At 40.5% G+C, this 72089-nt stretch overlaps 2 protein-coding genes and 1 non-coding gene across 3 annotated transcripts; all 3 read left to right on the top strand.

Annotated features, from left to right (window-relative positions):
- The first annotated feature begins 23504 nt into the window (after positions 1 to 23504).
- LOC129520768 (U6 spliceosomal RNA) lies at positions 23505 to 23609 on the top strand. Its single transcript, XR_008666666.1, has one exon. It is a non-coding gene; the product is annotated as a U6 spliceosomal RNA (small nuclear RNA).
- Positions 23610 to 42103: 18494 nt separating this feature from the next.
- On the top strand, positions 42104 to 45652 carry LOC129519499 (C-X-C motif chemokine 6-like). The gene is made up of 4 exons (XM_055340052.1): positions 42104 to 42218; positions 42905 to 43037; positions 43164 to 43247; positions 45511 to 45652. Exons 1-4 carry the CDS (start codon positions 42104 to 42106, stop codon positions 45650 to 45652), a joined length of 474 nt encoding a protein of 157 aa, XP_055196027.1.
- Positions 45653 to 53961: 8309 nt separating this feature from the next.
- On the top strand, positions 53962 to 55862 carry LOC129520484 (platelet basic protein-like). Its single transcript, XM_055341487.1, has 3 exons — positions 53962 to 54147; positions 54483 to 54618; positions 54959 to 55862. The coding sequence occupies exons 1-3, from the start codon at positions 54027 to 54029 to the stop codon at positions 55050 to 55052; spliced, it is 351 nt and encodes a 116-aa protein (XP_055197462.1). The 5' UTR covers positions 53962 to 54026; the 3' UTR covers positions 55053 to 55862.
- Positions 55863 to 72089: the final 16227 nt, after the last annotated feature.

The raw sequence follows: 72089 nt of genomic DNA, 5'->3' as shown, positions 1-72089 counted from the left end.
CCTTCTAGGATTTCGACGGTTTCCTGTCTCACATTTAGGTCTTTCATCCATTTTGAATTTATTTTTGTGTATGGTGTAAGAAAATGGTCCAGTTTCATTCTTCTGTGTGTTGCTGTCCAGTTTTCGCAACACCATTTGTGGCAGACTATCCCCTTTCTTTTTTTTTTTTTAGTCTATCCCTTTTTAATGGTAACCATACTAACAAGTGTGAGGTGATATTTCATTATGGTTATGATTTGTTCTTCCTTGATAATTAATGATGTTAAATACTTTTTCACTTACTTTTTAGTCATTTGTATGTCTTTGCAAAAATGTCTATTCAAGTTGTTGGCCTACTTTAATCACATTATTTTTTTATTGAGTTAAATGAGTTTTTTTTATATATATATTAGACATTGACCCATTATCAGATACATGACTTGCAAATATTTTCTCCCATTCTGTAGGTCACCTATTCTGTTTCTTGATAATTTCCTTTGCTGTGCTGTTTATATTGATATAGTCCTACTTAACTGTCGCTTTTGTTGCTTTTGCTTTTGGTGTCATCTCCAAAATATCATGGCCAAGACAAATGTCAAGGAGCTTTTTTCTATTTTCTTCCAGAAGTTTTATGGTTTCAGCTCTTATGTTTAACTCTTTAATCCATTTTGAGTAAGTTTTTGTGAGCAGCATAAGATAGGGTCCAATTTCATCCTTTTGCCTGTTGTTTTCCAGTTTTCCTAACACCATTTATTGAAGAGACTACTTTTCCTCCGTAGAGTATTCTTGGCTCCCTTTTCAAATATTCAGTGACTGTATATCCAAGGGTTTATTTCTGGACTCTAGATTCTGAGAGGGCTCTCATTCCATTGGTCTGTTCTATTGGTCTATTTTATGCCACTATCATACTGTTCTTATAGTATAAAGCTATATTCTTATAGCTTTGTAGTATAGTTTGAAATCAGAAGGTGTGATGCCTCCAGTTTTATTTTTCTTTCTAGGATTGCTTTGACTATTTAAAGATCTTCGAGGCTCCATAAAAATTTTAAGATTTTTTTCTATTTCTACGAAAAGTGCCATTGGAATTTTGATAGGGATTGCACTGAATCTGTGGATGGCTTTGGATTGTATGGACATTTTAGCAATATTAATTCACCTAATCCATGAACACAAGATATCTTTCCATTTGTTTGTGTCTTCTCTAATCTCTTTCATTGAAGTCTCAGCATTTTCTATACAGATCTTTCACCTTCCTGATTAAGTTTATTCCCAAGTATTTTATTCTTTTTGATGCTAATAGAATAGGATTGTTTTCTTTCTTATTTAGATATTTCTTTATTAATGCATAAAAACACAACTGATTTCTGTGTGCTGACTTTGTATCCCATAACTTTACTGAATTTGCTTATTACTTCTAAGAGTTCTTTGGTGGTGTCTAGAATTTCCTATAGATAAGACCATAGCATCTACAAACAAAGAAAATTTTACTTCTTTTCTGATTGAATGTCTTTTATTTCTTTTTCTTATCTGACTTCTCTGTCTAGGACTTCAGTGAAATAGAAGAAATAGAACTGGTGAGAGTGGGCACCTTTGTCTTGTTCCTAATGTTGGGAAAATCGCTTTCAACCTTCCACCATTAGGTATGATGTTTGCTGAGTGCTTATCAAATACGGCCTTTATCATGTTAAGATATCTTCCTTCCACACTCAGTTTGTTTTATCTTTTTTTTTTTTATCATGAAAGATGTTATATTTTGTCCGTTGTGTTTTACCCATCTACTGGGATGATCATATGATTTTTGCCTCTCTTTCTATTAATATAGTATAGAGTCATTTGTTGACTTGAATATGGTGAACCATTCTTGCACTTCAGGGATAAATCCTGCTTGATCACTGTGTATGATCATATGCAACGATAGAAGATAGGGCTTGATCCAAGCTCAGAAACATCTAAAGGCCCTAGCCATTGGTGTGTTCTCCTCTGACAGCACAGTCTCTCCCTAGCTATGAACATGGCAGTGGAGTTTGATGACAGATGTCAAGCCAGCAGCACACAAGTAACACAGCTGATGAGTGGGTACATGGTGGAGTCAGTCAGAGGGATCTCATCTGGTATCTTGCACTCTACAACAGAAGAAACCTGTACTTACTGCCAGTGTGGTTCCTGGCTCTAGTGGGGCAGCTGGGGGGAAATCAGGGAGGAACTTATGTGATAGACGTTAGTGAATATGAACGCCTATGGGGTAAAAGCTAGTGAAATCTGCAGCAGGTAGTCTATGGCAGGAATGCTGGCCTTTGTTTTTTTTTTTTCAGTGGCAAAAGATGCTGGATTTGTCTGCTGAACAGGCCAATGTGAAGTGTGATTGCTGTCTCTGTGGCTACTGGTAGCCCCTGCTTTTCTTCCTTGTTCCTTGCCATCTCTACATGTCTCAATTTTGCTGGTCTGGGTTGGGTGAAAGTGAAATGAATCCTTTGTTACAATGCCCTTCAAGGCTAGAGAAGTTGTTCATCCACTGTGTTCTTACTTTCCTGGTAAGGCGAACTTTTCTAACTGAGAGTTCCCTGTTAGCACTGAGCAATGCTGGCTTGGGGGAGGTGGGATAGTGCAGGCAAAATGAAACTGTCTTCCTTCCTTTTTGGTGTGGTATTCTCAGATTTTTTGTTTTGCTGCAATTTCTTACGAGGACTAAGGAGCTCTCCCAGAGATGTTTGGTTTGTGACTATCTACCTAATTATTGGTCTTCGTGGGGAGACTGAAGCTGGGGTCTCCTAGGCCATTATTTTGCTAATGTCGCTTCTACATTGACTTTCTTAAAAAGCACGACTCTGAATTCTTTCCATAAGTTTGGGAAAATATTCACACTTTAATAAGTTGACTTTTCATATACTTACCTGTGAGAGAAAAGCAAGAAATCTACCAAGCCACTCACAGTTTTATGGGAATAAAATCTTACTCCATAATTCCTGTAAAATTCTTCCAACCAAAAAACTCATTAGAAGTCCCAAAATAGTATTCTTATAATTTAAATATTCACTTCAGGTATCTCTTCTGTTTGTCATATTTCCTTAATAGAGTAAGATAATCAGCTCAAAATAGCTTCAGAACAAATAGCTGAAATTAATTAATAATTGATGCAGAATAGGTATTATTTTAGAAGTAGATGGCTTTTCAAATCCTTTGAATAAGGCTAGTCCCTCTCTAACTCTGGGAGGAACTTCTAAATCAAAGCAGAGATATTGGAATAGCAAAAGTCATTCCAGAGAATTTCACCAAAAAAGGAAGAAACTGAGACTCTTTCCTATTTGAATTTATCTCTATCATTCTGGGATTTTCACTTGAATTTTACAAAGGATTTTATTCTATTAAATCAAAATGCCGAGTTTCCATATTCTCCTGATAATATGCTTCACAAACCTTGTAATATGAGTGTGTAGAGTGTGAAATGAAATTGTGCTACAAACAAACTTAGTTTGGCAAAATATTTAAGAGACCGCAGTATAAAACTTGTTTCATATAAAGTTTTAACTTTTCTTTCACATATATAATTCAAAAAATAATACATCAGGATAAAGTATTTTAAAAGCTTCCTTCTTTCAAAGATAAAGTATCAGAAAACTGCCTAACTTAACAAAAAAAGTTTTGTTCTGGTAGATAATAGCATATCTTTAAAAAATGCATTTGAATCAAGATTTTTAATTTATACTAAACTTTTTACTGGTATTTTGCTATAAGAGCTGATAATCTAGTCTCCTTAATTCTTTCTATCACATTTTGTTCTATGATCATAATTAAGCAATCTGGACTTGACTGTAAAATTTATAAACCATTTAACAATGTTTACCTATTCTATGAAAGTATTGTTTACAGGAAAAAAAAAAGTATATAATGATAGCATTACTTGCCATACAGATTTTGGATTATCTTGATATTCAATGCACTTTTCCTTTTCTATTCCTTACTAGTTCTTATCTTATCCTTTTTCCTCCCTCATTCAACTTTCCCTGTCTCAGGATCCTATCTTGATTATCACATTACATTTAGTTGTCAAGTTTTCTAGGACAACTCTTGGCTGTGACAATTTCTTCAGACTTCCCTTGTTTTTGATGACCTTGTAAGTTTTGAGAAGTGTTGGTCAGACATTTTGCAGAATGTCTCTCAAATAGAATTTGTCTGATATTGTCTCATGAAAATAGTGGAATTATTGGTTTGGGGGAGGAAGCCCACAAAAGTAATATTTCTCCTCACATTACAGCAAGTGTATCATGTCAACTTTATCATATCAACATGACATCGCTATTGATGTTAACCTTGGTCATCTGGCTGAAGTAGTCTGTTAGGCTTCTCTTCTGTAAAGATTTATTTTTGTCCTTTGTATTCTGTACACTCTAGAAAGAAGTCACTATATACAGCTCATGCTTATGCTGAACCTCCTTGAAGATAGAGTATCTACATAAATTATTTGGAATTCTTCTGCAGGGAAGATTTGTTTAGTCTCTCTCATTTATTTATTAATTAAATCATTTATTTATAGCAGTATGAACTCGTGAATATTTACTTTATACTTTGGTCTAAAATCTAACATTGCTTTATTTTTTTGCTCAAATTGTTCCAGCTTTGGCCATTGGGAATTCTTTCATAGCTTCCATGTCATTTTGTTATACCCCATCATCGTGTTTCCTTTTAAGACTTTCTTTAAAAAAAAAAAAAAATTACTTATTCATAAGAGACCCAGAGAGAGAGGCAGAGGGAGAAGCAGGCTCCATGCAAGGAGCCCGATATGAGACTCGATCCCCGAACCCCAGGATCACACCTTGAGCAGAAGGCAGATGCTCAACTGCTGAGCCACCCAACCATCTCCTTTTAAGACTTTCTTATTTTCTGGAACTACAAGATGCTCCAGGATGACATAATACATGTTGTGCTCCAACCTTAGAATCAACCATTTTCTCAAGGATTCTTGGTTCTTTTTTTTTTTTTTTTGGTGGGGGGGGGGAGACGGTATCAGAAACTAAGATTTGAACACTAGATAATCTGATAATCTCATTATTCTCGAGGCATTGTTGGTTATTGATCCATTCACCTGACAAAGTGAGAAAACATATTTGTGAATACTAACCAATGTAAATACACGAATCTATAAATAACTAAATAACTCTGTGTGTAACCATCTATATCTATATTAAGCTAAACATGAGTTCTCACTGATGTTTTTAATTCTACCATGTAGATCTGCAAGCCTTCTCCCCTTGCTTATCTCTAACTTCCCACCTAACAACTTACATATAGTTTTATTTTTTGTTTTTTTTACATATAGTTTTATAAAAGAATTGTCATTTCATTAATTTTACAATTAATTTGTTTTATAGATTGTAACTATATAAACAAGAAATACAGCATTTATCACATTTTCTGTATTGCCACACATTTCATTACCATGAAGTTCATTTACCATGAAGTTCTTAGGTGACGTAGGAAAGACATTAGGGTTCAAAGCTGATGGCCATATTGGTGGGCCAATGCTTGGGGAATGATCACCAACATGTATCTTGGGGGATTTAGAGATAAAGGAAATTTCTAAAGGAATTTTTATACTAGACTTACAGGGGTCAGTCTAAGATTGCCTTTTGCCCTTAGCAAAGTATTAAGATCAAGGCAGTTTAGTCCCTAGAGGAATTCCACTCTCTTGACTCAAGGACTTGTCAATGGGCTATATGTAGTAAGGAAATTTATCAATTTTTCTTCTGCCTTTGTTTCCCACATCAACAGGCATTACATTCATTTGATTTGGATAACTAATTCCTTTCCTAAATTTTCAGACCTCTTTGACAAATCTATGAGTAATTAACTTGTAATATCATCAGAAATTTCATGTGCTAAATGATCAGAAGGTTTTTTTCTGGCACCCAAATGACCTTTTGTTCACAGTATTTCCAAGTGGCCATTAGGCGGCCAATGTACACATTTTCTTTACATCTAGAGTGTTAAATTTCATACATTAGGGGCACCTGGGTGGCTCAGTGATTGAGCTTCTGCTTTCAGCTCAGGGCGTGATCCTGGATCTCCAGGGCTGAGTCCATGTGGGGTTCCCTGCAGGAAGCCTACTTCTCCCTCTGCCTATGTCTCTGCATCTTTCTCTGTGTCTCTCATGAATAAATACATAAAATCTTAAAAAAAAAAAAAGAGACAAATGTTAAGCAATAAACTTGTAGCACTGGGAAAATGATTTTTAAAAACCTAAAACACCAATTACTCCACTCTTACTGAGTAGCTACTGTGGGTTAACTGCACAATAGTGATGTAGTTTTGAAATGGAGGTGAAGTTTGGTGGGGTGAGGTCCAGAGCCAATGGCCAAGAAAGAATTCTTGAGACTCCTTTCATGCAAAATGGTGGTTTTATTAAAGCATGGGGACAGGACTCATGGACAGAAAGAGCTACACTGGTGTAGTGAGGAGCAATTGATTATACACTTGGAATTGGGGGAGGTAAGGAAAAAGGGAGGTTTTCAAAAAACTTTTATATACTAAAGAGGATATACAAGATATTGGAGGCCTTGCCATTGTCAAGTTGTTTTTCCCTCTAGTAAAGCATTAACATAAAGGCAGTTGGGAGCTTCCTAGAGGAACATTATACTCTGCCTGCCTCAAGTATTCGTCAATGGGCTGCAGGTTATAAGGACATTTAATTTTATCTACATTTCCTTCTGGAAGTTAAGTTATTGATAAGAATGCTTTTTTCTTGTAAATCACTAAGATATCTGTAAACTGAGGGAGACTCAGATCTTGCAGGACTGTAATTTGTTTTTCCTTCCCTTAGCTTTAGGGCAGCCAGGAGTGCCTGAGGTATGTCACACATAACTACTCAGGAGGTGGGGTGTTGTAGAGGGTCAGCTTACCTTTTGCTCCCTCATTAATAGGGTTTAATTCTTTACATACACCATCTTTTGTAATATTCATGATGTGATTTGTATGATTTCAAGATCATGTACCAGTCTGGAAAACTCCAGCACAAAGACAGTGCCCACTATCTTTTTACTTAATCTTGTGGTTTCAGAATTGTTAACCTGTAATGGTAACCAATTTTGTCACCTAGGATACAGTCTTTTTTTTTTTTTTTTTTTGGAAAGATTTTATTTATTTATTCATGAGAGACCCACAGAGAGAGAGGCAGAGACACAGGCAGAGGGAGAAGTAGGCTCCCTGGGATCCCAGGACCCTGGGGTCACGCCCTAAGTGAAGGCAGACACTCAACCACTGAGCCACCCAGGTGTCCCTAGAATACAGTTTTAAGTACTGTCCTTTTTGCCTTTAAAATTCCTAACAGAGGGACTCCTGGATGGCACAGGGGTTTAGTGTCTGCCTTTGGCTCGGGTGTGATCCCAGAGTTCCAGGATCGAGTCCCACATCGGGGTCCCTGCGAGAAGCCTGCTTCTCCCTCTGCCTGTGTCTCTGCCTCTCTCAGTGTGTCTCTGATGAATAAATAAATAAAATATTTTTAAAAAAATTTAACGAGAAATAAATAAAATAAAATAAATAAAATAAAATAAAAATAAAATTCCTAACAGAATCCACTTATTTCCAGAGGTACTTAGGTCAGCACCTTTCTTCCCCCTTAACTCTGCCAATGGGGTTGTTTGTCATAAGTCAGATTGTTTGTCATGTTCTGTATTCCATCTTGGGAATCTCTCAATTTTCTAATTTCTTTAATTATATATCTTAAGGTTGACTCTCTCTGCTATAAAATTCTGAGTTTTGAAAAATGAATAGCGTAATTTCTACACTATTACAATATCATGTAGAACAGCTTCACCACCCTACAGCATCCTCTGCATTTCATCTATTGATTTTACTTCCCCTCTTCCACCAAAAAGCCCCTGGCAACACTGATCTTTCTACTGTCTCCATGGTTTTTCCTACAATCCCAAACAAATAGAATACCACAGGATATAGTCTTTTCAGACAGGCTTCTTTCACTCAGCAAAAGACATGTAAAATTCTTTATCTATGTCTCTGTGTGGCTGGATAGTTCATTCCTTTTTTCACTGGTATTCCGTTGTGTGAAAACAATGGAAACCAATTTGTTTGTATATTTACATATAAAAGCCATCTTGGTTGCTTTTGGCAATTATAAATAAAGCTACTATAAACATTCTTGAAGGGGTGCCTGGGTGGTTCAGCGGTTGAGCATCTGCCTTTCGGCCCAAGGCATGATCCTGGGATTGAGTCCCACATCGGGCTCCCTGCGTGGGGCCTGCTTCTCCTTCTGCTTGTGTCTCTGTCTCTCTCTCTTTCTGTGTCTCTCATGAATAAATAAATAAAATCCTTAAAAAAAACAAACATTCTTGTACAAGTTTTTTGTACACATAAGTTTTCAAATCAGTTGGGTAAATACCTCCGGGCATGACTGCTGGATGATATATATGGTAAGATTATGTGCACTTCCGTAAGAAGCTAACAAACCATAACCCAAAGTACCTGTACCATTTTGCGTTACTCCCAGCACTGAATCAGAGTTCCTTTTGTTTCACATCAAACACTTGCCAAATTTTTGGTGTTGTCAGTGTTTTGGGTTTTAGTCATTCTGATAGGTTAATGGTGGCATCTCCTTGTTTCAGTTTGTGATTCCTTAATAACAAATTATATTGAACATCTTTTCATATGATTATATGCCATCTGTGTATCTTTTACAGTAGAATGTTTCTTCAGATTTTTTTGCCCATGTTTTTTTATTAGGCTGCTTGTTTTCTTATTGATAAGTTTTAAGAGTTCTTCATATATTTTGGATACAAGTCTTTTGTAAGACAGGCAGCCTCTCATTCCTCTTCAATTCAAATATGGCAGTAAGAAACTGGACAACTACAATTTAAAAATTCACCATGCAAATTACTTAGAATACAGAGAAGAATATTTTTTTTTCACAAGAAGCTTAAAGACATTAAAAGAATAAGAGATAAAATAAAAACAAGTCTCTAAGGGAGAATAAACAAGCACCACATTCATGATGTAGCCAACTAGTGATACTGGCACTCATGGGATAACAAAAGGGCTAAAGGAATTTGATAATGTAGCATCTTAGAAAGACAGAATTTCCCAGGCAGTAGAATAAAAAATAATTATTTTGAAGTGGCAGTGGTGGTAAAGAATAATGGTTAGGTGACCTACTTCAGAGCTGAGAAAGGAGAACAAAGAAGCCCACTTGTTGTAATCAAGAAAAATAAGGACTTACCACTTAAGAGGTTTTCTACTTTTCTCTGGAAATGGCAAATAAATGTGTCATTTGGAAGATAGAAACACAAATTAATCACAAAAATAATGATGCAATTAATTTAACTAAGTATAATGATACTGGTATATCTAAGAATGATACAGAGAAGTGATTAAGACAAGATCGTAGAAGTTTCAAAGGATCTAACTCAAAGTAAGCTGGGTTCTCTCAGAGCACAGGCACTGCTAATTTTCTATCGGCAGGATTGGTTCCAATTTCAGCTTCTGACTGGAAAGTACCTCTTTTCTCCCTCAAATTCCCCATCTATACTCTTATGCCTGAAATTCTTTTGTGGGGATAACTGACTTTTACTCTTCATTAGGCACTTGGATTGAAATGCCAAAAACAATGGCTTTATCTCTCAGCCACACAAAAAAAAATGTACAGCAAGATGTGCATAACTGAGATCAGATCTTTTATCTGAGAAAAAAAAATACCTTGATAACGAGGAAGTGCTAGAGAGAAAGGGAGAGATTTGGAAATGATTCTTAGGTAGAAGAAAAGTCCCCTCCCTCACAGCCTGATCATGAACCAGTCTTGCCTGTTAACTTCTGTGGTTACTTCTTTTGGTTTCACTGTGGTGGCCCCGTCCGTGTTTCAGTCCAGGGACATATGACCAAGTACCTCCCAACCTATCTAGTGTCAGAAGCAGCACAACAGCATTTCGAAAAGCAAACGTACTTCACCCAGTCATTGCCTGCCCTGGGTAGAACGAGAAGTTCGGCAGAGAGAACACACAGGTGTGGCTTTGCATTATATTTTGTACGCACTGAACTTACAGGAAAGAGGTAATTCTGAAGTGATGATTCCTTCCTTTAGGGTAATTCCCAGAATAGAGTTCTGGAAAATATTATTCTTAGAGAAGCCATGTCAAATCTATTATTCAATAGGGGCACACCGCTGATATTCTTAAAAGTTCTTTCCTGAAAAAAAAAAAAGTTCTTTCCTGGTGCTTTTGGCTATATCACCTTTTCCATATTCTATTACTATTAAGGTAGAAAATTTTGTTTCTATAGGAACATGGAAGAAAAGATCTTCTCTGGAAATACATACATATATATATATGGTCAAAACAGTTTTGTTGCATAATTAAGATGGAAAAAATAACTATGAAAAATTGAGGAAAACCATGAAGAGTGCACCAGACAGGAAGAAAAAGTCTTTGTTCCCCAGGGTGCCTGGCTTGCTATAGAAACTTTCACTTTTGTGTGTTCCTGTTTTCCGCTTTATAGCTTTCTGTTGTTTCAAAAAAAAAAAAATCACAGAATTATTTTTTAAAACAAAGTTAACAGAAATGTGTACTTTTTTACAATTTCAATTTTTTTGAAGAAATGTGTATTGTTTACGATTTCTGGGAATTTCTCTGGCAGGGACTATCAACTTGATGCATGTGTATTTTATCTTCAAAGAGGCAGTAAAGATCTTTATTTGCATTCCCAGCCTCAAATATATTTAATATGTAACCTTAGCTATGGCTTATAGCCCAAACACATCTTGTGAGTTTTTGAGAATGGAGATTGTGGAGGTGATTTTGGTAATTACAATATGGTGACGGCTGCCATAGTGACCAACAGTGACACAGAAGGTCACGTCTCTGCTATTCTTAAAAGTCCCTGAGGAAATTCCCAGCCTCACAACACAGTTGGGCAAGGCCTTAGTGAGAATGAAAGGGAAGAGTACCAAGAGAGTATACAGACCCTGGCCCAGATAGAATGAGGACAAGACTTGTTTTGCAGCTAGAAAGAAACAGGCTGCAAAGCTTCTAAACTAGAAAATCATGCCTAAAGAGCAGGTATTGATCTATAAATGCAAAGGTTATGCAATTTACAGATTACTGGGGCTTCCACCCCTCAGCCTGGCTATGAGTATTTATTTCCATTCACCTGTTATTGATGCATCTCCTCTTCATTTTGGAAGTTGCTGGAAAGGTTAGTGACAAATTCAGGGATGTACCTCATCAGCATAAATTGATTTGTGACGTAGCTGCTGCTCCTCACAGTGTGTGCTTATGGATTTAAGGCCTCTAGTGATCCCCCAGTAACAGATCCCGCAAGGGGCAAAGCACACATTTGTCAGCCTCCTCAAGGGCTCCGGTCCTCACCAGCTGGTCCACTGCTGAGCTGTGTGTTCAGTTTGGTTAGGCCAATACATAGAAACAGAACTGACTCTCTCTCTCTCTCTCTCCAATTTTTCCTGTCCTGTGACACCCAAATTCCTCTATTCCTAGGAGTTGAAAATAGCCCTTCTTTATATTCTCTACTGCAACTTAGGTGCTTAGATGTCTTTGTTAATTCATAGTGTTAAGAAAAAAATGTGAAATTTGGAGAGATCACGGTATGACTTTTTAGAGCCATTCTAGAATATTGTCTGACAAGCTCATGGAAGTTAAATCTCTCTCTCTACGTGATGTTGTTTATTGTTGTTATTGCTGTATTTTCTATTAAGATATAATTGACATAGAACATTATATTAGTTTCAGGTGTAAACATAATGATGGTGATTGCAAAGTATGTAACAGTGGATGTGATTTTGTTTGATTTTCTATTTACTATAATTGCGTCCACCCTCTACAAAGTTAGATGTTAAGATGTAGAAGATTGATAAATACAAATTGTTTTGGTCCATAAATACAAATTATTTTTGCCCAATAAAAAAATAACATCAAGTGCTACAATTTATTACCTTGTGGGATGCTAATCAGTTTTTTTTTTTTTATTGGAGTTCAATTTGCCAACATAGAGCATAACACCCAGGGCTCATCCCATCAAGTGCCCCTCTCATTGCCCATCACCCAGTCACCCCCTCCCCCTGCCACCTCCCTTTCCACCACCCCTTGTTCATTTCCCAGACTTAGGAGTCTCTCATGTTCTATCTCCCTCTCTGATAATTCCCACTCATGTTCTCTCCTTTCCCCTTTATTCCCTTTCACTATTTTTTTATATTCCCCAAATGAATGAGACCATATAATGCTTGTCCTTCTCTGATTGACTTATTTCACTCAGCATAATACCCTTCAGTTCCGTCCACAGCGAAGCAAATGGTGGGTATCTGTTGCTTCTAATGGCTGAGTAATATTCCATTGTATACATAGACCACATCTTCTTTATCCATTCATCTTTCGATGGACACCGAGACTCCTTCCACAGTTTGGCTATTGTGGACATTGCTGCTAGAAACATCGGGGTGCAGGTGTCCCGGCGTTTCACTGCATCTGTATCTTTGGGGTAAATCCCCAGCAGTGCAATTGCTGGGTCGTAGGGCAGGTCTATTTTTAACTCTTTGAGGAACCTCCACATAGTTTTCCAGAGTGGCTGCACCAGTTCACATTCCCACCAACAGTGCAAGAGGGTTCCCTTTTCTCTGCATCTTCTCCAACATTTGTTGTTTCCTGTCTTGTTCATTTTCCCATTCTCACCGGTGTGAGGTGGTATCTCATTGTGGTTTTGATTTGTACTTCCCTGATGGCCAGTGATGTGGAGCATTTTCTCATGTGCTTGATGGCCATGTCTGTGTCTTCCTCTGAGAGATTTCTCTTCATGTCTTTTGCCCATTTCATGATTGGATTGTTTGTTTCTTTGCTGTTGAGTTTAATAAGTTCTTTATAGATCTTGAAAACCAGCCCTTTATCTGATACGTCATTTGCAAATATCTTCTCCCATTCTGTAGGTTGTCTTTGAGTTTTGTTGACTGTTTATTTTGCTGTGCAGAAGTTTTTTATCTTGATAAAGTCCCAATAATTCATTTTTGCTTTGGTTCTTTTGCCTTCATGGATGTATCTTGCAAGAAGTTACTGTGACCGCGTTCAAAAAGGGTGTTGCCTGTGTTCTCCTCTAGGATTTTGATGGAATCTTGTCTCACATTTAGATCTTTCATCCATTTTGAGTTTATCTTTGTGTATGGTGCAAGAGAGTGGTCTAGTTTCATTCTTCTGCATGTGGATGTCCAATGTTCCCAGCACCATTTATTGAAGAGACTGTCTTTCTTCCAGTGGATCGTCTTTCCTCCTTTATCGAATATTAGTTGACCATAAAGTTCAGGGTCCACTTCTGGGTTCTCTATTCTGTTCCATTGATCTATGTGTCTGTTTTTGTGCCAGTACCACACTGTCCTGATGACCACAGCTTTGTAGTACAACCTGAAATCTGGCATTGTGATGCCCCCAGCTATGGTTTTCTTTTTTAATATTCCCCTGGCTATTCGGGGTTTTTTCTGATTCCACACAAATCTTAAGATGATTTGTTCCAACTCTCTGAAGAAAGTCCATGGTATTTTGATAGGGATTGCAGTAAACGTGTAAATTGCCCTGGGTTAACATTGACATTTTCACAATATTAATTCTGACAATCCATGAGCATGGAATATTTTTCCATCTCTTTGTGTCTGCCTCCATTTCTTTCAGAAGTGTTCTATAGTTTTTAGGGTATAGATCCTTTACCTCTTTGGTTAGGTTTATTCCTAGGTATCTTATGCTTTTGGGTGCAATTGTAAATGGGATTGACTCCTTAATTTTTCTTTTCTCAGTCTCATTGTTAGTGTATAGAAATGCCACTGACTTCTGAGCATTGATTCTGTATCCTGCCACACTGCCGAATTGCTGTATGGGTTCTAGCAATCTTGGGGTGGAGGCTTTTGGGTTTTCTACGTACAGTATCATGTCATCTGCAAAGAGGGAGAGTTTGACTTCTTCCTTGTCAATTCAAATGTCTTTTATTTCTTTTTGTTGTCTGATTGCTGAGGCTGGGACTTCTAGTACTATGTTGAATAGCAGTGGTGAGAGTGGACATCCTTGTCTTGTTCCTGATCTTAGGGGAAAGGCTCCCAGTGCTTACCCATTGAGAATGATATTTGCTGTGGGCTTTTCATAGATGGCTTTTAAGATGCTGAGGAATGTTCCCTCTATCCCTACACTCTGAAGAGTTTTGATCAGGAATGGATGCTGTATTTTGTCAAATGCTTTCTCTGCATCTATTGAGAGGATCATATGGTTTTGGTTTTTTCTCTTGCTGATATGATCAATCATGTTGATTGCTTTACGAGTGTTGAACCAGCCTTGCATTCCGGGGGTAAATCCCACTTGGTCATGGTGAATAATCTTCTTAATGTATTGTTGGATCCTATTGGCTAGTTTCTTGTTGAGAATTTTTGCATCCATGTTCATCAGGGATATTGGTCTATAATTCTCCTTTTTGGTGGGGACTTTGTCTGGTTTTGGAATATTTATGCCCTGAATGTGGGAGCTGCCAAGTATATCAATCAATTAATATCCAAAGTAAAGACATAATTAGATAATAATACACTTATACTTGGTGATTTGATTGTAGAGCTTTCTACAATCGACAGATCTTCTAAGCACAACATCTCCAAAGAAACAAGAGCTTTAAATGATACACTGGACCAAATGGATTTCACAGATATCTACAGAACTTTACATCCAAACTCAACTGAATACACATTCTTCTCAAGTGCAATTGGAACTTTCTCCAGAATAGACCACATACTGGGTCACAAATCAGGTCTTAACCGATACCAAAAGTTTGGGATCGTCCCCTGCATATTTTCAGAGCATAATGCTTTGAAATTGGAACTGAATCACAAGAAGAAGTTTGGAAGGATTTCAAACACGTGGAGGTTAAGGACCATCCTGCTAAAAGATGAAAGGGTCAACCAGGAAATTAGAGAAGAATTAAAAAGATTCATGGAAACTAATGAGAATGAAGATACAACCATTCAAAATCTTTGGGATGCAGCAGAAGCAGTCCTGAGGGGGAAATACATCGCAATACAAGCATCCACCCAAAAACTGGAAAGAACTCAAATACACAAGCTAACCTTGCACCTAAAGGAGCTGGAGGAAAAACAGCAAAGAGATCCTACCCCCAGCAGAAGAAGAGAATTAATAAAGATTTGAGCAGACTCAATATAATAGAGACCAGAACTACTGTGGAACAGATCAACAAAACCAGGAGTTGGTTCTTGGAAAGAATTAATAAGATAGATAAACCATTAGCCAGCCTTATTAAAAAGAAGAGAGAGAAGACTCAAATTAATAAAATCATGAATGAGAAAGAGAGATCACCACCAATACCAAGGAAATACAAATGATCTTAAAAACTTTTTATGAGCAGCCTTATGCCAATAAATTAGGCAATCTGGAAGAAATGGACGCATTTCTGGAAAACCACAAACTACCAAAACTGGAACAGGAAGAAATAGAAAACCTGAGCAGGCCAATTACCAGAGAGGAAATTGAAGAAGTCATCAAAAACCTCCCAAGACACAAAAGTCCAGGGCCAGATGGCTTCCCAGGGGAATTCTATCAAACGTTTAAAGAAGAAATCATACCTATTCTACTAAAGCTGTTTGGAAAGATAGAAAGAGATGGAGTACTTCCAAATTCGTTCTATGAGGCCTGCATCAGCTTAATTCCAAAACCTCAGTTTCCGTCCTTGCCATCAACTTGTCTTCTATGTCACTCACTAGTTCTTCTACCTCATTGACCCTCGTCATTAGGACCTCTAGTTTGGATTGCATCTCATTTAATTGATTTTTAATTTCTGCCTGATTATATCTAAATTCTGCAGTCATTAAGTCTCTTGAATCCTTTATGCTTTTTTCTAGAGCTTTATAATTGTGTTTCTGAATTGGCTTTCTGACAGTGAATAGTAATCCAAATTTTGTAACTCTGTGGGAGAGAGGACTGTTTCTGATTCTTTCTTTTGAGGTGAGTTTTTCCTTCTAGTCATTTTTGCTCAGTGCAGAGTGGCCAAAAACAAGTTGTACTGGAAATAGGAGAAAAAGAGAGAAGAGAAAAAAGAAAAAGAAAAAAAGGGGGAGAGCAAACGGAAAACAAAAAGCAAGCGAGGTATCCTCTGATTCTATATACTGTAAATCTCTGGACTTCCCCTGGAACTTTCCAGTGCTGTTTGGTCATAACTTGCTTTTCCCCTGTCCGTCTAGCTGATCTTCTGGGGGAGGGGCCTGCTGTGCTGATTCTCAGGAGTGAGCACCTCGGGGAGCTACTCAGCCCCCTGCCTGGTGCATGGGTCAGTGGGGGCTGCTTATCCTGTTTACCCTGTGAGGCCACTGTGAGGCTCAGTGGGGGCTGTTCACCCTGTGAGGCCCCAGGAGGAACAACAACAGTGGCGGCGGCAGCTCTGCAGCCCTGGAGTCAGCTCCCGCAGTAACTACCACAGCTCCAAGTCTGCAGGGGCCTGGATGCTCCGGGGGCAGGGGGCACCCATCTGCTCGGCCGCCTAGCAGCAGGAGCGTCCTCTCTGTTGGGCCCTCCCGGCCTCTGCCTGTCCCAGGGGGAGCCCCGGATCCTGGGCTGTGTCCCAGCGCCCTGGGCTCCGGGGCCTGCACCGCTGGAATCGTGGTCCCGGCTGCACAGCCCCCTCCGTGGGAGCCTCTACCCGAGCCCCTCCGAGCTGCTCCGGTCCCCCCGTGGGCGCTGCAGCCCTTAGGGAGCCCGGCGCACTCTCCTGCACGCAGGTGTCTGTTACTGTCCCCGGGAGCCCGAGGGCATCCCCGCCCTCCTGGGTCCTGCTCCAACCCCCTGCGAGCCCCTTTCCGCCGGGGAAGGTTGGTGCAGCTCCTGCTTCTCCGGGTCGGGGCTCTCCTGTCCTGGGAACACTCCCCCGGCCTCAGCCCGGCTCCTCGCGGGGCCCCTCCCTCTTGGATCATTTTTCTTAATTTTTTTCCATCTTCCTTCCTTGATAGAAGTGCGAACTCTTCTCACTGTAGCATTCCAGCTGGTCTCTCTGTAAATCTCAGGCCGAATTTGTAGATTTTCAGGATGACTTGAAGGTTATCTAGGTAATTTGGTGGGGACAGGTGACTTGTGACAGGTGACAGGTGACTACTCCTCCGCCATCTTGCCCCTCCCCCACTAATCAGTTTTTATCTAGTTTTGCAATTTAGTCCCAACATTCTCTTTCCTACTGGTTACACATCTCTCTCCTCTTTTTCTTTGAACCAGTGTTTATCATCCCTTTAGTTTTCTCAATAATGAGTAAAACAACTAATTTGGCACTTTCTCACTGTATGTGAGAAACACATATGGTGTCTGTCATAACACAAACAGAATGGCTTATAATACTGATTCTCTTTCCTCTTACTACTTTTTAGGACTTTGTCTTTACTTTCTCCTCTCTGAAGCTAAATACTCTTCCTCTTCCCAGAAATCTTTTGATCCAGAGTTTAAGGCAGCTACATTTTATTCAAAAAGTCAAATAAAAAAAAAAAACTCAAAGACTATGCAACTTCAAAGAAAAGATATAAAGGGTAGGGATTGAACTGGAGGTCCTAGACTAACACTGGAGAGGAGACTTCCCTGAAGACATCAGGATTCCATCAATGTAAAAAGCATAACACAATTTAGAACCTTATACTCATGAAAAAATTAGAATATATTTGAATGACAAGTTACGCATATGAAATTTTTGGTAAAACTAGTTAGTATGAAAAGTGGAGTTTATATTCCAAGTGATGCGGTGATATAATTTAAGAAAAGCCCACTACATGAGGAGGTACTGTGTCATAGGGACGAGTGAATCAGTTCAAGAAGGAAACAATCATTTCTTAAGCGAATAAGAAGTGCTCTCAAGCAGGGATGAGACACTAAATCATCAGTTGTGATATCTCTGAATTGTCCGTAAATTTTCAGAAGGAAAAAGAAACAGATTCCCTAACGTGGTTCTCAGGAAGACTTGGATTTCTAAATCTCCTCTGAAGAAATAATGCAACCAACAGCAATATCAGATTTCCTGAGCTTATCATTTCACTTAACATTTGTAAATGAAGGCATTTCACTCCTTGTTTAAACATTATTAAAATAAATAAACATTATGAGGAGCCTTGTTTTCAAATATGAGATTAACAAACCCACAGAATTTGCCTTGGCAGAGCTAGTATGGCCACACTATAAAGTGTGATGGTACAGGCTTACCCTGCCCTAGGTATAAATTTCCATATCTGTCTTCTTTCTTCCCTCCTTCCCATAAATATATTTTGAGTGCTTATATAAGGCTAGTCATTTGATCAGGGACTATGGATAAAATGGAAAGGAGGGGGTACCCCAGGTGGCTCAGCAGTTTAGCACTGCCTTCAGCCCAGGGTGTGATCCTGGAGACCTGGGATGGAGGCCCACATCAGGCTCCCTGCATGGAGCCTGCTTCTCCCTCTGCCTGTGTCTCTGCCCCCCCCACCCGCCATGTCTCTCATAAATAAATAAATAAAATATTTTTAAAAACTGGAAAGGAGGCAGACGCTGTCCTTTGCCCACTTTGGACTTTCAACCTAATGAGAAAGTCAAACAATAAGCTAGAAAGTGCACACAAAAAAATTGCAACTGTAAAAGTATTACGAGTGTACATCAACTTATTAGTACACATAGAAACAAAAGTTTATGAAATAATACTTATCTCTATTATGTGCAACCTGCTCCAACATTTTCCTATTCTATTCTATTCTATTCTATTCTATTCTATTCTATTCTATTCCCCTTTTTAAAAAATGCTAGTCATAACTTCCTAAATTTATTTCATAATCTACTACCGGAGGGTGGAGAATTTGGCTTAGTCAGAAAAATCAGAGAAACCTTCCTTAAAGAAATGATGATTGAGCCAAGGTTAAAGGATGAGTAAGAGTTAATTAGGTGAAAGAAGGGAGGATAAAATCATCAGAAGATAGAGCATGTGCAAAACCTGGGGACAAAATGAAATAGATGTGTATTTGGGACTGAAGGAAGGCCAGTGTCAGACTGCAGTGCAGGGAGCAAGGAGGTATCTGGTGCCTGATGAGGTAGAGAGACAGATGGCCAACACCAGGCAGGATTTTGCAGGCCATGTTAAGGATTGTTGCCTTTGAGAACTATGAGATGGCATTGAAGATTTAATCTTCAAAAAGATTATTGAGCTAATTGTGCAAACATAGGGGTAAGAATGGATGTGAGTGGAACACTTAGGGTAAGGGAAAACCATAGCTTGGATTTAAGTAGATGACAGTGGGCATGGATAGAAGTGTCTCCAGGGCATTAAAAAATAATTTCTGTTATAACACAAACAGAACGGCTTACAATACTGATTCCCAAACACATGTCAGCTTCTACATAATCAATTATCTGGGGAAACTGACAATATAGATTCTTGGGTTCTGCTGTCAAAGATTTTGATTCAATGAGCCTGTAGTGGCACTTTGATATGTGTATATATTTTAAAGTCCCATGGGGATTCTGATGTTCAAGTAAGATAAGGAGCTATTAAGAGGAGGCTTCTCTTCTTTATTCTACGTTCACTTCCATAAGTGACTTAATCCAATTCTCTGATTGTAGATACCATCCATATTATAATCATTCCCAACTTTACACAATCCAAGCCAAACCTCTGGTTGAACTACACACTCCTACTTATACCAGCTGTGTAATACTTTAAATTTTTGTTGAATGAACTAATAGGAATTTCTAACATTAACATGACCCAAGTAAAACTTTAAATCTCAAACCATTCTTGAGTTTCCCTATCTCAATGATGGCAACTTCACGCTTCCACTTTGCTCAGGCTAATCTCAGAGCCATTCTTAATAGAGTCATGCGTATCATGACTTGAATCTATTCATCATCAAGTCCTATTAGCTCTATCATTCAAAGACACCCCCAACTCAACAACTTCTAACCAGCTCTAAGGATTCCGCTATAAATTAAGGCATCATCATCTTGCACCTGATTTGTTTCTTTTTTTTTTGAAATGTAAATAGTACTTTAATGTATGGCAAATTGCTAGACCTAGCTCATAATAAGACAATGCAAATTAAAACTGTACTCAGATACCATTTCAAATATATCAGGTTGGCAAGACACATCCTCATCAGTGAAAACCTTATAGAGGTGGTGTTCAAATAATGTATTTTATAACTCAAAAGGCATTTATTTTGACTGTTAGAGATTACCAGCAAATATTTCCAGTTCCCAACCCTTATATAAAACATTATATCTTGCATAATAATTTAGCATTGGTTGTCAAGTCTTTGATTTAAGCATGTTGCCAAGCTATATTTTATTTTCATTTTACTTATAAGGATACTCGTGACTTGAATAGCTCTAAAGAAATCTAATAATATAGGATATACAACTCATTTATATAAATGTATTTCAAGTATATTATGCTCTCTCTCTCTCTCTCTCTCTCAATTAATGAGAAACATTAATTGGTTTATTTCTATATCTTCACTTCTGGGAGCATTGCCTGGTACTTAATAGAAACTCAATAAATAGTTGATGCATGAATACATGTCATAGAGAAAAGTTGGTGAGACTGATAGGAAGAAATGGTTGGGGATGGGTGGTAAGAGCCTGGAAAGTGTATGATGGTATCTTTGACACATCTGCCCTGTTGTTGAAAAAAATCAAATCTCCCCCCCCCTCCCTCAGCAGGTAAAGTTGTGCATATGCAAGGTGGAGGTAGAGGTATCAATTTGCTGAATATGCTCTGCTGTCACAAGGCCTGATTCGGAACTCCTGTCCCACCACATTCCCATGTGACTTTAGCCAAGCCACTCAACCTCTCTAAACTTCTATATGCTTATCTAAAAATGGGCTAAAAGGGTTTGTTATTGACAGGATTAAACAAAGATAATTCATAAAATGTACTTGGCACAAAGTAGTTGTCATCAAATATTAGCTGTTGTTAATTATTACATGAGAGTGGGGCTGGTTACTGGTGAAATAATGAAAGAAAGAGAAAAGAAAAGGATCAGGAAAGCCAAGACATTGGGCTTACTCTGCAGCAAATATTTAGATAAATAAGGCCTTTCTCACCTGTTAAAATGCTTGTTGAGAGTAAGAGGTAAACGACACGGCAATACTCACAGTCTTTCTAGTGTTGACCTAGTTAGACCTCTAAGTTCATAAATAGAGGTAAGGCAAATTAGATCAACTGCCAGATGAAAGGAGGAAGATAGTTGAGAAAAAAAACCAACACTAAATCCTCCGCTTGATTCAGCAGAGGATTTAGTGAGTCATGTTGCACCATATCCTGTTATTTTTTTCAGCCATCAACCAGTATCGTGTGTCCTAGGAGTATAAAGATAGTTAAGACTAATTAACTCAACGTCAGCAACCATTGCCAGAGGCCACTAACTCCGGCCATCAAATGTTGAAGAAAAGTACAAGTGTGAGATTTCTTCTTAATCCCTACATTTGGAGAAATGAGAGGTGAATTATTTATTTATTTCAGAGAGAGAGAGAGAGAGAGAGAGAACACAAGTAAGTAGAGCAGCAGGCAGAGGGAGAGGGAGAAGCTGGCTCCCCACTGAGCAGGGAGCCCCATGTTGAGCTCAATCCCAGGACCCTGGGATCATGACCTGAGCTGAAGGCAGAACTTTAACTGACTGAGCCCATCCAGGCACCCCTCAATATTCACACCTTTAATGTACTGGTAAATCCAAATATTAACTTATATCCAATCATACCATTTGAAATTTTGTATGCTTGAATCAATTTGCAGCCAATTCACAATTTTAGTATTTACAAAATATTAAATGCTAAGATTTGTATCACTAGTATCGATATGATTAAGGCAATCAGGCTGGCAAAACCTCTCTCAGAGATGACTGAGATCAGAAACGGAAATGCACGGTTGGGCATTAATATTGTTTTTATTGGGCATCTCCTATTTGACACTCCAACATCTCACACTGCTAAATCAACAGACAGCTCATTCTTACATCTCTCATTAAGTATCTGGGGTTTTCCATAAGCCTCAATATTTGATGAGTTGACCAGTAACAAATAAATCTTTAAGTCAAACATTGAAGCAAAATAGTCTCTTTGTTGAACATGAAACAATTGTTTTAGTGTAAAATTTGATGTTTAAATCACATCTGCTGTGGCACTCTGGGGAAAGGTATTTGCTCTGAAGAGAGATGGGTTTTTTTGTTTTTTGTTTTTTTCTTTTTTTTGAAGATAGATGTTAAATAGGTTTTAGAAAGGCTCCCCCTAAGGGTGTCCACCCATACAGATAGAAGACTAATACAAGTCCCTAATACAGACTCTCTGATATATCTAAAACCATGGTTGTAGTCACAGGACTACATCTTTCTGGTAGGTAGCTAAATAATCCCAGGGAAATATAGCTGAAATAATCAGCTAAAAGAGGAAGAGAGTGATGAAGATCTGTTGGCAAGGTTCTCCTCTGGTGGTTGTTCAGTGACCAAAGATTATGAATATCTCTGAACTATGACCTTACTATTAGAGGCTATTGAGTGGATATTTTGAATATGGAAAAGAGAGAAAAAGAAAGGGAAGGGAAAGGAAATGAATGGAAAAGAAGCGATATGTATGTTAAATCCACCAAAGGACAAGAGAAAACAGAAATCCCTTATGTGCTGATGCTGAAAAAGCTATTTCTGAAGACAGTGGAGAGAGAACTAATGGAGCAGTTCTGAAAGATTAAGTTTACCAAGAAAATATGAGAAAAGATGCTAGCTGAAGCCAATAAGTATTCTGTGTAGACATAGGTGAACTGAGAATGCTGAGTGACCACTCATCACCCTGATTTTTGGTGGCAGCAACTAGAATTTGGGAGAAGCAAGACAGGGAAGTGCTATTCAAGGTTTAAAATAGGGACAAAAGGAGAAGATTACAAAGACATTCCTGGGATCTTAGCTCATACTTTGGTTATAGGCACCAATGTGGTCATGATAGCATGTTGAAATCATGCCTTCCACATTAAAAACTTTGGGGTTTGTGGCTAGCCAGGGTTCCTTCCCTAAGTAGAGTTTGCATATCTTCAGTCCTTGAAAGACCAAGATCCCAGTGGCATACTTGTATCTCTGCTACCACCACGAGGCAACTTAATTACCCACCAGAGGAACACTGCTTGCAACTAAGAAAACGGCCTCTCAGGGGAAGAGAAGGGCTATAGGGATAGAAATAGTATAGAGATTTAGTCTCATAATAGCAACCTAGACTCTGAAGTACTTAAGTCTATTCTCTGATAAATTTCTATCGATTAGAGAATAAACTGAGGGTAGAAGAAGGAAAAATTTCTAAGACTTTTTTCTGATTACTATCTGCCCTTCCTATCACTCAGTGACACGAGACAATAGCCTTGCTCCTCATACATGTGGTAATCAATAATGTCTGTGAAATAAATGCATTAATAAATTAATTAACAAAAATGGGTCTTTGTTGTTCGATCTGGTGCTTTTCCAATCTAAGGTACATTATGGAGAGATTGAAATTCTTTGATTAAATTGTGAAATTATAGTTCTCACTTCAGCAGCACATATACTAAACTTGGAACAATGCAGAGAAGATTAGCATGGCCCTTGTGCAAGATGACCTGAAATTCATGAAGTGTTCCATATTTTTTAAAGGAGATTAAGAGTACACTTACCCAGATAAACACTAAGAAATGTATAGAATTGTTAAATCGTTATATTGTATACCTGAAATTAATATAATTAGTATAACTCACTGTACGTTAATCATACTTCAACTTTAAAATTGTGATATCATAACAATATAGGAATGGATCGTATGAATGCTGTGTCACATGGGAATCCAACATGAACTATAGTAATAGTGACATTGATTGGACTATTTTTATCCTTTCCATCCTTTTTCATTGATTGGACTATTTCTATCCTTTATCCAACATGAACTATAGTAATAGTGACATTGATTGGACTATTTTTATCCTGGTACTCCTAAGAGTAGTCTAGTAAGAATTAATCACCTCACCTGCTAGAAGCTAGAGGTTGAAAGAAAAGAAAATTATTGACAATTTCTTTTTCTCTTGATAATCTTTTTTAGAAGACCCCCCCCCCCAAATTGAGTCCAAGTAACTTTTACTTGATAAAAGGTAAATGACCTGCGGATAGTAGAATATATCAAAGGGGAATTCATGGCTAGGGTTACCATACTTTCTCTACATTAAATGCATGTTGACTATTCACAGAGCAAATGACATCAAAATATTAAATGACAATAAAACTGTTCGAATAAGCATTGAATAATTGCTTGATTAGTGGTAAATGGCCTAAAGACATCTGTTATAGAGCTGTAGGCTAACAGCTGGCCAGAGAGTTATTATAGGATTCCACAATCCAAATGCCTCACCAATGGCAACCCCAGTGGCCCAGCAGTTTAGCGCTGCCTTCAGCCCAGGGCATAATCCTGGAGACCTGGGATCGAGTCCCACGTCGGGCTCCCTGCATGGAGCCTGCTTCTCCCTCTGCCTGTGTCTCTGCCTCTCTTTGCGTCTCTCATGAATAAATAAATAAAATCTTAAAAAAACATGCCTCACCAATTGAAAAATAATTCTGAGAAAAAGCACATGAATATCTGTTGAGTATAATACTTTTGTCCTAAGACTGGCCAAAAAGCTATCCCCCATGCTAAACAAGATGAATTTTTTTGACTTGCTACAGAACTAGTATTTATAATTAAGATGCTATTAGTGGGTGCCAGCAGAGGATGCAAAATAGAGAAAATCCTTCTTTGTCTCCTTAGTGAGATTTCTCATGGATTTAGATAGATGTCTCAGGAGTTGTTATCAGGAGCCCTGATAGGTTTCAGCATTAACTGAAGAAAATATCTGCGGTGAGACCCATCTGGAGGAGGTAGGGTACTTGCAGCAATGAACAGTGGCCATGATAGTGGATACATCTTGTTTCAGCTGCAACAGTTCTCATGAAAGCATCCACTGCCCAGCATTGCAAGTGTGTGTAAGTAATGCAAACTGTGGTGTCCATGACCATCGGGGGAAGCTTGGTTTGTCTGCACCAGCCTGGTTCTGCTATTGGTTTTAAACATTTTTCTTGATGTGTATCTTTTGAGTCTGGTTATTTGACCTTGCTGGAAATTGTGTGAACCTCTCAGTATCTTTCTAATGCATGTCTTTTTTGCTCAAATTGTTATTCGTTATTTGTTACTAGTGACATCATTGCCTTTAGAAAAATATTAGGATCACATGAGAGTCTGAATGAAGTCTCTTTGAATAGATCTCTGAAAAGGACCAGTTTTTTTTTAAGTTTTTATATACAATGTGAAGCAGATTTTACACCAGGAGGGGGTGAAGAGCAACAAGAAGTGATAGCTGACAGCACTGTCTAGCCTCACCCCACCAAATATGGCATAAAGACATTCTCTGGGAAGCAGTGTGGCAAAGTGAAAGACCATCAGACCTGAAATCAGAAGCGACCAGTTACAAGATATATAACAAGATTATTATGCTCTCTGGAACTATATTGTGCTTATATGAACACCAGTGATAATAGCATAATACCATCTGTTTTGCAGGCCTGTTACAGGAATGATAGAAAGTTGATATAAAGTACAAGCCAAATCCTGGAGATAAGAAGGGATCAGAAATGCAGAAAAAAGTAAATGACTTGAACATGAAGACAAATACTCTCAGATAGGAGACCGCTAAATATTGGAGTCCTCAAGCCACTTTTCTAGACCATGACTTCCTTCTAGCTGTCTCACTAGAAGATTCCACAAGTAATTCTTCATGCCGATGTCACTCACACAACAATTCCAGCACAGGAATTTGAATTTCACACTCATATATAACTTCCTCCTTGGTAATTCCACTTGGATATGTCACAGGCATTTTAAACTTTTTATATCTTAGAGAGAATTCTTAATCACGCAACCATCGAAACATGTTCCTTCTCCAGCTTTTTGCCTCTCAGTAAATAGTATTACCATACACTCTATTGTTTCCATCAAACAACCAGGAGCAATTGTTGAATTTTCTTTGCCTGCGTCCATCAGCATGCAGAGAAGGTTGCATCTATACAATGTGTTCATCATCTCCCAACATCTCTACATCTCCATTTGATATCCTCCCCACCCATGTCATATCTCTCATCTAGACAAAGGGTTGGCAAGCTTCTTCTGTAAAGGACTAGATAGTAAATATTTTTGCTTTGTAGAATGTGTGGTCCCTGTCAAAATTATTCAATACTGTCATCGTAGCATAAAAACAGTCATAGGCCATTTGCCTGCAAATTACTGTTGTTTCAATACAGCTTCAGTTACAAAAACATGTGGCAGGCCCATGATTGATAGTTTGACTACTCTTCACCTAAACTGTTAGAATTGCCTTCTAACTTGTGTTTCTGTGTCCACAAGTTTACATTACTGTTTCATGCAGAACTTATGTGTTTTATAAAACATAAAACAACTCAGATCTTGCCTAAAGTCTTTGAAAGGCGTTTCCCTGCAAATAAAATAAGAAATGAATTCTGTCCCTTGGCCTAGAAATTTTTGTAGGATTAGACCTGTTTATCTTTCTGACCTCACTCACACTACACTTCCTCTTTCTGACCAAGTTCTAGCCATCACCAGCTTTCTTTTAGTTATTTAAACACACACTCTTCAGCAACTCTCAGTTTGTTCTCTAGAGTTAAGAGCCTCTTACGGTTTACCTCTCTCTCTGATGGAGGGGAGCTCGGTGGGGGGGGGGGGATGGTGTAATTGGTGATGGACATTAAGGAGGGCACTGAGGGACGCCTGGGTGGCTCAGCGGTTGGGCACCTTGCTTCAGCTCAGGTTGTGATCCTTGGCTCCTGGGATAGACTCCTGCATCGGGCTCCCTGTGAGGAGCCTGCTTCTCCCTCTTCCTGTGTCTTCCTGTGTCTTCTGTCTCAGTCTGTGTCTCTCATGAATAAATAAATAAATCTTAAAAAAAAGAAGGGCACTTTGTGTAATGGGCACTGGGTGTCATATGCAACTGATGAATCACTAAATTCTATCCCTGAAACTAATAATATGCTATATGTTAACTAACTTGAATTTAGATAAAATCTAAAAACTTTAAAAAAATTTTAAAACAGATTTATGATGGGCCAAAAAAAAAAAAAAGGGGGGGGAAAGCCCACACAAGCTCTTTCCTACCTCTACCTCTCCCCTTACTGTTCTTTTCACTTGATGCTCTCTTCACTAGGCAGTTTGCAGGGCTCTGTCATGTGTATGCTTCTGATGTCGGTGTAAAATGTCATCTCTTCAATGACCGTCATTCTAATGTAAACACTCCCAGCCCATGTTACTTTTTACCAAGCTATGAAATTATTCTGCCTCCTTCATGGCATATATAGCATATTGCAATCTCTATCTTGTTTCCTTGACTGTTTTGGCTTTTATCTTTCACTAAATTATAAGTTGGCCACCTTGTTCATCATTGTATATTTAGCTCCTAGCTCAATGGAAATTTTCAATGAATAGAAATTGAGTATAAGAACAAATGAATTGGATGCTCAACATCATTCATCATCAGGGAAATACAAATCAAAACTACAATGAAATATCACCTGACGCTTGTCAGAATGGCTAAAATCAACAACAGAAGAATGAAGGAATTGGAAGAACACAAAACTAGGTACAAATACAGAAGAGTCTGAAGACAGGGAGATATGAGTTGAGGAACTTTCTACCAGAGGGAGTACTTGAAGAGACCAGAACAGGAATTTAAAGTACTGCTGAGGGGAACAGGAGAAAGAGCTGACCAAGAGAAAATAAGAGTCTTTATATGGCATTGAGTCAACAGAAAGAGTTTTTGAGAACTGTGCTGTAATCTGACTATATGATTTTTAAAAATCTTCTTGGCACATATGATAAGCATTGTTGTTATTATTATAAACTTATGAAAAAATCTTCATTGTTATAAAGCTCTATAAGGATATACTCTGAAACCTTAATGAGAGAAAGAGCCAGAAAGGACCAGAACATTCTAAGCACTAGTTTGCTGGAGTCTTTTAAATATTATTTAATGTTTTATGGTGTGCCTGGGTGGCTCAGTCGATTAAGTGTCTGCCTTTGGCTCAGGTCATGACCCCAGGGTTCTGGAAGCAAACCCCATGGTGGGCTCCCCACTTATTGGGGAGTCTGCTTCTCCCTCTCCCTTTACTACTCCCCTCATTTGTGCTCTATCAAATAAATACAAAAATATTTTTAAAAAATAAATGAAATTATTTAATGTTTTAACAGAGGGGTTCTCAAACCTAGTGTGCACAAGAATCTCCTGGAGAGCTTGTTAAAACACAAATTAATCTTTTTGTATGACCCATGCTCATTGCAGCATTATACACAATAACTAAAACATGAAAACAACTTGAGTGTTCACTGACAGACAAACGAGTAAAGTGTGGTGTATATGTATATATGCAATAGGATGTTATTTAACTATTAAAAAGGAAGCAAATTCTTCATTTGCAACAACATGGATTGACCTTGAGAAAATTAAGCCAAGTTAAATAAATCAGAGAAAAACAAATACTGTATTATATCCCATGTGTAATCTACAAAAAGTCAAACTTCTAGAAACAGAGCATAGAATGGTGGTTGCCAAGGGCTAAGGGGTAGAGGGAGGATGTTGGCCAAAAGGTACAAACTTCCAGTTATAAGATAAATATAATCTGAGATTTAATACATGAGAGAGAGAGAAAGGGGGAGAGAGAGATTTGCTAAAATTAATAAGAGAATGTAGTAAAGATTTCAGGTTATGAAGTCAATATATTAAACTCTTTTATTTCTGTATTCTAGTAGAAAATAATTGGAAATAAAAAATTTTAAACATCATTGACGATATCATCAAAATGTAAACTACATAAGAATAAATTTAACAACTCTCTCTTTTCCTCCCTGTTTATCTGTTGTTTTTTAAATTCCTCATGTGAGCGAAATCATGTGTATTTGTCTTTCTTATTTCATTTAGCATAATACACTCTAGCTCTGTCCATGTCATTGCAAAAGGCAAAATTTCAGTCTTTTTTTTATAGCTGAGTAATATTTCATTGTACACGTATGCCACAACTTCTTACAGAATTTAGGCTCATTCTATAATTTGGCCATTGTTGATAATGCTTCTACAAACATTGGTGTGCATGTGTCCCCTTGAATCTGTATTTTTATATTCTTTGGGTAAATACCTAGTGGTGCAGTTGCTAGGTTTCAGGGTAGTTCTATTTATAACTTTTTGAGGAACCTCCATACTGTTTTCCAGAGTGGCTGCACCAGTTTGCATTCCCACCAATAGTGTAAGAACATATGATTTCACTCATAGGTGGAATTTAATAAACAAATTAAATGAGCTAAGAGAAGAGAGAGAGGCAAACCAAGAATCAGACTCTTAACTATGCAGGACAAATGGAGTTGCTAGAGGGAATGGGCTAAGTGGGTGATGGGTATCAAGGAGGGCACTTGTGATGAGCACTGGATGTTATATGTAAGTGATGGATCACTAAATTCTCCTCTTGAAACTAATATTACTCTATATATTAACTAACTTGAATTTAAATAAACTTGAAACAAAAAAAGAAAAAATTTAACAGAAGACATAAAAACTTCTGCACTGTAGATGATGAGACACAGCTCACAGAAAAAAGATCTAAACAAGTGGAAAGATATTTACACTGTGTTCATAGATTAGAAGACTCAAAACTATGGAAATGAAAATTCTCCCAAAATTGATATATACATTCAGTGCAATATCAAACAAAAATCTCAGTAAGCTCTTTTATGAGAAATTGGCAGTCTTAAAACATTTATATAGATAATCAAAGGAATTGTCACAGCCTATATACTTTTGAAAAAGAAGAACAAAGTTGGAGGAATCATACTATCTGATTTCAAGACTTACAAATCTATATTAATGAGGACACTGGTTTTGGTATAAGAAAGGATAAATAGATTCATAAATGAAATAAAGTACAGAAATAGATACACATATATACTATTAACTGAATTTTGATTATAGCTTCTAGGAAAGTCAATAGGAAAAGATTTAAAACATTTTCCCTAGAATAACTGGATACCTATATGAAAACAAATATAAAGCAATGAAACTCAAGCACTACTTTGAAAAATTCATAAAAATTTAATTTGACATAGTCCACATACCTAAACATAAAAGTTGAAAGTGTAAAGCTTTAGAGGGAACATAAAAAATTCATCATAAAAGAAAAATTTCCCAGATTGCATTTCATCAGAATTAAAAACTTCTGTTTCTCAAAGACACTCATAAGAAAATGAAAATTCTAGGGCACCTGAGTTGCTCAGTCAGTTAAACACCTGCCTTGTTTCAAATCATGATCCTGGGGTCCTGGGACAGAGTCCCACATTGGGCTCCCTGCTCAGTGAGGAATCTGCTCCCACTCCCTTTCTCCACCTCCCACTGGTGCTCTCTCACTATCTTTCTCTCTCAAATAAGTAAATTAAACCTTAAAAAAAAAGAAAATGAAAATTCAAACTATAGACAAAAAAGAAATCACAATACATTTATCTATCAAGCAGAGGACTTGTAATTAAAATATATAATGAACTTCTTACAAATCAGTAATAAAAAGACAAACCAATTTAAAACAAGATAGGTAAAAGACTTGAAAATATACTCCACAAATGAAGATCACAAATAGCAAAGCACATGGAAAGGCGTCATAAAATAGTAAGTACAAGCACAATTATTTGCCACTAAATGCCTAACAGAAACTAGAATTTTAAAAAGATGGATGATGAAGACATGGAATAACTTTGCTGGTGGAAGTATGACAATTTGGAAGGTTCCTGAAAAGTTAAATTTCTGCATATCTCATGGCCTAGCAATTCCAGGCTTATATTACTCATTCAAGAGAAGTGAGACTATTTTATTTATCTATTTCTGTGTTTAAGAGAAAACAAACTCATCTCCAAACTGAGTTACTTGAAACAATAACTTTATTGTCTCAGGATTATCGGGATTGACTGAACTCATTTGGGTGGTCCCTTTGCTCTGTGAGGCTAGGGTTGCGGTCATCTGAAGCTTGGACTGGCCTGGCATGTACTAGATGATCACTCACATGCCTGACAGTTGGTACTGGCTTGTAGCTGAAAGCTCAGCTGAGGAAATCAGCAGGGCTGCCTGGGGTCTCTCTCATATGGTCTCTCTGCCTACAGCCTAGGACTCTCACAGCAGAGCAGCTGGGTTCTAAGAAGGAGGGTTCAAAAAAACAAAGGTGGGAGCCGTGGATATAGTTTCATACGTTACCCAGTATCACCTCTGCCAAATTATATTGATCAAAACCAGTTACAGAAAACAGTTCAGATTCCAACAGCTACCATATTTCAGTGAGAAGAAAGGCAATAAATGTATTACTATCCTTATTCCACAAGCACAAAAATATTTTGTAATGTTTTTAGCTGCTTTATTCACAATAGCCGACTTGTTAACCAAAAACTGGAAAAGATCCAAATGTCCATCCACAAATGCACAGATAAACAAATTTTGGCATATTTGTACAATTGAATACTCCAATTCCTCAAGAAATATTCAACTGAATAAAAAGGAGTATGGTACTAATATTCACACCAACATGGATGAGTCTCACAGAGGCTAAGTTTAGCAAAAGAAACCAAACACAAAAAGAGTGCATATTGGATAATTCCGTTTATGTGAAGTTCAAGTATAAACAAAACCACAAATTGGAATAGTGGTATTCTCTGGAAAAGAGAGATTGAATAAAAAGGATTTCGTGAGAGGGTGAAAATGTTCTATATCTTGATTAATTATTTACATTTTTTTTCAAAATTCATTGACCTATACCCATAAGTTGTATGCATTTTGCTGTGCAAATTTTAAGTCAATTAAAAACACAAAAAATTAAAAGTTTCCATGACTATTGTTCTTCTTAATAGTCTTATAAAGAAAAAAGGTATTGGTACTTTCATTTAAAGAAGTGATAAGGGGTGCCTGAGTGGCTCAGTCGGTTGAGCAGCCAATTCTTGGCTTCAGCTCAGGTGGTGGTCTCAGAGTCCTGGGGTCGAGCCCCAAGCCTGGCTTCTCGTTTAGTGGGGAGTCTGCTTGAGGATTCTCTCTCTCCTTACCCCTCTGCCCCTCCCCCCAACACACACATTCTCTCTCTCTCTCAAATAAATAAATAAATCTTTAAAAGAAAATAAGGAAGTGATAAATTAAGATTACACATAAAGTGGCATAGAAATAGAATCCCAATAAGGCAATGATTAATGGCTGGGAAAAAAAATCTTTTTTCTTCTTAGAAATTAATCTTTTAAGTTTTAAAATAAGCTTTATTTCTTAGGTTCACAGCAAAACTGGGAAGAAGGTACAGATATTTCCTATGTATCCCCTGTTCTGACATGTGCACAGCCTCCTGTCATTGACACACACACACACACACCCCCCCACCAGAGTGGTACATTTGTTAGAATCACTGAACCTACACTGACCCATCATTATCATTCAGGGTCCAAGGTTTACATTAGTGTTTACTCTCGCTGTGGTACAGTCTATGGGTTTGGACCAATGTATAATGGCAGGTATCAACCATTACAAAATCACATGGAATAGTCTCACTGCTCTAAATACTCTATGTTCTCCTCCTCCCTAGCCTCTAAACCCTGGCAACCACAGATCTTTTTACTGTCTCCATAGTTTTGCCGTTTTAAAATGTCATATACTTAGAATTGTATGGCTTTTCAGATTGTCTTCTTTCACTCAGTAATATGCATTTAAGCTCCCCCCTCCCCATGTCTTTTCTCATCACTGAATAATATTCCATTGTCCGGATGGGCCACAGTGTATATATCATATATATCTGTCAACCTGATGAAGAGCATCTTCCTTGCCTCCAAGTTTGGGCAATTATGAATAAAACTGCTTTAAACAGCCATCTACAGATGTATGTGCAGACATAATTTTCAACTTCTTTGGGTAAGTACTAAGGAACATGACTGCTGGGCTATATGTTTAGTTTTGTAAGAAACTGCTATTTTGCATTCCCAACAGCAATGTATGAGAGTTCCCGTTGCTTCACATCCTCACCAGGAATCAGTGTTATCGATAGTCTAGATTTTGGTCATTCTAATAGGTGTGTAGTGATATTTCATTGTTTTTTTTTTTTAATTTGCATTTCCCTGATGACATATGATATAGACCATCTTTTATTGTTGAGTTTTAAGCATTCTTTGTATATTTTGCACAACAGTCCTTTATTAGATATGTCTTTTACAAATGTTTAATCCTGGCCTGTGGCTTGACTTTTCATTCTCTTGGTAGTGTCTTTTGCAGAACAGAACATTTTAATGTTAATAAAGTTCAGCTTACCAATTTTTTCCTTCACCAATTGTACTGCCTAAATTTACATTATGATTTTATTTTCAAACATTTATAAAAAGATAATTGGATACACTTCATATGAAACTTTTGTAACTTTCATTTATTACAAAAAACTAATTTGCCCATAATCACATTGTGATAGAAACAAGCTTTGGTCCTTTTTCTTTCTTTATTTCTTTTTTTTAAAGATTTTATTTATTTATTCATGAGAGACACAGACACAGAGAGAGAGAGAGAGAGGCAGAGACAGGCAGAGGGAGAAGCAGGCTCCATGCAGGGAGCCTGATGTGGAACTCGATCCCGAGTCTCCAGAATCCCACCCCGGGCTGAAGGCAGCGCTAAACTGCTGAACCACCAGGGCTGCCCTTTGGTCTTTTTCTAGTGCACTAGTGACTACTGTTTTTCTCTTTTCTATGACGTAATCCCTAGTCATAGCATTCACCAGTCTGGTTCTCAAATTTAAATTAGGGAAAAATAAAAGCTATTTCCAAGGGACATTCTGTTCCAAAGAAAATGACTTCCAGTCTGATTTACCCCTGCTGAATTTTTGGGAAACCAAAATGATTCAAAGCAAACCACCAAAGTGGTTTTGTCAATTTATTCTCCAGGGGAAGCCATGCTTTAAAATCCCAACTGGTAAGTAAGAAATTCATAGTCCAGTTTTAGCCAAAATTTCTAGGATTCTGTGATTTTTGCTTTGGTATTACAACACATCTTATGTCAGTGGGATCAATTTCCTAATTCTAAATTCTTAAATTTTTTTTTGGTTATGTGTCCATTCTGATCCATTAACTGTGGCCAAGGAGATGAATCGTTTTTAATTTTTTTTGCGAAATTTTAATTAATTAAATGCTTTTAAATTGAAGTATAATTGACACACAATGTTACATTAGTTTCTAGCATACAACATATTGACTTGACAACTGTATAGAGTAGGCTGTGCCCACCCCAAGTGTAGCTATCATCTGTCACCATACAATGCTATTACAGTATCATTGACTATATGCATTTAGACCTTTCATTCCCATCACTTATTCATTTAATAACTGGAAGCCTATGCCTCCCAATTCTTCCACCCATCGCCCACCCCCTCCTTTCATGGCAATGTTTCAATGCATGAAAGTAGTTCCTAAAAAAATAGTTGTTCACTAAAAATTTATAATCAGATTTATGAAAAAATGTGTGGCAAGAAATCAGCTATAAGATATGTTCTATTCTTATTTTTCTCTTGATTTTGTAAACAACAGAAATGTATTGCTCATAGTTCTGGATGCCGGGAGGTTCAAGTTCAGGATGTTAGCAGGTTCAGTGACTGGTGAAAGCTTGTTTCCTGGTTGATAGATGGCACCTTCTTGCTGTGTCTTCACTTGGTAGGAAGGAGTGTGGGAGCTCTGTGGGGACTCTTAAAAGGCACTAATCCCATTCATGAGGGATCTGCACTCATGACTTAATTACTTCCTAAAGGCCTGGCCTCCTAATACAGTCATACTGGGTGTTAGTATTTCCACATATGAATTTGGGAAGAGGAGCACAAACATTTGGACCATAGCATTGTTATTGTTGTTATCGGGGGTGGTGGTGGTGGTGGAGGTGCTGGAATGTGTGTGCGTGCTTGACTTTTAAGTTCATGAACATCATCTTAGATACATGTCATATGATGAGTCCTTGCTATTTGTTCAAGTGATGACAAGGGAGGCCAACAGAAGGTTTTGATTATCTACCAAGTGTATAAACCATAGACATATAAATACATCACAACTATTCCTATTAAAGCAGCAACCGATGAGGTTCTAATATATATCAAATGAGAATGACAGATATTGTGAGCTCATGAAGAAGTGGATATTCTACAAAATTAAAAAAGAAAAGGTATGAAGGTAATGGTTGTCAAAACAACAGTACAGTAAATGACCATTATTAAGCACAGCATTTAAAGTCTAATTTTCATAAAGGGCTTCTGTAGTATCAGATAAACGACTTCTCAAAAAAAAACGTATTTAAAATCGCTAACTTTTAAAAAGATTTTGGTGGTTGTTGTTGTTTTGCTGAGCCCAGACCAAATTTCTGAAGAAAGTAATAAATGCTTTCCATTTCTGAGAAGACGGGGCTTTTGGAAACATTTAAAATTTTAAACCTCTACTTTGTATCTCTTTCGTCAACAAAATATTTCGCAGCCTTTGCACAGATGAACAAAAAATAACGAGCTACCCCATCGACTCAGGCAGGAGGTGGCAAGGAAAAGTCCATCCCTGGGTACTTGGAGCCTCAGTCAGTTTGAACTCAGTTAAGGTACATTGATTTACTCCTTTCTCAAGTAGATGTCATCTGAAATGGGCAGCAAGAAAAATTAGAGAAGGACAGGGGAAAACATTTCTGATATTTCACAATACAGTTAGGGCAACTTTGAACCAAAGTTGTTCCATAAAAAATACCATTTCTTCATTGGACTGCCAATCCAGTGTGGAAGGAGACAGCCTGCACTGATGTTGCAAAGCTAACCCAAAAGTAACTGGCTTTTTCCTTTTCTTTTGTGCACAAGAAAGTAACTCCATCTTGTACTTAAACTCTTACTGATCAATACATTTTTTTTTAAGATTTTATTTATTTATTCGTGAGAGACACAGAAAGAGAGAGAGACAGAGACACACAGGCAGAGGGAGAAGCAGGCTCCATGCCGGGAGCCCGATGTGGGACTCGATCCCGGATTTTTAAAGGCCTAGGTTATACACTCAGTCACACAATTAGAGGCCTCTTTGATTTGTTGGAAGACATCAATTTAGCATAATTGTCTCACACTGTTAACATTCAGCACAGTATAACTTAACCAGAATGTTTCCTTATCATTTATCCTCCCCTCAACAGTTTCTAAGTCTCAGAAAATTTTTAATTTGGTTGCTACCATAGTTGTATGATTTTTTTCTTTTAATATGAAATATCCTGCTGGCTTCTGAACATTCTTTTGAATAGTTCAAATTCCAAAGACTGAAAATATAATTTGAACTGTCTCTATGAATAACCAAGAAATAATTTTCAACACAGGGAAAGCTAATCCAAAACTGAGGAGCTCAGGGGCACCCGGGGGGCTCAGTCAGTTAAGTGGCTGCCTTCGGCTCAGGTCCTGATCTCAGGATAGAACCCCAAGGGGGGGCTCCCTGCTCAGCGGGGAGTCTGCTTCTCCCTTTCTCTCTGCCCCTCCACCTGCTTGTGCTCTTTCTCACTCTCTGTCTCAAATAAATAAGTAAAATCTTTAGAAAAAAAAAAAAAAAAACCTGAGGAGTTCAAATGATAATGGCAGCAAACCACCCTATTTTCTTCTCCTTGACTTTAAGGTCCAGTTGTAATTCAAAGAACACTGCAAAATCAAGAGTCATCATTATCTCCTTAAATGGTCATAGACTTTTACTGAACCCAGAACACACGGAGATTACGTGAGAAATAGAAGATCACTACAGATTTTATTTTTTAAATTTTTATTTAAATTCCAGTTACTTAACATACAATATAATATTAGTTTCAGGTATACAATATAGGGAGTCAACATTTTCACCACCCCCGATTTTAAAGGGCTTATAGCTGACTTGAGAGAGACAAAAGCAATATTAAGGAATAATTAAACTCTGTCTCACGAGACAGTTATTACAAGTACATTAGATGTTCAAAGACTGAAGATGAAAAGAATACATAATAATTGGCTTTTCCAAAATAAACCTTCTCTGAGAAGACAGTGCTTCATACTGGTCTTGAAGAAAGAGGGAATCTGGAAAGCAGGTGGCAGTTTCAGGCTGGTTAATCTGGAAATCTCTCGGATGTTTGACATCACTGTTGCCTCAGAGGCCAGAAATACACAGACTAAGGATTTCAACAGCTTAAAATATGTTTGTTGGGCAATACAAGTGGTTAACCAGATCTGGAGAGCTATGGGGTATTTGCTAGTGACTGTGAGGAATACGGTTTGTAATCTGAAAAACATTAACATTTCTCTGGTGAAAAGAAAAAATAAACAAATGGGACTACCTTAAACTAAAAAGCTTCTGCACGGCAAAAGAAGTCATCATCAACCTACTGAATGGGAGATGATATTTGCAAATCATATATCTAATAAGGGATTAATATCCAAAATATATAAAGAACTCATTCAATTCAAAAACAAACAAAAACTACTCAGTGGAAAAATGGGAAGAGTATCTGAATAGACATTTTTCCAATAGATGCATGAAAAGATGTTCAACATCACTCATCATCAGGGAAATGCAAATCAAAACCATAATGAGATATCACCTCGCATCTACTAAAATAGCTATTATCAAAAAGACAAGGAGGGCACCTGGGTGGTTCAGTGGTTGAGGTCTGCCTTCCAGCTCAGAGTATGATCCTGGGGTCCTGGGATCAAGTGCATCAGGTTCCCCACAGGGAGCCTGCTTCTCCCTCTGGTTATGTCTCTGCCTCTCTCCCTGTATCTCTCATAAATGAATAAAAAAAAAACTTAAAAAAAAAAAAGAAGACAAGGAATAACTAGTGTTGGAGAGGATGTGGAGAAAAAAAGGAACCCTCTTGCACTATTAGTGGAAATGTAAAATGGGGAAGCCATTATGAAAAAAAGTATAGCAATTCCTTAAAAAATTAAGAACAGAACTACCGTATGATTAAGCTATTTCATTTCTTGGTATTCATGAGGAATACAAAAATGCTGATTCAAAGAGATATATGCACCTTATGTTCATTATTTATAATAGGCAAAAAATGGAAACAGTCTAAGTATCTATCAGTGAGTGAATGGATAAAGATGAGGTATGTGCATATATATATATATTCAATAATAATGGAATATTACTCAGCTCTAAAAAAGAATGAAGTCTGGGATGCCTGGGTGGCTCAGTGGTTGAGCGTCTGCCTTCGGCTCAGGTCATGACCCTGGGGTCCTGGGATCGAATCCCGCATCGGGCTCCCTGCATGGAGCCTGCTTCTCCCTCTGCCTGGGTCTCTCATGAATAAATAAATAAAATCTTTAAAAAAAAAAAAAAAAGAATGAAGTCTTACTGTTTGCGGCAACATAGAAGAACCTTGAATCTTAAAAGTACTATAGTAAGTAAAATAAGTCAGCCAGAGAAAGACAAACACCATATGATTTCACTTTTATGTAGAATCTAAAACAATAAACAAACAAACAAATAAAATGAAACAAAAACAAACTCATAGATACAGAAAACAGACTGGTGGTTACCAGAGGGGAAGGGAGAAGGTGGTGAGCAAAATGGATGAAGGGCATCAATTATATGATGATGGATGATGTCTAGATGTCTTGTGGTGATACCTGATAGTATATAGATAACAAATTATAATGAATTATAATGTTGTACACCTGGAACTTATATAATATTATATATTGATTTGACCCGGTTAAAAAAACTCTTGTGAAAAATTCTCTAGTGTTTCACTTCCAGTCATTGCTTTTCTACTGGTTAAGTAGAAAAGGTTACTTTCTCTGGCTTTACTTCATTTATTTATTTAATTTATCTTAGCCCAGACCAAGTGGATGGTTCAACTTCTGAGAAGCCCAGGGCTTTTGGAAACATTTCACACTTTAATTCTCAACTTCTTTTTTTCACCTGTATCATCTCCCGTCAACACAAGAAGCCGCTCCTAAAATGAGGATAGGAGAATTTTTCTTATCTGCCTCAACGGATTGATATGAAGCTCAAAAGATAATGAGTATGAAAGTGTTTTGGAAGCCACAAGCCATTAAGAATGTTTTAATTCCTATTATATTACTCTGTGGTATTATGACTAAAATTCTATTGCTTCTGAGAAACAAGTCAGTCTCTCAGGCTATTAGGATGTCAGTGCCATTTTGTGATAGTGGATTTGATTGTTTTATTATACTTTGGGACAAAAATAACACAGTGCCTTTCCCTACTACCTAGACAGAGGTCAGGTAAGACAAATGGCCTCCCTTTAAACGGGCAATAAAGAAACAACTACTTTCAAAGAGCTCTGCCTCCTGTGGTTCTCGGTGGTGTCATTCTCAACTGCAGGGAGTCTTTGGACCACCCACATCGCTATCTGTCTTTCCCAGAGGCCTACACCAGTGATGCCTAGACAGGAACTAGGCACCGGCAATAAGCCAGAATGATTCCAAAGGGAACCCAGGTTAAGTTATACATTGTTTCCTGGTTGGGGTAACCCAACAGCCTGCATCTACCGGGGACTTTCTATTACCCGCTTGCCAGCTGAAGAAACTTTTTTTGCCTTATATTCTGTAAATAATCCATGGGTAGTTGATTCAGAATGCAAACCAGTGAGACATGCACAACTATAAGAGTGTCAGGAGGACCTGGAAATCACATCTCATGACACTTCTCTGATCTTAACGTTTAGTGCCAAAGTAACTCATATATTCATTTATAGTTAAATAGGTTATTTGGAACTAATCTAAACACACACACACACACACACACACACACACACACCTCTAAATAACCTAAGTCATTAAGGTTTTTTACACAGTCTTATTATATTGTGGTTTATTTGCTGTGATTAAGTTGAATTTAATTGCCCAAGATTTTTAGTCACATTTTTGAAGTTTTGTTTTACTTACATCAGTGAGGATTACCTTTGTCTTTAGATGCATTCTAATGTCTAAAAAGTCAATATAATAAATCTGCAGGCAGGCTGTTTTCTCAGATTACCACTCCCTAGGAGGATGAAGAATTCTATTAGCTGAGTCAGGTATGATGCTGATGGTAGAAGGAAGCTGTGCAGAATAGAGAACTTTCCTTTTAGCTTCCCTCAAAGTGAGGCCAAACCTCCCAGCCCTCCTCAACTAGAGAATTTCTGAAGTTCCCTTCCAGGCTAAATGTTCTAAAGGGTAAGGAGACCTCCTCCTTAATCACCAACGGGTTGATGTTCTGCCAAGCAAGATATGTGGAGGAGTCCATAAAACTCCCCAGGGTCCTCAGGGACAAGGAAAGGAATTTCTTCCACGACTGGCTTCCAGTCGCTGTCATGTTTATCCACTGCCTTTGCTGGCCTACTGTGATACTGAGAACAATCCAGAAGAGGATCTACTTAGATGTCAGTGAAAGCAAGCCCGTGTGTCCTTCCAGTATCATACTCATGCCTTCCAGAGAGTTAGATGTGTGAAAACCTGCCATTAAAATGTCAGTGTTAAAAAAATAAAATAAAATATAAAATAAAATAAAATAAATAAATAAAATAAAATAAAATAAAATAAAATAAAATAAAATAAAATAAAATAAAATAAAATAAAAATAAAAACGTCAGTGTTCAGGCAGCCCAGGTGGCTCAGTGGTTTAGTGCAGCCTTCAGCCCAGGGTGGGATCCTAGAGACCTGGGATCCAGTCCCACATCATGCTCCCTGCATGGAGCCTGCTTCTCCCTCTGCCTGTGTCTGTCTGTCTGTCTGTCTCTCTCTCTGTTTCTCTCATGAATAAATCTTAAATAAAATCTTAAAATAAAATAAATTGTCAGTATTCTATTTCCACAATTAAGAGAGAGGAGGAAGAGGGTGGGGGAGCAGGAAGCTACCTCACCTGGCATCTTCAGGGGTCAGCTCTGGCCTCATTTGGATTAAAGTAGGCCTGTGGATTGACACAACCGCTATCGTGAAGGTAAATCACTCCAGAAACTTGTGTTTAATCACCTTCCCCTCCCATGAAGTTGAGCGAGGCTGGAGTGGGTGCTGTCTTGCTGCCAGATTGATTCAAGTCCCTGGACAAAACTTCCAGAAGAGCTCCTCAAATTCATTAGCTCCCACAGCTTGTCCAAATTGGGTCAATTACACACCTGGCTAGAGTCTGGGGCCCTATCGCTGGAACAGGCTCAGCCCCGACAGCACAACTTACGAGGACAGCATCTGCCTTCAGCAGAGTTGATGTGGAAGTCTCCCCCTGCCACTGACTCCAAGCAGATAGAGATGTTCCCATGAAAATATCTTGGCCTTTAGAGCTAGCTGAAGGCCAAAGAATCCTAAGTTAATTCGAGAAACCTGCAATGACCTACCTGCAAGCAGAAGAGGAAAGACTTTCTGTCTAGGGCAGTTCTTTTTTTCTTTTATTTTTTTTTCTTTTATTTATTATTTATGATAGTCACAGGGGGGGGGGAGGGGGGGGGCGGAGACACAGGCAGAGGGAGAAGCAGGCTCCATGCACCGGGAGCCCGACGTGGGATTCGATCCCGGGTCTCCAGGATCGCGCCCCGGGCCAAAGGCAGGCGCCAAACCGCTGCGCCCCCGGGGGACCCCTGCCTTGAGCAGTTCTGATCACAGCTTACGTTTCCTGAACGGTGATGACGATGATGGTGATAAATTAGGCCGCTTAGACATTTTTCCAAAGTCAAACTTGTCCGTTCGATTCCAGTCCTCCTCCTTAGATGGAAGCGAGGGGCTTCTCCCCCAGGGCTCTGTCCCCCGAAGGAGGAGTGGCCTTCGCTGACCCGGCTGGCCTAGGGGTGAACCCCCTGCGGAGCCCAGCGCGCAGGTGGCACGGGCAGCTCCTCCCCGCCGCCCTCCCCCTCGGCTCCCGCGGCTCAGCCCCCTCCACCCCGCCCCCCGCATCCCGGGAATGTCCCAAGCATCCCGAAGCTGGAGTTTCCTGCCTGGGGGCAGGGGCCCGTGCAGATAAAAGGGGTGCGGAGGGCTCGGGGGAGCCGCAGTGCGCTGGAGCTCCGCGCGCCGCCCCGCCCCGCCTCGCCTCTAGAGCCCGCGCCCCGTGCAGCGCCTGTGGCCGCGATGAGCCTCCCGCCCGCCCGCGCCCCCTGCGCCCCCCGCGTCCCCCGCCTGCCGGGCTGGCTCTGCGCGCTGCTCCTGCTGCTGTTGGTGACGCCGCCAGGGCCCCTGGGCAGCGGTGAGAGCGCGCGGGGCGCGGGGCGCTGGGGAGGGCGCGGGCGCTGGAGAGGGCGCGGGGCGCTGGGGAGGGCGCGGGGCGCTGGGGAGGGCGCGGGCGCTGGGGAGGGAGCGGGGCGCTGGGGAGGGCGCGGATGCTGGGGAGAGCGCGGGGCGCTGGGGGCGCACGGGGCTCTGGGGAGGGAGCGGGGCGCTGGGGGCGCGCGGGGCACTGGGGAGGGCGCACGGGGCGCTGGGGAGGGAGCGGGCGCTGGGGAGGGCGCGGGGCGCTGGGGGCGCACGGGGCGCTGGGGAGGGCGCGGGCGCTGGGGAGGGAGCGGGGCGCTGGGGAAGGCGCGGGTGCTGGGGAGGGAGAGGGGCGCTGGGGAGGGCGCGGATGCTGGGGAGAGCGCGGGGCGCTGGGGGCGCACGGGGCGCTGGGGAGGGAGCGGGGCGCTGGGGGCGCACGGGGCGCTGGGGAGGGAGCGGGGCGCTGGGGGCGCGCGGGGCGCTGGGGAGGGCGCGGATGCTGGGGAGGGCGCGGGGCGCTGGGGGCGCACGGGGCGCTGGGGAGGGCGCGGGGCGCTGGGGGCGCACGGGGCGCTGGGGAGGGCGCGGGGCGCTGGGGGCGCGGGGCGCTGGGGGCGCGGGGCGCTGGGGAGGGCGCGCAGCCCCGACCTGCCCGTAACGGCGTCTCTCTGTCCCCAGCCGGTCCTGTCGCTACCCTCGTGAGGGAGCTGCGCTGCGTGTGTCTGACCGCCACACCGGGCATTCATCCCAGAATGATCGCTAAAGTGCAGGTGGTCGCCGCCGGCCCCCAGTGCCCCAAGGTGGAGGTCATGTAAGTCCTGGCGCCTGCGGCGCCCCGCGCGACCTCCAGAGGAGAGAAGCGCCTCTGCCCGAGCGTTCGGCCCTCGTGGCCCAAGGGCTCACCCTCTGTTGTGGTTGTTGTCCCTCTCTTCTGCAGAGCCACCCTGAAGAACAAGAGGGAAGTGTGCCTGGACCCAGAGACCCCAGTGTTGAAGAAGGTCATCCAGAAGATTCTGGACAGGTACACTGTTGCCTTGATCTTGGAGCTTTTTAAGTCTCTTTTGAGAGTGCAGACCTCACAAGATTTTTTTTTTTCCCCCTCTGCGTGGGATTTGCCTGCCACATTCCAGATCAGGCTTAGAATAAAAGACCTTTCAAGAGAAAGGGGGAAAGTTGTCCTGGGATGTCGCATGTAATTGCCTAAGGGATTCCAGAGGGCTCATCACTGAGAAGCATTTCTGTGGTTAATCCAGTCCTTGAGACCCTTGAGACCTTGGCTTCTTCCATTGACCTTAAGCTCAGTGTTTTGAAAACAGGTTGGAGCAGGCAGGAGGGTGGAAATCGCTTGAACTGCTAGGGTTCTTTTCTCAACAGCGGAAGAAAAACTGATTAAGAGAAAGGACCATGCCTTGGAAGAACTGCCCAGGCCCTTAGAAGTGCTTTCCAGGTGTCTCGAGATTCCGTGAAGACAAGAAGTGAGGACCAGGTTTCGCAGACGAGTTAGGCTCCTTCCCAAATCCCCCACTTCGGGGGAGGGGATGACCTGTGTTTGTCCTTCCAGTTTAATACTCAGCTCATGAAATATTTAACACAGTATTTATTTGCCGTTATTTTATCTGCCATGCTATTGAAATCTTTGGCGATTGACTAAATCGTGAGTCAAGAATCAATCAGTGCTTTCTAAGCTTTCAAGGTAACAACTTTATTTTTAGAGTGCGTTCCTTATGATATCACTGAGAAGGCTGTGGATTTAATATGTGAATGATATTTCATTACATGCACTATATGGAGATAAATTGTTATCTTCACTCCTCAGGAAATAGGAAATACTTTGGTATCGTTTCTTGGGGAATATGTTAGGAGGATGCTCTTGGCTCCGGAATGCTAAATTGCCTTAAAAAGCTGGTGTATCATGCAGTTATGTGTATAAACTATAGTTCCTTATTTAGAACTTTTAAACGTCTAAGTTCTATAAGGACTAATATAGTATTTTCCTATAATTTTAGACATCTGATGTCTTCTTAGTATGGCATAATGTCATGACTTACTCATTAAACGTTGATTTTATGGTGTGAATTAACCATTTTACTAGGAATACTATAATTCTAGTCACTAAATATATGTTTTGGATAGATGAAAAAGCTAGGAAATAGGCAAATTCCCTATTTCTAGTTTTTATGGAAATGCATTATTTGCATTTTTCAGGAATAAAGGCAAATTTAACAATGATTTGTACTCAGCAAGTTTTGAAAATATATGTGAGCTATTTAAATGTAGATTCACATTTAATTTACAAAAAAATATGCATAGGTTAAGGATTTGACGATTTTGTATAAGGATATTATCTATTATAATATATGTTATATTATCTATTATCACACTCACGGGGATGCCTGAGTGGCTTAGCGGTTAAGCCTCTGCCTTTGGCCCAGGGTGTGTGTCCTGGAGTCCTGGGATCAAGTCCCACATCGGGCTCCCCGCACGGAGTCTGCTTCTCCCTCTGCCTGTGTCTCTGTGTCTCTCACAAATAAAATCTTAAAAAAAAAAAAAAAGACCTCACACTTACTATGTGAAAATAACTTTTTGTTGCGTGTCTCACTGGTTTATAGCACTTCTCAGGAAAAAAAAAAAAAGATTTATAAAATTTATTTTGGTTGTTTCTTCCTTCTTATACTATTACAAAGTTTCTGTTGTTTTAATTCCACATTATCTTAAAAATAACTATGCTACCTTCTGGCTAGCAGAGAGGACCCTCATTTCCCAGGGTCATTGCATTAGTTCCACCTTTCTCCAAGCTTAGGCCCCTTCCAGTTACTCCTTCAGAGCCCCAACAGCCTTCAGGTTGTTTAGAAAACACAAATTTGGGATACCTGGGTGGCTCAGCGGTCGTGATCCTGGAGTCCTGGGATCTAGTCCTACGTCGGGCTCCCTGCAAGGAGCCTGCTTCTCCCTCTGCCCATGTCTCTGCCTCTATGTCTCTCATGAATAAATAAAATTGTTTTTTTAAAAAAGAAAGAAACCACAAATTTAAGGTAAGACTTCCTTACCTTAAATTCTTAATGGGCTCCCTGTTTTCTAGACATATCACAGTTGCAAAGGATGGCAGATTGGATTCTGTCTCATGAGGCCACCCTTGCTGATTACTACTTCAATGTCCCCATTTCCCCTGCATCCGTGCAAGTCAGGAACTCAGTCCCCTAACTGTGCGTGTTCTTTGTTGGGTCCACACCTTTGGTTGTGCTAGCACCTCTACCTGGAAGGGCCTTTTCACTTTCCGCCTATAGGAGAAAGCTTGCTCATCCTTTAGAACTCAGCTCAAGCAATGTTTCCTTCAGGAAATTTTCCATTGAGACTCCAGGAGGAACTCCTGGTTTCCATTTTGCTGGCCTCCCAGCATCTTCTAGGTATTTGAATTTCTTTGAATAGCAAATATTAGTATTGTGGGGGGTTTTGGTTTGTAGGCTTCATTATTCTACAAGTTCTCCTAGATCCTCAGCCATATGTCATTTATCTCTGCCTCAGTACCTGAACACAGGGTGGCCTAATGAGTTCATAAAGTATCGTGAACCTCAGGTTACCAGGCTGTGTCCTAACATCAGTAACCTGCTCGACCGTGGTGGTGAAGAAGTTATAATTCCTTTATTCTCTTTCCTCCTTTTCATCTACAAGTAATCCAAAGACAGCTTTGGTAGGTTCAGTCCCCTCAACCAACAACAACCGCCTCTCACTTTTACCTGGCTAACTCCAGCCTTACTTCCAGATCAGTTTATCTGTCACCTAGGGCCTCACTGGTCATTGCCCTTACCAGATGAAGGCCTCTTTTATATCCTCTCATCATTTTGTTCCTTTCCTTTTATTTTTTTATTTCTATTTTTATTTTTATTTTTTTGTTCCTTTCCTTTTAACATTTTGTCACTGACATGACTGTAGAATCCACGGAGACATTATATACATAGGGTCATTTACTTAGTGTCTATCCAACTTCACTGTAAGCTGTATGAGGTCAGGTCACATTCATCTCTCTTTTTAGGACACTGCCAGGCACATAGTAGGTGCTTAAGCAGAAGAATGTTCCAAGCTAAATGAGACCCACTGTCTCTCAGGATCAAAACAATTTTGATAAACCTGGGTGGTTCAGTGGTTGAGCGTCTGACTTTGGCTTAGGGCATGTCCCCGGGATCTTGGGATCAAGTCCCTCATTGGGCTTCCCACAGGGAGCCTGCTTCTCCCTCTGCCTCAATCTGTGTCTCTCATGAATAAACAAGTTTTAAAAATCTTTAAAAACAAACAAACAAAACTCTAGCAATTTCATGTAAATAGCTCATTCTTAGGAAAAGCAAGAAAATGGAAGGAAGGAAACTAATCCAATTGATATGCATATATATACATACCTCAACTGGGTTAATATATATGCTTATACTGACACATACGTATTTATTAGCACGTACTAATGTATTATCAGCAAATCTATATCTAAATTATGTTACTCTACATCTTTTCATCTCTCCTTATATGTAAAATACCAATTAGATTCTTATATGTTATTAACATATTAATATAGTATATTAATTATAGCAATATTTCTATATGACAGAAAAAATGAGAAAAGACAGGAAGATAAAAAGATATGGAAAAACTCAGAGGTGATTTGCTGGCAAAAGTTTTTAGCAGTAGAGAAAAGCACAAACTACCTCCAAATTTTTTAAAAGATCATTAAACTTCTGTGGTATCTTTACTTTCTCTAACCTTTTTCCTTTGAACCTATGAATCATACACTAGTATTAGGAAAACTAACAAAACAAGCCAAATTACCATAGATGTGCAGACTATAAATTTAAGTGTTTTAAACAATCTCTGATTTTTCATATCAGCCCCAAAATACTCATTGAGTAAGTGCCTGACATTAATAAATGAAAGCATATTACATGTCCTTCGAAAAGGTGAAATGAATGTTCTGTGAAGAAATAAACATTACTGATTACTTTTTTTTCTTTGTCATCATTCAAGACCTTTGTTTTTCCAGAAGCAAGATTTGTAGGTTTAGTTTGTTTACAGACCACAGAAGGAGTCCTCATTTGCGATTGTTTGCCATACTCATGTTATAATTCATTGTTCTAAAAAAAAAAAAAATAGATTATATCACTGAGGGATGCCTTCAGGTCAGCTCATGATCCTGGGGTTTTGGGATAGAGCCTCATTGGGCTTGGGGTATCTGCTTCTCCCTCACCCTCTGCCCCTCTCCCCCCAGGTTGTGCTGTCTCTCACTCTCTGTCTCTCAAATAAATAAATAAAAACTTTTTTTAAACAAAGATTCTATCACTGAAATATATAACCTATCCAAGAACCTCAGTGACAGCTACTACTCACTAGCCCAACTATTACCATTGATCCTGCCACTAGCAAATTCAAGGATTAACATGTTTGGGGAAAATTAACCCAGTGAAGGTCTTCTAGGGATATACCTTATGTTTTCCTCATGTAAACTCCTAAACACTACATTTCTTCTGTTATCCACCTGAAACTCACTGTGAGTTATGAAATCACTAGAACTTAAACAAAAGGTCAGCGAAAATATCTGTTACTGCCCCAAACCAGACAATTTTCCATGTTTAATCAAGGCCTTTCATTTTACCACATTTTCCTGTTTGCGTCTGGGTGTGACACATTCACATAATCCTTCAATTCCTGAAGGTATGACAAGATCTATGATCAAATCTGACTCGTGGCTTTGTTATTCTATCATACTTTTAATTCTTGTATAAGGAAAAGAATTGGTGTGGGTAACTCTCATATTGTACGCAACTTCAAAAGTCCTTCCTGGATGTTACAAATTGAGAAATTGTCCACACAGAATGAGCACCTGGGAATTTTGATTTGCCTCCCGGGCTGAATCACAGAAGACAAGCAGAGTGCACATGATTCTGATTTTGGCTGACAGTCTCGGTTTGCTTTTAGTCAGCAGAATTGATATTATATTCCCGAAAAGGATTGTTCATAATGACATCGAAAGATCTAGAGTTTACGTGCAAAATTTTGTTTCTACAAAGTCTAGAGCTCAATTTCTTTTTTAAGATTTTATTTATTTGACACAGAGAAAGAGAGCACAAGCAGGAAGAGCGGCAGAGAGAGGCAGAGGGAGAAGCTGACTCCCCCAAGAGCAGAGAGCCCAACTTGGGGCAGGATCCCAAGACCTAAGATCAGGACCTGAGTGGAAGGCAGACCCTTAACCTACCGAGCCACCCAGGCGCCCCTTGAGTCTCGTCTCTTAGATATTGAAAAATTTCAAGAACCCCTTCCTCCTCTCAAAAATCCATATTCTCCATAGATGTGATTCTGCTGCCCCATCAGTGTGGGATGCTTGTTTTCTGACCCACCTCTAGGTTGAACAAAGAAAAAAAATGGCTAACCCATTTCTAGCCAGGGAGGCCAGTGATCATTCTTTACCCTTTATGGTACAGTACAAAGTCAGAGTGATTGTGTTTCAAATCTCATTGTGAGCACTTCCAGCTATTTGACCTTGGCAATTTATTTAACATCTCCATTTTTCAGTTTTCTCATCTGTAAAATCTGTACAAAAATATCCAACTGACAGGCACCAAGGGCTAATCCTAGAACAAAGTAGATACTTGACAAATGGTTCCTCTCTCCTATTTCAAACTCTGAAAACTAGGGCCCTGTAGTTTAAATGCCATCATTTTTTCCCAACAGTATCTATATTCTTTCTGTTGATGCATGAATGATTAATGTTTCGTGCACCTAAGAATTTGTTTCCACCAGTTTTTTTTTTTTTTTTTAGGAAGGTTCTGGAAACAATGTATACATACTCTTTATTTTCTGTCATTCATGTGTTAGCATTACCAAGATGTATGGTGTGTTTTCCTTCTTGTAAATATTCATCCGTCAATACCCATTTGTTGATAATCTTGTTAGGTACTAGACCGAGTCCAGGAGACTCATTATATGGAAATGACAAAAATGAGAAGCCTTCGGCCTTGAGGCCTTTTGGCAGCCAATATACTGAGTTCTCTCTGACAAAGCTTTACTTGGATGCTGAATGAAAAGGGACTAGCTGGGATCCCTGGTGGCTCAGCAGTTTAGCGCCTGCCTTTGGCCCGGGATGTGATCCTGGAGTCCGGGGATGGGGTCCTGTGTCGGCCTGAAGCCTGCTTCTCCCTCTGCCTGTGTCTCTGCCTCTCTCTCTCTCTGTCTATCATGAATAAATAAATAAAATCTTAAAAAAAAAGAAGAAGAAAGAAGAAAGAAAGAAAGAAAGAAAGAAAGAAAGAAAGAAAGAAAGAAAGAAAGAAGAAAGAAAGAAAAAAAGAAAGAAAGAAAAAAAAAAAGAAAGAAAAGGGACTAACTTTTTTTCAAGAGGAAGGAAGAGTCTCTTAGGTGGGATTCCCTGGAATCCAACTCTGAGGGGACATTTGTGTGCAGGAAGTTTACTGGGGAGAGCTCTAAAAATTACCATCTGTCAGGAAGTAAAGAAACGGTGGGGTCTGGGGTCTGGGGTTGCAGGAAGAGCTGCTGTTACCGCCGAAGATTCAGGGGCCGCTCTGAGGAGCTCTGGAGCTGGGGTAGCCTTTCAGAGCTATTCTGAATTGAGGCAGGGGAGCAGGCCTCTGTCCCTACTGACCAGTCGCTGGATGCGGCTACCTCTGGGCAGATGTGCAGGCACAGCTTGGGGTGAGACACTTCCCTCAGGCCCTGGGCTGTGCCCAGAGAAGGCCTCCTGGGAGCTGCCTGCGGCCCAGGTTCACAGCACTGGGCCCAGCTCTGATGTACCACCCGGAGAGAGCCCCTGAAAGGGAACGACCTAGGAGGTGCATCCATCCGAGCTTCAGGGCAGGGGAGGGGAGGGCAGGAGGGGAAGGAAAGGTCAGAGAAGGGGAGAGGCAGGGAGGAAAGGAGGGGTGATGGAGAGGGGGTGGGGTGCGGAGGGGACAAGAAGGAGAGGATGGGAGGAGAAGGGATAGGAGGAGAGTCGAGGACTTGAGTCTTAAATTTTCTTTTTTTCTCTCTTTTCTTCTATCCTTTCCCTTCCCAGCTCTCCTGTCTCCTCCCTCCCTCCTTCTCTGTTTGCCTCCTTTCTACCTTCCTTCCAGCTCTCCACGTACTTCTGAGAAGTAAAACAATGCAACTTGACAGAGAAGAAGCAGGAGGATGAAGGTGCCCTGGCAGGAAGCTGGGCCAGCAGCCAGCCCAGGGCCCACCCCGCAGGCGTGGAGGTCTCAGCCTCTCCAGGGGTCCTTGACTACACCTACCTAAGCGAGGTAGAAGAACCTCACTTCATTAACATACCGAATGATCAGAAATAGTAAGTTGTTGCTCCAAGCCACTGACTCTGGGATTGGCTTGTTACATAAGAATATCATTATCCGGTTGATGTTCAACGGGTGGTATTCACCAAACATAAAGTCAAGGTGGAAATTCTCAGGCCTGCAAAACCTTGCAGTGAGTGAGCACCCAGGAAAGCCGGGCCACTCCATTCTTTCCCCACCCTCCTTCCTTCCCTCTGCCACCCTACCCTCATTCCACCTCTGGGCAGTATCCAGCCTCAATTGACTTGAGTGCCAGAGTAATTAAGGTCTGGATCATTCTTGTCAACTCCGAATGATACAGAAAACTTACTTAGTTTCAGCACCTAGAGGAAATCTTTCATCGGCTAGTATTTTAATTTATGTTTAAGGCCCTTGAACAGCAAGACCTAAAATTGCGTTCTCCCTAGGACCTTCTGTACCAATTGCTTTTATGATCAATTTTCAAATGATAGCTTATTTCTTTCATACTTGGGAGATGCCAGTTCAAGATCTTTCGTGTAAGACAGAGTTAATGTGTGTCTTAACTTTCACGGATTATGCTCCTCCAATGTCTTTAGATATTTTCTTTTAAAATAGCTAACAGAAAAAAAATTAAAAAATAAAAATAAAATAGCTAACAGATAAGTTGTTTTGAGCTATAGTAAACTTGCTAGTTTCCCGAATGACGACTCTATGACTCTGCTACTTCTACAATGACTTAAAGGAAAAAAAAGATAAAGTAACTCACCACAAAATGAAATGAGATGAAATAAAACAGCATATGACAATGTCAGATTGATAAAAAGGCTGTCAAGTTTATTTTAAAACCTCAGAATCTTGACACTAATTGCTAGCATTTGCTTAGACATACTATTTTGTCTAAGCCGGCTTCTTTTGGTTGAATGACTGATTTCAAAATACCTTTTATAGTACAAGCAATAGCAGATTAGTATTGCTGCTCCCACTGCTTTGCACGAATATTTGAGGTGTCACTTTTAAAAAAGAAATAGTTAAGTGACCGGGTCACACAACAAAGAGAACTTTTAAACGCCTGGCACATGGTAGATACTTAATATTTATCGAATCAATGAAAACCAGCAAAATGTCATTTACCTCAAATGCCGACTAATAGGCTTGTGAAATTTTAATGACTCAAGAAATTTGTTAATGCTTCCTCTGAACCTTGCTGACAATGTGTCTTTTGTGACAAATTTGTTGATTAAGACAATGACTTAATGATACTCTGCTACGTGCCTACCTCTTTCCTGGTACTAGATGAACCAGGAAAGAAAGTCGGATAGAATATGTCTATGAGGGGAAATGTGTCGAGTGAAGCCAATAAATACAGCAAACAGTACATTGGGGGATATGGTGGATGGAAGAAGAAAGATCCTATGATACTTTAAAAGAATGTCTTGGGATCCCTGGGTGGCGCAGTGGTTTGGCGCCTGCCTTGGGCCCAGGGTGTGATCCTGGAGACCCGGGATCGAATCCCACGTCGGGCTCCCGGTGCATGGAGCCTGCTTCTCCCTCTGCCTGTGTCTCTGCCTCAATCTCTCTCTCTCTGTGACTCTCATAAATAAATTAAAAAAAAATTAAAAAATAAAAGAATGTCTTTGTATCTTGCTCTGGAGGTGGTTTCGAGCTTACATTTGAATAAAAATATCTGACCTGAGAATTAATCGCATTTCAATCACAATAATGGGGGAAGAGGATCAAGTCCTGGCCCAGGGAGAGCCGGGAGGAAGTCCCCCCTCCTCACTCTGCTTCCTGCTGAGATCCTCTCCCCGGTTCTCTCCACATCTGAGCTTTTTCCTTGAGCTTGTTTCTTAGACTATGAATTTCTGAGTTGGGAGAGGTGGAAAACCATTTTAAGATGTTCTACTGCTCAGCTGGAAGTTACAAGAAGAAAACAAATGGGGTGAGAAAAAGGAGAAATACACTCACAGGACAGGGCTCATGAGCTGAAGGAGGTATTGTCAGTCAGTCACTGTTCCACAACGGGGAAACTGGCTGAAAAGTCAAAAAAAAAACAAAAAGATTGGAAAAAATAATCTACTATATTCATTCTTTTGATTAAAAAAAAAGTAGTTTTGTACATTCGAATATTTTGAGAGTTTCTTTCAGAATTTTAAAGGTATAAAAAAGTAGGCAAAAAAAAGGGAAGTTTAAATACTAATGTATAAGATTTGTACATAGTTGAATAAGAAGACAGCTCGAGGCCTGAACTCCATCCTTTATTCCCAGCTTTTAAATCATCTTTTTTATCCCTTAGGTACTTGGGACCACGTGGAGTTCATCTTGAGGACTGTATCTGATTAAAAAAGAAAGAAGGGTGTCCGGGTGGCTGAGTGGGCCAAGCGTCTGTCTTCCTTTGGAACAAGTGCTGATCCTGGAGTCCCCAAATTGAGCCCCTTGAGGGAGGGGTGGGGGGGTCCTGCTCAGTGGGGGGCCTGTTTCTCCTTCTCCCTCTGCCCCTCCCCCTGCTCCTTCTCTCTTTCTCAGTCTCTCCCTCACACACTCTCTCCATGTAGATGCTTGCACACATGTGTGTATAAATGCAGAGAGAATAGAAAACTAAAGCCAAATGGTTGCCAAAGGTTTCCACTGGAAAGTGAGGATGTAGAACAATGGTGAAGAGAAACTTGCACTTTTTTATTCCGCATACATCTGCAGTGTATGAATCTCTTATGATAAATTATATTACATATTTCCCCGTAATATTAAAAATAAAAGAAAAAAAACAAATACGCTGAGTCTTGCTTTTTAAGGTAGGCTCAGATGGCAGAAATAAGCAGTTTATTTTATAACACAAGGAAGGATGAGTTTGTTTCTCTTCTGGTTTCTGGATGAAATGATAAAAAAAATGATAATACATTTGGGAAACAGAAAGCAGCCCATAAACTAATATGTGCAAGGCAAAGTGAGCCTTTTATGGCTATTAGCTCATATTTTAGCCACATACTACAAACAAATCCTAACATTTATCAACAACCAAGTTAGAACATCTGCCTTCCTTGGCAACCAGAGAGAGCCCCATATTTATGCTTCAAGATAGTCATAAAGTGTCTCATGAGCCTACCAATTGCTTGTAGGAAAGGCAGAGCATCATCTACACAGTTATACCCATAAAATACGTGTAATACTTCGTCTGGTTCTTACCTTCCTAAGTGGGAGGTAATATTTGTGTAGAGGAGATAGGGACTGAGAAAAGGAGAGGGAGGCTACAAAGGGAAGCAAAAATGAAATTCAGCAGGAACCCTGCCCCGCCTGGTGTTTATCTGAGTTGGGCACAACTTGACCACCCTTCCACATGTATCTCCACACACCCTCACTTCTCCTTCCCTATCTTTTTGCTCCTTACTAGCATTGAGGGAGCTCGTATAAAAGGCATCGGGAGAGCGTGAAAAAGCACATTGTTGCAGACTCCTGGGCAGCAGCTCACCCTCACTCTGAGGTCTCCGGCTTCTAGGAACAGCTGTAGCTTGGTCTTCCCCACCATGAACCTCAGACCTAAGGCCACCTCCTCCTGTACCAACGCCAGCACTCTCCAGGTCCTACAGGGGCTGCTACTGCTGTCCCTGCTCCTGGCTACACTCATCCCCTCGACTGCTGGAGAAAGTAAGAGAAAGGCAGGAAAACTGAGGGTGGGGTGTCTGCTGCTCTGCAGCTGTGGTTGCTTCTGCTGCAGCAGTGTATGGGGGAAAGCCTGCCCTGGTTCTCCTGGGGCTGGAGACGGTCTTTATACTGATAACTCTAAGTGGCGAGGTTGTGCTTCGTGGGCACTTAACATGTGCCAGGCGCTCTGCTTAGGTACTTGACCGAAGGTTTGAAGATCATGTACACAGCGGCTCTGTGAGAGCCAGCTAACGAATAAGGGGACTAAGGAAACAAGTCAAGAGATAGGGTCTTCACCATAACCGTGACCACTAATAGAGCCACATTTTCTACTCCAGCTAAGAGTGTGGACTGTGAGCGGTTCTTGGAACTTCGTTGCATGTGTACAAAGACTGTCTCTGGCATTCATCCAAGTAACATCCAAAATTTGGAGGTGCTCAGAGCAGGACCCCACTGTGCCAACGTCGAAGTGATGTAAGTCCTTGCTTCCATATCATTGTCTCATTGAGAGTTAGGGAAACCTATATTACCCCAGCCCCATGGATCCCCTCGGAGAGTCATGGCAGGACACTCACACAGAATTCCTTTTTTTTTTTTTCTTAAAATTTTATTTATTTATTCATGAGAGACACACACAGAGAGAGAGAGAGAGGCAGAGACACAGGCAGAGGGAGAAGCAGGTTCCATGCAGGGAGCCCAATGTGGGACTCGACCCTGGGACTTCAGGATCATGCCTTGGGCAGAAGGCAGGCCCCAAACTGCTGAATGAATATTCTCAGGCGTCCCTCACACAGAATTCCATTCCCTCTTTCAGAGCCATGCTGAAGAATGGGAAGAGAATCTGCCTGGACCCAGAAGCTCCCAAAATCAAGAGAATAGTCCAGAAAATTTTGGAAAGTGCTGAGTGAACGGCATGACCTGTTCTCGTTCTGTCAAACTCTTTTATCCCCCACGAATGGTCGGAGTTTCAAGGCTTGACTCTCTGGAGTTCTTATTTATCCAAAATACCTATTTACGTTGTATGAAACTTTGGATATGTTTTCTATTCTGCCTCAAAAAGTCGCATGGTATTCTGAGAAGGCTGGTTAATAGATCCAAAGAGAAGGCGACAATAAGCAAACTTACATTCGAAATATAGTGTCTGGTTTATTCTCTAACTCTTGGTTAAATGTGGCCCCTTGCTTTGCATTCCTTTATTTAAAATTTTCTTTTCAAATACTTGCATGTGTGTTAACTTATCTGGTTGTACTTTACTGGTTAGACTAGCTATGCCCATGATGATTAACAGATTCCATAATGGTCAATGATATTAGGAATTGCACAGAGCCCGGAATAGAGCATTTGTTCAATAAATGTTTGTTAATTAATTTAGGCACAATTTAGGCACATAATAGAGTTTTTCATTGTCTTAATCTTAGGATGTCTTCTTTCAAAGCATTTTCTGAAAGAGCTTTTAAGTGTTTATTTTAACCTTCAAACCCCAAAATAATAAAGTTGGATAATGTGAGCCTTGTAAGCAGAGGTGATTTATTTTAAAGAGAATATATTTAATCCTAGTGGAATAAAAAAATAAATGATGAAAAACATTAATATTCTCTATTTTTAAAGATTTCAGCATTTTCAATAATAATACTAATAACAATACAGGTGTAATATGGTGTTAAATGTTTTAACCAATCATGTTTCTATGTATTTGCATTCACTTAATATCTGCCTGGTTACAATTTTAGTATTAGAGTCAACCTTGTGAATTGAGTGAAATAAAAAATGTAAACCTTATCAGACTTCTAATTACTATTTTATAATCAACAGAACTTTCATTCTTTTTAAGATTGTTTTTATTTGAATACAGCTGACACCCAATGTTGCATTCATTTCAGCGGAGTGATCACACTTCCCAATACCTTATGCCGTGTGCACAAGTACCATCTGTGATGTTATGACACTGTTACAACACTATTACGACATCATTGACTATATTCCCTATACTGTGTCTTTTGTTCCAATGGTCTACTCATTCCATAACTGGAAGCCTCTACTTCCTGTCCCCCTTCATCTGCTTTGCCCATTCTCTTCCCCTTCCCTCTGGTATTTCTTAATCCCTTAAATTTACACCCACACTATTCTTACACAAGTGTTAACAGGAAATCAAAATTTGTTATTGCTTTGTTGTCATATATTAATTTTAACAGAATTGTTGGAGGAAAAATGCCTTAATTACCTTTTTTTTTACACCTCAACATTCCACAGTATAGCAAGCAAAATGGCTAGTTGATGATTTGTGTCATTTTAAATGTATTATAATAACAGCTGAACTTTATTGATAAGTTTCAATATACCAGGCATATTGAGTGTTCTGTAAGAATGAATTAAATAATTCTCACAAGATAGCTGTGATCTGGTTAAGAGGACATCCTCTGCAGAGAGAATAATTGGATAAATAACTCTACCACTTGCTAGCTGTGTGACTTTGGGAAAGTTGCACGACCTTTCTGTGCCTTAGTTTCTTCATTTCTAAAAGGGGATAATAGCATTATTTATCTCACACAGTTGATGTGAAAATTAAGAGTTAATAAATTCAGAGGGCTAGAAGTAATGCATATCACATTATAGCCCATATATAAATGGGTAACTATTTGTTTTTATTACTATTAGCATCCCAGGTGTTATAGGGAAGAAAACTAAAGTTCAGAAAGATTAGGAAATTTCTTTCAAAGTCAGATAACTAAGTAGGTGACAGAGTGGGGGTTTGAAACTCTGCTTTTAACCACCACACCACTCTCCTTGATTCTTCTTTCTCTAGTAGAGATTACATTACGTGTCACGCAATGTCACTGGCAAACAAAATAGGACCTGATCATAATAAGTAGCATACTGTGATGATTATAGTAGAAGAAATAAGGTCATCAACCCCAACCTCTGGATGGATTTTGGGGAACATTCATGTATTAAGCATTTAGTTTACAAATTTTATATATTAAGATCTCTTTTTATTATCTTCTCATCATAGGCTCAGTAACTTAAAATGTTTTGTCTGCAAAATAAATGTATTTGTTAATAGCTAACAATTGTGTGTGTGTGTGTGTGTATATATATATGACATATACATGTAACAAAGCAGTAAATGGGGATTGCAGTCATTTTCATTAGTTTTTCTCCAATAAATCAAAATAGTTCAGACATCTCATTCATTTCTATAGTGGTTTCCTACTGAAATCCAACAGCTCCAGCTCCTGAGACATGACACAGTTTCTTCACTGCTATACCTCCTAAGATGGAGATGTCTTTTATTTTTGTGTACACATGTTAAACTGTTTCATTTAATGCAGAGAAAGAATAATTTAATTGCCACTTACTACTTCCTGCAAATACTGAAATCCATGGGTAAGTTTGCACAAATCCAGTATCCCTCCCATCCACATCCCAAACCATCCCTTCTGTCCGCTCCCTCTGCCACAAACACTATTTGGGATCTCAAGTTTTAATGCAATAAACTTGTCTAATTTATAGCATATTCTGTATTAGCCATTGCTTTGGATGCTGGCTATTCAAAAAATGTAAGTCACAGAGAATTGTCCTTGAAGAGATCACTGTCTAGTAGGAGAGGCAGTTAGGTTGAAAAATCATCACAACCATGCGAGACACATACTAAAGTGGAGACATGCTCTAACTGCATGAAGAGACAGACACATAAACAAGTCAAAGCCTCAGCATCATCATTGTCAAAATTTGCTATCTTCATGAATATAGTACTTTATATCAAGTCCCTACCCATGTGCTAGAAGAGTGATAAATGTCATGATCTCTCTCACCTTATAGAACTTTCCATCTGGGGAGACAAAACATTTTAAACACTTTCAAACACTCACACACATGCATATACATGTGTGTATAATGTACATATGTGCAGGGCACCTGGGTGGCACAGTCGGTTAAGCATCCAACTCTGATTTTGCTCAGGTCATGGTCTCAGGGGTTGTGGGATGGAGCCCCACATCAGGCTCTACACTCAGCAGGGAGTCTGCTTGATATGTTTCTCCCTCCTCTGCCCCTCCCCCTGCTCATGTGTTCTCTCTCTCTCTCTCTCTCTCTCTAAAATAAGTAAATAAAATGTACACGTGTGCACTTTTGGAAGATCTGTGAGAAATCACAAATACATAGGGTGCTACAAAACACAACACAATTAGCTGTAGCTGTCAGGAAAGGCCTCTTGGAGGAAGTGATGTCAGGCTGACACTAGAAATTCAAAAAGGACTTGGTCAGCGGATAGGCAGGCGGTGGGTGGGACACTAAGAGAAGGAACACTGTAGGCCCAGGAAGCAAACTGCACCCCCCTGCAGAGGTCTGGTCCTGATGAGCATTAAAAAGCCAGCCAGGTCCGTGCAATGGGCTACTGATGCCCTTCCCACTGCTAATCAGTGTGAGAGAAAGCTTTTGGCTTTGAGGTGACGGTATACCTTGCCCTAATCAAGAGCCCAAGTCATCCTTTTTCAGGAAAGGGAAGATGGTTCATATTGATCCCTTGACCTTTCCTGTGTGGGATTCTGTTGCATATGCTCCATTCACTCTTCTGAATCTTTTCCACGCGCCACTCCCTGATGCTCTGGCCAACAGTACCGCCTGCCTTAAACTGATGCCCAGTACTGGTCCAGGTCACATCAGGCCTGCAAACTCCCCTCCTTCATCTCATTTCTGGGCCCAGACCAATGGAGATACATCTAAGCACCAAGTTTCTACAGAGAGAATGCACTCAAATATGACTTTCGCAACTTTTCTCAGAGTGAGAGGATGGATGAGGATAAGCAGACTTTGCTCCCTAGAGTTTATCCGGTGAAGGCCGGTAGGGCGGCAGAGATTCTGTACAAGAGAGACTGAGGGAGGCTTCCACAACCGGGGCAAACTCAGAACTAAGTCGTCATCTAAAGACCACGTTCAGGGCAGCCCGGGGGGCTCAGTGGTTTAGCGCTGCCTTCGGCCCAGGGTGGGATCCTGGAGACTCGGGATCGAGTCCCACGTCAGGCTCCCTGCATGGAGCCTGCTTCTCCCTCTGCCTGTGTCTCTGCCTCTCTCTCTCTCTCTCTGTCTCTCATGAATAAATAAATAAAATAATAAATAAATAAAGACCACATTCAACTGTTTGCCAGCAAGGAAACAATTGCTAAGGACACAGCTTTAACGAGCTCAGCCGCCCAAGGCAGCTGAGTGGTAACCGGTAGGAAAGGCAAGTGGGAATATGCGGTTCTTGAGTCGGGAGTCGGGAAGAAACAGCCTGTGTCAGGTGTGACGGTTCCAGCTCTGCCCCTGCAGCTGGTGACCACAGAGAAGTCTACAGCAGCCACCAAAGGCCACATGCGGGCTGCCTCTGACTGCGCGGTGAATTCAGGGTGGGGTTGGGGAGGAGGGTCTTGCTCTCAGCATCCAGCTCCCCCGCCCAGTCTTGGCTGCCCAGGGCCCAGCTCTTCCTGAAGTGTCTCAGCCTCCCCGGCCTCCACCCCAGGCTTCCCGACACTGGGAGTCAAACAGGCCTGGAGGGTCTCGGGAGCCCCTGGCCCGCAGAGCCCCAGCCCGCGCCCCGCACCCGCCCCTGCCCTCGCGCTCCGCTGCGGCTGCGGCTGCGGCTGACACCTGCCGGGCAGGAGCCTCGCAGCGGGATCCCGCACCCCCAGACCCAGGCTGGGCCCAGGGCTGCGGGCGCGGTCGCCCTCCCTAGAGGTGACAGCTGACGTGGGGGAGGGCAGAGAGCAGGTGGGGCCTCTGGGCCTCTGTCACCCTCCGAGCACTCCCCGGGTGGGCCCTGTGCCCGCAGCCCCGACGCTTCTCTGCGGGACATAAGATTTGCGGGTGAGGAAATGAGAGCCAGAAGCCGCGAGACTCACCCCGAAGGTAGGTCTGGGGGTTCACGGAGCCAGCGGCCCCTGCTGCACCCAGTGCACTCGGAGGGACACCAGGACCTGCGCTGTGTGTGTGAGACCACGGCCAGGTGCCCCGCACGGCAGCAGCCGGCAGGTGACCCAGGTCCCCAACCATGAGAGTCCTGGAGCTCGCTGCTTGCGCTGCCCACGCTCCACCTCCTCCGCGCCCCTGCCCCTTCACTCCGCGCCTCCCCACCCCTGATCACCCCCCCGCCTCCTGCCCCCTTCACCCCGCGCCTCCCCACCCCTCATCACCCCCCGCCTCCTGCCCCCTTCACCCCGCGCCTCCCCACCCTCATCACCCCCCGCCTCCTGCCCCCTTCACCCCGCGCCTCCCCACCCCTCATCACCCCCCGCCTCCTGCCCCCTTCACCCCGCGCCTCCCCACCCCTCATCACCCCCCGCCTCCTGCCCCCTTCACCCCGCGCCTCCCCACCCCTCATCACCCCCGCGTCCTGCCCCCTTCACCCCGCGCCTCCCCACCCCTCGTCACCCCCCCCCCCGGCCTCCTGCCCCCTTCACCCCGCACCTCCCCACCCCTGATCACCCCCCCCCGGCCTCCTGCCCCCTTCACCCCGCGCCTCCCCACCCCTGACCCCTTCACCCCACGCCTCCCCACCCCTCATCACCCCCCGGCCCCCCTCCTCGCCCTCCCTTCACCCGGTGCCTAATCCCGTGTTCAAATCCATCCCCTGAACGACACGCCTTTCCCTGGCGGAGCTTCCCTGAAGAATGGGAGGAAAATCTGCCTGGACCCGACCGCCCCGCTGTATAAGAAAATAATCAGGAAGCTTTTGAGGAGCCCGCTGGCTGCCTGATTCTGTACCTTTGCGCCGGAGGTTTTTTTGTTTTTGTTTTTCATCAGCCACCTAACTGGGAAAATCGTCTGATGTTTTTATTATCCTTCAAGTGCTGAATAAATAAAATAAAATCGACTTGCGGTACAAACGGTTTCTTATTAGAGCAAAGAAATAGCGTCAGCTTGCCATAATTTCATTTAAAAAGACAATTCCAGAATTTTAAGCAAAAATAAATTTGAAGGAAAGTTTAGTTTAATAAAGTCTGGCTTCCCTTGGTGTGTTGCGTTGACCCATACATATTTGCATATTGATATTAATCACACTTAGATGTTACTGGCTTTTTAAAATTAATCAATCAGATTCTGCTTTTATCCCCTTTAGATTTATACTCTATTCTAGTATTAGAAGAATCAACAAAAATGAAACTAGGATTCTCTACTACTTAGTAGAAATATATGTATGCTCTCCAAAGAATTATATTCAAGTATTTTACTCTTTATTGGTAACATTGACATTTCACCAAGGTGAAATGTTAAAAGTGGTTCCTATACCCACACTATTGCCTCTGGTGAATCCTGCCTTTGGCAGATCCGCAGAACTGGTCCTTATTACATCTCATTTACATACCATGCATGTCGCTCTGAGCCTACAAGTGTCTTGAAGAGACGTTTCCTTGACACCCTCACATTCAGTAGCTCTTTATTGCCGTCGACCACCATTCCATGAATCCCTTAACATTGGAGAAATCAAGACTGTATGTTAAACAGCTGTGGAAACTAGGAGAGGCGCAAGACTGTGCTTTCCTTCTTCCTTCAGGAAGACATTACTATGTTCTGGGGGGACAGGAGGGTGCGGCCGGATGGGCATGATAGTTACCTGCTGCTTCTGTGACGAAGTGCCAGGAACACCATGGCATAAACAACACAGGTATATTATCCTACGGTCGTTAAGGTCACAAGTCCAAAATGAGGCTTACAGGCTAAACTCAGGGTGTCCTCAGAGCTGCGTTCCTTCTGCAGGCTGTAGGGGAGACTCTGTCTCCTTGTCTTTCTTAGCTTCTAGAGGTCATCTGCAGTCCTGGGCTGGTGGCCTCTTCCTCCACCTCCAAACTACATCACTCCCACCTGTTTCTGTTGTCACCTTTCCTCTCTCTGCTCTAACTCTTCTACTTCTACTCTGCTTGTCTCTAAAAAGGAGACCCTTTGTGATGACATTGGGCCCACCTGGATAGTCCATAACAATCTTCTCATCTCAATACCCTTAACACATCTGCAAAGTTTTTTTTTTCTTCCTTGCCCTATAAGGTGACATTTTCACCCGTTCCAGCATGGTGCCCAATGCCATGTCACACTTACTTCCCCCCTGTGCCTGAGTCTCCTCATCTGTGAAGTGAGAATAGTATGAGCATATACTTCATAGGTGACCATGAGGAACTAAATAGAAGATATAGGCAAAACGCTTAGCATCATTCCTTCTGCAAAGTCTATGCTTAAGATTAGCAACTATAATTATTACTGTTGCTTTCAATATTGCTGTCAGGGCCGCATCCCAGCTAGTCTGGAGTGTGGACTAAGGTATTCAGCAGAATGACTCTTGGTGAAAAGCAGCAAAATATTGTGATAGGATTAAAAGTTCCTTAAATAAACTTTGGGAAAGAAACATTGGAAGTGGAGTGTGGGTAGTAAGACTGGTTTTTTCTTTGCTTATTTTCCTTTTACAGCCTGCCTCAAACAACCTACTTAGTTAGATTCAATAATCTAGGTTGACTCGAAGGGCCCAAGTAAATTTTGTGAAGTCAACCCAGGCTGGTCCCATGCAAATCCTTCCTTCAGAATTGCAGGAGAATTCTTTTAAGTGGCCGCATTTATCAGCAATGACATTGGGAGAAAGCTTCCCTGCCAGGGGAAAGCCCAAATCAGACAGCACCTTCCGACAGCTTCCTGCTCTAGGAACATTTATGGAGTAATAAAGTTTGAAGGTCCTTACTTTTTTTTTTCCTACAGAAAATGTCCACAAACTAGGCACTTACTGCATAGTCACAGACCTTATCAACTAAACAAAACCACCAAAAGATATTTTGCTTGTGGAAGTTGTTCTGTATTTTTCTAATTATTGCTTTTTTTTCTCCTTGGAAGGCCTTTGTGGTAAAAACAGTTTCCTCTTCATTGCATAGATCATTGAGGGTTTAGTTGGTTTTAAAGATACAACCAACCAAGTTTCTTTCTTATTATAAAAGACAATGAACACATGCTCAGTATGGATAACAGAAAACACAGTGAAATTATAGGGGAAAAAATTTTAAAACAACTGGAATTTTGCCACTCAAAAAAATTTTTAAAGTAGTTATTGGATATTGATCATAAGGTGAACTGCTAATTTTCAATAAATGATCATTGTGCACAGCCATAAAGGAAACAGTAATTACTTCATTGTTAGGGAGCATTCCTGTCCCAATTTTACAGGCAGGAAACCAAGTCCTAGGGTAATAAGTTTTTCCTTGGTCAGAGAAAGAATGTCAAACTGAAGTGATCAAGCATTCACTTGCACATTTATAGGTATTGTGTATTCACTGTATTCGCTGTGTGGGTATTTACATATTTACACACACCCCTAAAACAAATTCGCAATTCAATACCTATCATTGTTTGGTACAGTGTGTTTTGATATTTTATTTTCTTTTTTTTTATTTTTATTTATTTATGATAGTCACAGAGAGAGAAAGAGGCAGAGGCAGAGACACAGGCAGAGGGAGAAGCAGGCTCCATGCACCGGGAGCCCGACGTGGGATTCGAGCCCGGGTCTCCAGGATCGCGCCCTGGGCCAAAGGCAGGCGCCAAACCGCTGCACCACCCAGGGATCCCCTTGATATTTTATTTTCAAGACTATTCTACTTTATCCACTTTTAAGAAAATGTTGGCCACAAGCCTGTGAAGTATTTCATGACCCAGTAATGGATCGTAACTTACAGTTTTAAAACATTACTGCAGTTCTTTGATTAAAGATTTGAGTTTTAAAGTTCATGTTAGGATTTCACCCCAATTAGTGCTTCTCAAGATACTCGGAGCCTCAGTCGGGACAGGATGCTCAGGACCAGCTGGAGAGTTAAATCTCCTTGCGAGTGGTCCATTTTCAATCTCAATCCGCAGGCCTGACCTGGGGTTGGAATCTTTGGAAACCCCATAAGGAGTGGCTTTAGGGGGAAGATAGAACACCAGAGAGAGACCTGTCTGAATTGTTAAGATTCTCTTTTTCGGCTTGGGGCTTCCACTTATACTAACTGCCCACTCAGCTTCAGCCACGCACACCCTATTTGGTCCCTAATGTAAACTGAATCGAGGGCAGAAAACATTGGTTTCTGTGGGGGGGGAGGGGGGCTTGGAAAACGTAAACACATTTAGTAAATTCAATTGATGGTTTGATACCTATTTTTTCTTCCCTTACAGTTCTTACCCTGGAGTGGGTGGATTTAGCCCAGGGATAGTGGGCTCTTGAATAAGGCAATCCTGGGTTACAGAGTTTTGACTCTGTGTGCCCTGAGTTTCTTAGTTTCTTCATCTGAAAAACCAGCAGGAAAATCCACCTCAAAGTTTGCTGGGAAAGGGTGAATTTCACTTATAACAGTACCCAGCATGGGTCTGACTCAGAATTGGAAAATAATGAGCAAAAGTTACTTTTCTTCTCTTCCTTTGGGAGTTTTGCCTCCAAAGTACATTTCATTTCCAAATAGAGGCCACATCCTTGAACTAACAAGCAACCATTGAGAACATGGCCAACAAGCTAGAATCTTCCCTCCACAGAACCACAACTCCAAGCTTGAGTGAAGATAACTATAGCAGTCACCCCTTTCTGCACTTTTGTGTTCCTTGATTTTATATAGCCACTATCAACCTCGGTCTGAAAACTCTGAAAGCAGGTGGTCCTACTTCTAACAGCATCAGAAGGCCCTAGTAGCCTAATGCTCCATCACAATGGTATGCCATTCACCGCTTCATCTCATTATGTAGGCACTTTATCATCTCACATCATCACGAGAAATAGGATGAGTACAATACAATATTTTGAGACTGAGAGACTACATTCAGATAACTTCTACTACAATGTATTGTTACAATTGCTCTATTTTGTTATTGTTGTTATCTCTTACCCTGCTTAATTTATAAGTTAGACTTTATCATAGTTATGTATGTATAGGAGAAAACATAGTATATATAGGGTTCAGTACCATCCACTAAGTCAGGCATCCAGCAGAGGTCTTAGAACATATCCTCCGTGGTTAAGGGTGGGCCACTGTGGTTAAGAAAAAAGTTCAATGTGACAAATACAAGTTGTATTTTCCATTCATGATAAAAGAGAGAAGAAAACCAAATAACAAAACCACGGTGTTTATCACCCAGCGTATCTATAAAATATTCAGGAGATTTGGTGATTGGGAGCCTGGCATAACTGTTTATCTAGTATAGAAAACAAGGACAAGAAATAAACTTTGGGTTTAATCTTGTGAAATATTTATGTCTTTGCCAAGTCAGACCCATGGGAATTATGCTATTATTAGCAAGTGTTGTGATGAGAGGTAATAAAACTTGAAACCAGAGCAGTCATCAAGCAGAATTGGAGCAGTCAGCTCTTTATTTATCCACTGTGTTGGAGAATTAGTGTTCTTTTTGAAATAATTCTAAGGATGAAGATGGGATCAATTGAGGGTAAAGGGAATAAATCAATCTCTAGATAGATAGATGATAGATAGATAGATAGATAGATAGATAGATAGATAGATAGATATAGATGTAGATATAGATCTCTAACAGGATAATGATTAGACTGCATTGTGATTATTCTATTTCTTCCTTTAGATCAGGGATCTTCCTTTAGATCTTCTCTTCATTCCCACTTCCAGAAAAATACCTAATGGAGTGGGTGCTAAATAAATATTAACTACACGAAGGGAACAGTAAGGCAGCTAGTACCATGATGCAATGGTACAGTCGGGTGCTGGGGGACAAGTCATCTTGTCAATGGAAAGTGGGTTGAACCTTAAAGACTCTGTCTTCCCACACCTGACTTTGTTAGGCTCTGAAGTTTCACCAAATTATTCAGACATTAAAACATTCACACCATTTATTGTATCAATGATTTGTATGATTTTTTAGAGTCACATCTGTAACTATTAGGGAATCTGCTAAGAGTCCCCTGTCCATCCACACCCTTCCATCACACAGAGATGCTGCAATATGTACTCATTAAATATGATTTGACTGCAAATACAGTCGATGTGCAACATACACATATATAAAGTACACACAATCAAGCCATCCTTTCTTCATTTCTGTCATAATTCCCACCATAGCTAATTGGATCTCATATTTCCTTAACGTCCTCAACTACTTCAGAAATGTCAATCAACAAGCCAGCTCTGTCATACACCAGCAGAGCCACCCTTTGAAAGAAGTATCACTCAAGGGACCCCTGGGTGGCGCAGCGGTTTAGCGCCTGCCTTTGGCCCAGGGCGCGATCCTGGAGACCCGGGATCGAATCCCACGTCAGGCTCCCGGTGCTTGGAGCCTGCTTCTCCCTCTGCCTGTGTCTCTGCCTCTCTCTCTCTCTCACTGTGTGACTATCATAAATAAATAAAAATTAAAAAAAAAAAAAGAAGTATCACTCAAAATCCTCTGCCTCCAAGATTACCTGAGTACATGGACAGGCTCTAGAAAACAAAAATAAAAACAAAACATCCCCAAAATTGGGAGATAATGAATATTGGAAAATACTGTGGACAGCATGCTCAATATCTAGTTTTTATGATGATTCAGACATTTCCTAGTTGAAATCTGTCTATGCTATGCATGCAATTTTCTTTTGCGGTTTATATATTCATCTTTTGACTTCCTAAATTTGGTTTCCAAAATATGATAATATCATAAGGCTGTTTTCATCTCCAAAACAGATTTCTTATGTGATTATTTCTAAGAAAAGTTTTTTCATTTCTTATTCTTTCACAATTTTGGCTAGCCTGTATTTCTTCCCGTTACCCTATGTGATTATGTGTTGGTTGATTTAGTGAGTAGAAAGTTTAGGAAACAATTTTAAGAAAATAGAGTTGAAAAGCAATTTATAAAACATTTAGAAACCAATAAATCTCAGAAAAAAAAAACCTGACAAAAACTAATATATCAAGTGGTTCTCAGTGTTAACTGAATAATTTTAAGTGTTTGTAGACCAATTATATCATCATTACGATCATGCCAGGAGCACGAAAAATAAATGACCTTCCATTGCAGAAGAAAGCAGACAGACTAAATCAATTTATTAGAAACTGAACTTTATCCAACTTCATATCTCCTACTACAGCTATCACTGTGCTTTACACACATAGATGAATCAAAAAACATATGAGGTAAATAGCTCTTATCCATTCACTTCCTGCCAAGATCTTACACCTTTAATTAGATAGACCATCCAACTACATGAGGCAGATGTTCCATTTGTGGCAGTCAGCCGGGACTTACTTCCCTTGCTTAATCCCTGACATCGTTCAGGTGCTCTGGCTTTGTATATATATTTGTAGGTCCTACTTGTGTTCTTTGGATATGTCGGCAGACCATGGCCCCAGAACTTTCTAAAGATTTTGGTTCAGACTCATTTCTCTGTCTGCCCAAGGTATGATACTCTTCCTCAACTCTTTCACAGTAATTCAAATTCTGACTCATCTGCGTTCACCTATGTCCCCAGAAAGGTTTTACTCAAATACTGAGTGGTCAAAACAGGTAAAGTAAATCTAGGTTGTTGCCGGTTCTTCAAGGATGATTTCCTAGTGTCCCAACCTCAGAACACATTGGTTACATTCAACAATGGCCTGAAACCACTTACTTATGCACTACTTCAACAAACATTTGTTGAATGCTTTGTATGAATCACACTCACACTGGAGATGGGGACACAGAAAGAAATGAGATATGATAGCTTCTTTTCCAAGTGGCACTATGTAAACCAATGGTTCCCAACAATTCGATCTGTAGCCAAGGGCCAGGGCCACCCTTGTTATGAACTCTCTGATGGAAGTGGCTCCTGAGTGACAAGCATCTGATACCCTGGGCCATGCCTATCTGCCTGAGTCATCAGTCTGCCGGGCAGGCAGATTTATTTGGGGGAAAACGTTCCCAAGGTTGGGCGTGAAGAACTGGGAAAACTGAAATAGAGTGTAGACATCTGGGATTCAGCCCTCCTGGGGATCCCATGAGAAGCCATGTAGAAGATCTGCCTAAAACATGAAAAGGAGGAAATACTTATCATTGCTTCTTTTCCTTACTAGCAAGAGATTTTTCCATGGCAGCAATGGAGAAACTTTGGCCGAGAAAAGCACGTGGCACAGCGGAGGTGAGGGGGTGTAAGTTCATACCTGCTTGAAGTCAGTGGCTGCAGAAAGATTTGTAATAATTACAGGGGGCAAATGGAATTCAACCACCAGAGCATCCTTTTGAAGGCCTCTTCCATTTCTTTAAGAGTCGTTATTTGTATTGGTTTAAAGAAAGTGCATAAAACCCTGGTATTTAACCCTTGCAGAAGTAATTGGCTTGGAGAGGCACATGTCCAAACCAGAGAGCAGGCTTGTTTATTTGCAGTAGGCTGCGGGAGTCCTGCACTTACAAACATTCCTGCATTTTGGTTGAGAAAGATTTCACTGCTTAAGTGGCATATTAAAGAAAAATAAATAAATAAGCAACAGGAAACCTTTCCTTTTTACTTCACTTCCCAAAACAAGTGAAGCCATTCCTGGAAGTTAAGTTCTACACAACCTACAAGTGTTAACTACTCCTTGACATGCTTCATTTACTCTCATTTCTTGGCAGCTTCTGTACATAAACTGGACTTCTCCCTGAACACCCTCATTTACGTCACTTTTGGATGGGTCTGGAGATCATTACAGCAAACACTTTCTATTTTTCTTTGGTTACATGAAATTGAGAGATTTGTACAGCGTGATTTGGGCTGAGGTCAAACTCTTTAATCCTATTAAATACGATAAACTGTCCAAACTGGGGCAGCAGATATTTTGAATTTTCATATCTGAGCAAATATGAACTCAACAAAAATTCATTTTTTTTTCTAGGAAGCTACCAGGAAAGCATGCATGTCCACTGATTTCATTTTGGGGTATTCTTTTTTTTTTTTTTTTTAGATTTTATTTATTTATTCATGAGAGACACACACACACAGAGAGAGAGAGAGAGAGAGAGAGAGAGAGAGAGGCAGAGACACAGGCAGAGGGACAAGCAGGCTCCATGCAGGGAGCCTGACATGGGACTAGATCCTGGGTCTCCAGGATCACACCCTGAGCTGACAGCGGCGCTAAACCACTGAGTCACCTGGGTTGCCCCATTTCGGGGTATTCTAAATGGATTTGGAAAAGAGAAACTTTTTGAAAAACAACCTTTTTGTTTTGAAGTAATTTTACATTGACAAAATTTGTAAAAAACAAAAACAAAAACCAGTACAGTTTCCATTTACCCTTCTCTCAGTCTCCCCAGTTGCAAACACTTTACATTAACAGGGTATCCTTGCCAAAGGATATTGGAAACCAACACTGGCATATTATTACCCATGAGGACTTCAGACTATCCTGGACCTCACTAGGTTTTCTACCCACTGTCCTCTTTCTGGTCCAGGACCCAACCCACGATACCACACTGCAGTTCGTTGTGAAATCTCATACTTCCCTCTGAACTATGACCGTTTCTGTGACTTTCCTTATTTTTCATGACCTTGACATTTTTGAAGAGTTCTAATCAGCTATTTGATATTCCTCAATTTAGGTTTGAAGGATTTCTTTTCATGGTTAGACTAGAGCTATGAACTTTTGGGAAAGATACCCAAAAGATAAAGAGCTGAGATGCCCCTTTCATCACATTATTTCAGGAGGCACATGATAGCCACTTAACACCACATGATGCCATTAACTTTCATCCTTTAGTTAAAGGGATGTTTGCCCGATTTCTGCATGGTCAAGTGACCAGTTTTTCAGAATTGGACAATTTAAGAAAACACAACGAGTTATATGAATGGGTTATAACAGGAGGGTTATGCTTCATAGTGAAACAAAACTATGCAGATGTATGATTGTTTTGCTCTGTTTGCATTTTAGAAAAAGTAAATTTGAATCATTCAGCTAGGAGAATAATAGTTTTTTATTTTTTAATTTTTATTCATTATTATCATTATTATTATTTTAGAAAGAGTGAGTGCTTGGGGCAGGGGAAGGGCAGAGCAAGAGGCGGGAAAGAATCCTAAGCAGGCTCCATGCCCAGCTCAGAGCCTGATGCAGGGCTTGATCTCACAACTCTGAGATAATGACCTGAACAGAAATCAAAAGTCAGATGCTTAACTGACTAAGCCACTCAGATGCCCCCACAAATGGTTTTTTTTTTAATCACTCCTCTCTAGAAATTCTCAACTATATAACACACAGAGCATCTTTATCATAACATGATAATTAAAAACCATTCTCTCTGAGTTTGAGTTCCAGGCTCAATATTCTGTGATCTTGGGAAAGTTACTTCACTTTCCTCTCTTCACTTCTGTTTCTATATTTGTAAATCTAAAGGCCCATAAAGATAACCTGAAAGTCCTATGTCTACTTCACAGTGTTGTTTGGAAGATTGAATGAGTCAATATTTGTAAAAACCTTTAAAAGAGCATTTGCAATTTGCACAAAATAAACATGCTGTACCTTGGGGTGGGTGCAAAGGCTTAGTAATTTGCCAATGGTATGTGGCAACTACATAAAGGAAGTGGCATGTTTCGTGTTTACTCAGAATCCTGTAAACTCTTATTTGTTAGCTACTATGTTTATTGAAGAATAAAGCAAATTTTCAGTGACTTCCCTAAAGCTTGTTCTGTAAAACAAACAAAAGAGAGGTCATGGAAAAAAATGATCTCTTCATGCCTTTCTGATTTTATAAACTTCATAGGACAAGCCTGTTTTACACATACAAGTAGAAAACAAAGCAATACGGCTTTTAAGTTTCAAAGACTATTTTTGGGTTTCTGGGCCGGTTTCCTATCAAATCCCAAAAAACAATTTATAACAGGAGAACCACATGGGCTCAATTATTCATAAGTCAGTCACACATTTGCAACTTTTTGGGGACTCCCTCTGCCTGTGTCTCTGTCTCCCTCTCTCTCTGTCTCTCATGAATAACTAAATAAAATCCTAAAAAAAAAAAAATAAAGATAGGCATTCATTTTGTAAATTTTTTTCCAACCAGTAAGATGGAGAGTAAGTCAAATTCCTTTTATAGATGAAGTGATTGAAAATAGGACTACAGAATAAATCAGCGGTAGACCTCAACAGTAAAATTTTTTAAAATCCTGTGTAAGTGTACCCCCTGGTAGAGTACAGATGTCCCTTCCTTTTGGGAAGCCTAATACAGAAATTTTATTTTATTTTTTTTTAAATTTTTATTTATTTATGATAGTCACAGAGAGAGGGGGGGGTGCAGAGACAGAGGCAGAGGGAGAAGCAGGCTCCATGCACCGGGAGCCCGACGTGGGATTCGATCCCGGGTCTCCAGGATCACGCCCTGGGCCAAAGGCAGGCGCCAAACCGCTGCGCCACCCAGGGATCCCATACAGAAATTTTAAAACGTGGAAAAGAAAGACTGGGGAGCGAACCTTTCCAATTACAATTATTTTTCCCTTACGGAAGGATTTTCAACGGGTTGAGCCTCTGTGTCTGCGATACTGGGGAAAGCTGTCTCGCTCACTTAACGAACATCTGTAAAGTGCTTGACCTGTGCAAGCTCTCACAGATTGTCGACTCATTTCCCATAAGAATCTCGGGGTAGACAAAGACACGTCTAACAACCTGCAGGTGACAGGTGGCGACCAGGTGTAGGCCGCTGCGCTGCGCGCCAGGGGGGGGGGGGCTACAGGGTGCAGGTTGTTCACTCAGCTGGGCCGCCTGGAGTCTGGTTTCTAGACACCGGTGCCTGGGCCGTAGGTCATTCCTGTGTGCAGCCTCCACCCCTTCCCATCGAGATCCACGCCTCCAGGGGGGTCTGAATCCAACCTGGAGAATCACATTAATCCATCCGTACCTACGATCGAGTTAGCGAGAGTTCCCTAAGACTCCTGGTGGAAACGTAGTAAGAAGTATCGGGTTCAAAGGCTGAGATTCCTACTTAGAAAACTGAGACGTGTCATTGCTGCTAGAGAAAGGGGGACCGTCGCAGCAGGTCCG

Source organism: Nyctereutes procyonoides, unplaced genomic scaffold (assembly GCF_905146905.1).
Source record: "Nyctereutes procyonoides isolate TBG_1078 unplaced genomic scaffold, NYPRO_anot_genome, whole genome shotgun sequence".
NCBI classification, from domain to species: domain Eukaryota; kingdom Metazoa; phylum Chordata; class Mammalia; order Carnivora; family Canidae; genus Nyctereutes; species Nyctereutes procyonoides.
This window is presented reverse-complemented; position numbering and strand designations above follow the sequence as displayed.

Excerpts from the sequence above, each read along its gene's own strand:
- LOC129519499 (XM_055340052.1), top strand. The coding sequence starts at position 42,104 with ATGAGCCTCCCGCCCGCCCGCGCCCCCTGCGCCCCCCGCGTCCCCCGC. Across the intron at positions 42,219-42,904 it reads GCCAGGGCCCCTGGGCAGCG|CCGGTCCTGTCGCTACCCTC; the intron begins GTGAGAGCGCGC and ends CTCTGTCCCCAG. Across the intron at positions 43,248-45,510 it reads ATCCAGAAGATTCTGGACAG|GAGAAAGCTTGCTCATCCTT; the intron begins GTACACTGTTGC and ends TTCCGCCTATAG.
- LOC129520484 (XM_055341487.1), top strand. The coding sequence starts at position 54,027 with ATGAACCTCAGACCTAAGGCCACCTCCTCCTGTACCAACGCCAGCACT. Across the intron at positions 54,148-54,482 it reads CCCCTCGACTGCTGGAGAAA|CTAAGAGTGTGGACTGTGAG; the intron begins GTAAGAGAAAGG and ends TTTCTACTCCAG. Across the intron at positions 54,619-54,958 it reads TGTGCCAACGTCGAAGTGAT|AGCCATGCTGAAGAATGGGA; the intron begins GTAAGTCCTTGC and ends TCCCTCTTTCAG.